At 41.3% G+C, this 72089-nt stretch overlaps 1 protein-coding gene and 1 long non-coding RNA gene across 2 annotated transcripts; one reads left to right on the forward strand and one right to left on the reverse strand.

The window, feature by feature from the left end:
• Nucleotides 1-15516: 15516 nt before the first annotated feature.
• LOC122489889 lies at nucleotides 15517-34618 on the reverse strand. Its single transcript, XR_006299036.1, has 3 exons — nucleotides 34049-34618; nucleotides 26152-26238; nucleotides 15517-16714 (listed from the first exon to the last, which is right to left on the reverse strand). It is a non-coding gene; the product is annotated as an uncharacterized LOC122489889 (long non-coding RNA).
• A 2055-nt stretch (nucleotides 34619-36673) lies between these two features.
• On the forward strand, nucleotides 36674-41163 carry MARCKS (myristoylated alanine rich protein kinase C substrate). The gene is made up of 2 exons (XM_043592151.1): nucleotides 36674-37225; nucleotides 39027-41163. The coding sequence occupies exons 1-2, from the start codon at nucleotides 37124-37126 to the stop codon at nucleotides 39930-39932; spliced, it is 1008 nt and encodes a 335-aa protein (XP_043448086.1). The 5' UTR covers nucleotides 36674-37123; the 3' UTR covers nucleotides 39933-41163.
• Nucleotides 41164-72089: the final 30926 nt, after the last annotated feature.

A 72089-nucleotide genomic window follows, 5' to 3' on the forward strand; every position in this document is an offset into this window, starting at 1 on the left:
ACTCCAATAAAAAAAGAAAAATGAAGTTCATCAGTATCAAGTGTTGGCGAGGACGGTAGAATGATCAGAACATAAATTCTGATTGTTGGCGGCACTGATGATCCCCATCTACATCAAGTTGCAAAAACAGACAAAACTAAGCTATATAGTGACTGGAATAAATACACAGATGTATGTGTTATTTTTCACAAACGTTTTCATTGAGCTTCTATATCATATTTATATGAAGAAAAAATTGATAATATTTGGTTTAGCTTCAGAGCCTAAGTGATCCTTTAAATATCTTGAAAAAAAAAAACACTTTAGTCTTTTAAGTAATTTCTACACTCAATAGGGGCACAAGCCCACAGCCCTGAGATCAAGAGTTATACGCTTTACCAACTGAGCCAGCCAGATCAGGTGCCCCTTAAATATCTTCTAATTCTAGTAAATCAAAGGGTTCATTAAAAGTCTTTCTACCTGGGGCGCCTGGGTGGCGCAGTCGGTTAAGTGTCCGACTTCAGCCAGGTCACGATCTCGCGGCCCGTGAGTTCGAGCCCCGCGTCGGGCTCTGGGCTGATGGCTCAGAGCCTGGAGCCTGTTTCCGATTCTGTGTCTCCCTCTCTCTCTGCCCCTCCCCGGTTCATGCTCTGTCTCTCTCTGTCCCAAAAATAAATAAACGTTGGAAAAAAAAAAAAGTCTTTCTACCTAGCTCTAATATTCTAGTTAGCTGTGCTTTCATAAATTGGAAGACTGAAAAGTTTTATATAGAAGCTGGACTAATAGGCAGTCTTTTTCTTTTTGTAATATGGTACCTGGAAAAACATCATTTTGCACCCCTGCCTTTTTTCAAAGTATGTGAACAAAATGTTCAAGGACATTGAAACAATTTACTCTACAAGTTCTACCAGACAGGGAGCTAGAAGGCAGGGAGAAAGAAAAAGATAAGATTTGATTCCCAAGGACCTTCTAATGTATGAAAGGTCTGTTGGAAAATTAGTATCTTTACAAAGTAAATACTTTAGTAATCATTCCATTCTGTTGGTGTTGCATAAGCCAAAAAGATTTAAAGTGAGGAAGAAATGGAACTGACCAGCTGAAGCTGTACTGTGCTTTCAGAGTGTCATTCTCTTGAGACATTGCACATTTATTTATTTATTTTATGTTTATTTATTTTTGAGACAGAGAAACAGAGCGTGAGCAGGGGGAGGGGCACAGAGAGAGGGAGACACAGAACCTGAAGCAGGCTCCAGCCTCTGAGCTGTCGGCACAGAGCCCGACGTGGGGCTTGAACTCACAATCCATGAGAACATGATCTGAACTGAAGTCAGACGCTTAACCGACTGAGCCACTCAGGCGTCCCTGGACATTGCACGTTTAGGAGACAAACTCCAAGTAAATAAAACTCAGTGTCACAAAAATGTACTTTTCTATTAGGAGTTATAGAGACATTACCAAAAACTCCTTCCACAGAACCTTTGGAATAATGAAATATCTCTGACTTGACCATGATATTAACCATTGGACTAAGAAAACATGCCACAGTTATTCAAAACTATTACAAGGACACTTTGGTGCATATATTGTAATTTTCTTTTGGTTAAAGGTATGATATGGTATGTAGGGACCTTATAGAAATTGTCCATTTCTTCAGGGTTATCTTTGTCATTTCATGAAATATTATTATTTATCCTTGGCATAATTAAATTACCCCAATAACCCTTAATTAGGTATGTGAGTATTACTACCTTTTCTCCTCATTCTATTCCCTTATCCTCTAGACTCAAAGCTCAGCCCAACTTGTAAACTGGATATGTGTATTAATTTCACTTATAGGTTCTATCTGAAATTCATCTCTTAAACATTTGCTTGCTATGCCGTTGCAGTGAATCAGGAGAAACAAAAATCTTGTGTTAAAGCAAAACAAAACAAAAAAAGCTACTTCAGCATAACTCTTTATCTGTAATACCTCACAAACCTGAAACTGAAACTCATGTTGCTTTTTAAAATTGCTTTTCCCTTTCTTTTTCATTTCTGTGGCAATGAGGAGAAGAAAGTGGTGGTTAGTAAATATTTGTGAAAGCAAAGTGAGCTTACTGACAACCTGACTTCCTGGTTCAAGGCCAGTCCAGCCACGGGGCTGTCCCAGCCACCCACAAGGCCAGGTAGAGTTGCACAACCCCTGCAGCAGTTACCTGAAGCTCTCAACAGCAGGGCCCAAACCGCTCCCTCGATCCAACACCTTCTCGATTACTCTTGCCCCGTTTACAATGGAAGGCTTCTTGGTTAAATCATTGTCATTTCTCCGGTCAATTGTTGTGCCCTTTTGTTCAGCCATTTTGACATTATAGTGACCTTTAAAACTGAAAGTCCTTCGTAAACAAAAATGGAATTGGGGAGAAGCAGCAGTGTCCTTACTTTCTCTTACAGCTGTAAGAGAAAGAGAGAGCTACTTGCGAGACCCTCCCACCACATACAGTTGAATGGTACATTTGCTAAATAGAGAGCAAAAGGCTTTAATCTCCTTGAAAACATCTACCGAAGTGTGCACCACCTGTATGCTCTATTGCTAAAGCCTTAATTTCAGTGTTTGTTCTGAAATAAATGGGGAATTTCAGCTATAAATCCATGTCAAATAAAATATAATAAAATCAAACTAAAAGGAAAATCAAAGTAAAAGCAAAGTTATTAAGCGTATTTTCTGGAATGCTAATACGTCCTAGTATAATTTAGACGTCCCCCCTCTTGGAAATTTTAAATTGTAACATTTCCAAATAGACACCATAGGGGTAAGAAAGTGGGACTGCACGAGTAGATGTGTCGAAAGAAGAAAAAAACCAAAAAATCGATGGACTCTCTAACCCACTTTTAGTGTTTGTTATAGAGTAGACATCTAGGTCACACTACAAGTGTATGTAAACAAAATGATGGAGTTTATAAAATAGTAAGAACTCTATGATTCGATTTCATTATTTTTAAATCTACACATTTAAAACAAATCTATACATACATTTGAGGAAAATATAGATATTTTCAGTTATGAGGTTGTGTATGTTTTGTCTTTTTTTACTTTTCAAAAAAATATATATATACATAAGATGTATATAGTTTTATAATATGTATACTTAACAGATATACTATATATTCTATGTATGCATATTTTACATGTGCACATATATTATGTATTTTATATATAACTTTTCTTTTTATATATACTATTATTCCTAACGCTAAAAATGATTTCTAATTTAAAAATAAATTACACTATTTCATCGTGACTCAAGTGGTTGCTAAATTAAACTTTGAAAAATTTGACAATTTCATTCATTCATTCATTTATTCAAACATTTATAGCAAATTTTGAGCATTCACCATATGTCAGGCCCTCTTATAGGGACCAAGGACACAGCATAAGACATAGGATATATGGCAGTGCCCTGTTCTTTTCTCAGGCAACCAAGAGTCAAGTCCCAAACCCACAGAAGTCAGCTGTCTCCCAACACCGTCTAGATGATTTCAACAAATATTTATTGAGCAACTTCTACGTGCAGAATCTTGTGTTCAGTCTTCAGAGGATGAAAAGAAAAGAGACTGGGGTGAGACATAGCTTCAGACAGTGAAGACCAGTGAAACGTTGAATGTGTGTGAGTAAGTAGTGTTCACCCTGTGAAGACCCATTCTAAGCTCTATGTGAACTGACTCATTCAGTCTTTACAACAGCCTTATCAAGTAAGGTCATATTATCATCTCCATATTAAAGATGAAGATATTGAGGCTCAGGTAGTTTAAGTGTCTTGTACAACAGGAACCAGATGGCAAATGCCAGAGCTAGAATTTGAACCCAGGACATCTGGCCCCTAGCACCCAAGCTCTAAGCCACTGCTCCATATAGACGTGGATTTGGCAAATAAAAGGAGGGAGTGCATTCCAGAACAGGGGAAAAGACGTTGAGCACCTTTGGGAGTAGACCCGTGGGAGGGATATGACTGACAATGGCCAAGGCTTTATAGAAAAAGTATATGTAGCCTGCAATGAGGAAACTTAAGTAATGGGAGTCTGGGAGCTTTGCCCTAAAAGCTACATGTGGATACATTAAAGGTAAAGCTAAACATGAGAAAAATCTGATAAAAGAATTTGAAGCCAAGTGGGTTGCAAACAGAAAGTTTGGGTTTACCAAAAAGTAAGTGGGTTTACCAGAAAGTAAAGAAATTTTTGTTCTGAAATATTTTGTAGCGATCAAAGTTGAGAAACTTGACGTAGGGAGACCCAGTGAAGTTATAGGCATGGGATAACTAAGAATGGGAGGGTCCGTCACGGGCACAAGAATGCCAGGTTCTGGGACTGGCCAGGCGAGAACATGGGGCAGCGTTTTGAGTAGGGCGGCCAACAGTAGGACCTAAGGGAAGAGAATTTTCTATAGAAAATGACTTGAGTTTTGTGACCAATCTATCAGGCAGTTATTGTTGCAGCAGACCCACCACAAGTCTGACAGAGGTGGGACCAGAGTGATGGACAGATACTGGTTGGTGCTGTGGTCATCAAACCAAGATGAAGACATTATCTGATGGAGAAAGAACAAAATGCCGTGTGGATTCCACAGTGGACAAGGAAGGGAGACATCTCCAAAAGCAGAGACAGAAGTGAAGAAGGGAAAAATAAATGAAAACGAGGAAAAAAAAAAAAAGTCAATGCAAGACAGCCCAGATCAGAAAAAAGATTTTAAAGAGTTAAAAAAAAAAAACCAATGTTTAATATTTTCACACATCTTCCATAATATTTGAAATACGTGCTTTCAGAACTTTACTGTGATCTTAAAACTACATAAGTTGCCCATGTTAAAAATGAAAAAAAGTTGAATTCTGAAGGGCACTGACTTTTTTTTTTTTTTTTTTTTTTTTTTTTTTAGTAAACAACTATGATTGCAGTTATATTAATCACACACAAAGAAGCATGACAGTAACTTAACTTTCTTGGAGATTTCTGAAGTCAGATATATAAATCACATATTAATATTGCTGCTTTTTAGAATCAATGCTGATCTATTCCTGTAGCTGAGCCCTGCAGTTCAAAGGTATTTAACGTTAAGATCTGAGCTCATTGCTGCTCTGTAGAGATACAGCGTCGCAGAATTGTCCCAATGCTTAACAGGCTCAGGTTCTCATTTGCTGAGCAGATCATGCTCCCTGCACAAATGGCTTCTGCAGAACTGGGGAGGAAACAACTATTGAAAAGCATCCCCTGTCCTGCTTGGGAACACAAAGAGCCATCATGTTCAAGATAAAATAAAGGAGAATCCTTTTGCAATGCAGAGAATCAGAGTCCCGCATCAGAAAACTGGTTACTTCTTATGAACCATTTTTACTTCTTTAAAGCCTTACCCACTAGGAGAAGGCAACAGGGAAGAAATTCTTTCAAACACACCAACTTCTGTTATATCTCATAGACAAAGAATTTGTAGTCTTTTTCAACCTTTAGGGTTCCCGCCAACACACACAAAAGGTATCAAATTTTTAGTTGTGCCAAAGACTGATCTTTTTCTCCAGCTGTTTACTTACCACTCATCCACGAACCAATTAGTAAGTGTTTCTAGAAGAGTAACATGTGGTGACCCACCCCTGTCACGGAGATTCGTTTCATAAGACGCCCGTGGCCAAGCGGACATGAACTGCCCCTTGAACATCTCCCAGCCAGACGCCATGACCCATTCACTCCTGACAGACCATATTCTTCATAGCCTCTATTCTAGAGCACATGGGATGTCTGCTAAATTGTTATTTGTTCCAAAGTATGCTTTTGCTGTGACAGATGCCCCCAACTCCTTCTCCCCGCTGAGCTCACGGAATCACAGCTGTGTTGTACCACAAGTACAGTGTTGTCAAATCTTTGCTTTGTTTAATTATTCAAGTTGGTTCTACCACAGAATTAAGCTGCCTGGGGGACATTATGGGATTCCAGCGTGAGCAACACGCATGAGCAGAGAGATGCCAACCCCCGCCAAGGGTCTGCACCAACCCCGTTTCCCACTCACAATGGCAACCGAAAGCTCGCCCCCTAATAACCAGAAGCAGAGCTAGGTGGAAGGGTTTAATCAGAAGCTGGTTTGCCTCCATGCTGTAACTTAGTCCCTTCAGACCGGGAGCCCCGCGTACACATTCAAGGCCAGCCTACAAGTTCAGCCTACAAGTGGTTACCACCTCAAAACTCAGGTTCTGGCCAATTTATGAACCCTAGATCAAGGTTGTGGTTTCCCGAATTTAACAGAAAGGTGAAGGGCAATTTTATCCTCCGAACTTACTTTTTCTTTATTCTTCCCAGGGTATTTAAAAAGCATAGAGAAGTGTTTACCTGTGACCTAGACATGGCCTAGTAATCCAGTGGTATTATGACAAGACTAACTTAAAGTGTTTATTTCTTTCACCCCATAAAATTAAAAAAGAATAGAATATTAGGAAAGGAAAGAGGCTTTAGAGATCGTCTAGTTGGAGACCCACACTTTGCAAAGAGGAAATGCAGGCTCAGAGTGGGAGAGTAACTTGAAAAGAGTCACACAGCTAAGGAGTAGCACCCCTCCTGCTGTGTCCCAATTCAGGGCTTTGCTATGATGCCACACCTCCTCCAGTCACTGCAGCAGAAACCAAAAAAAGGCCCTTTCCTACCATCCTGCCGTCCTTTCTTTCTCTGCAGCTTGGCAGGGGTGCGTGTCTTTCTCAGAAGGGAGGAGAGACTTCCCTGTGTCGTCTCCGTGCTGCATTAGTGTAAACCGTAGTTTAGGCTAGAGCGAGGAGGAAGGGGGGCAACTCAGGGAGGTCATACTTATAGGGCAGAGCGCCTCCCCATTCCTTGCAACATCCTGGTGCCTCGGTGTCTACGGGCCGAGAAATCAGGGCATAGAAAGGGACTTTTCTTGGTCAGCGTGTAACCAGGATCGCAGCTGCGCTGGCGGCCGCACAATTCTCCAGGAGCAACCAGGCAACGGTCCAGCACCTCTGAGAACTGACTTCTTCCCTGCACCCGTGGAAAGATGCATTGCTCCAGCACTCCCAGGCTGGGAGGAGAGAAGCAGACCACAAAGCTGCAGAAGTGGAACCAAAACGTCCTGTTCGCAAGTCTCAGTGATCATTTTCAGTACTGGATTACTTTACAGAGCAGCATGGGGCCAACGGGAGGGGTGTGTGGTGTAAAACACACGCTCGATATTTCAATGATTGGTAGGTTTAGCTAAGTTCTATTTGGTTTTGTTTTGTTTTTTTTACTTGACTTCAAGAAACATAGATTTCTTAGAATTTTAAGGGTCCTGAGAACTCAGCGAGTACAAAATACCAATTAACTGAGGCATCCTGCCTGTAACGGGCTTAGAGCCTTTCAACATATTTTATATTTAAAACAAGTTATAAAACTGAGTTTGGTAACTTGTACTAATAAAATATTTCCCAGGAGAGGGAGAAGACTAAGACTGTTACCTAAGTATTTTATGGGCTTGTGAATTCCACATTCAAGTGCTTTCGTTGTACCTTGAGCTTAGACACAGGTGGCACAGGGCTGCTTATGATTCCAGGTAGCTTGCAAAAAAAAAAAAAAAAAAGATTCACAAAATGCCTACTATGCGCCAGGCGCTTTACAAAAGGCAAAGGCAGATGGCAAAACCAAATAGGATTTTGTCCTGCCAGCTTATAACAAGAGCAAGTCGCTGGACTCTATCTGCATTAACTTCCTTACCTAGGACCCTCTTCCTAACCTCCAGTCCTGAACTTGAACAGCTGTCTCCTCTGTACCCACCCATTCCAGTGCATTCCTCAAGCAGAAATGTCCAAAGCTGGATGCATTATTTTCCTTCCAAGATGGATTTTCTGATTATTACAAATGATATCACTATTTTCCGAGTCGTTCAAACACAGGAACTTGGGAGTCGGTTTTCATTCCACCCTTTTCCTACTCCTCAACTCAGCCACACCCTCCTATTGATCCTTGCATTTTGTAATCTTTAGAGTCCCTTCCTCTGCTCTGGTCGCACTGCCTCACACCTCCATACCTGGGGCAAGGTGCTCACACGCGCTTGCACTAGTAACTAATTCTTCTCTCTCGCCCCGCTGCCTGGCTCTCTCACTACCTTGCATACCATTCCCGAGAAATCTCCCTGAGATATCTCTTTGATCTTGTCACTCACTTGCTCAAGCATTTTTGAGCAGCTAGCCTTGGCTTTCAGAAGAATTTAATTGCCTTAGCTTGACATTTGCAATGTCCCCTCCTCTAGCGGTTACTTACTGTCTATCATCTCCTCCCGGCTCCCCAAAGATATATTCTCTTCCACGTGTGCCATTTGCTAATGCTTTTTCTCTACTTGAAATGCCTTCGCTCCCCCTCCACTCATTACCACCCTGACGACTTCCAAGGGGCTGTCCCTCCTCATCAAGTCACGTTCTCCTAATTCTTTGAACATACATTATCTGTACCACCCATCTGCCCACATTGTATCATATACTGTCTTATACTACTGCTATTTTTCTATATCTTCTATTACATATTTATTGAGTTATCTGTAAAGTACAAAGGGACGTACAGGTTAGGGATTCGATGATAAATAAGAATTATAGTATAGGAAGAGAACATGTACACAAAGAGCATTAATATTTACCATCACATAAGAACTTTAAAAAGTAGGAAACCAGAGCAAAGAAAGAGAACCTGCAACTAAAGGTCTCAAAAAACATTCACGGAGAAGGCAGCATTCGACCTAAACCCTAAAATTTGGATAGCATTTTATGATATCGTAGACATAGTGGATTCTCCAAGAACATGTGTTAATTGAATAAACAATAATGAGTTAATAAAGCACAAAAATTGATACAAAGCACAAGGTAGTTTGTCAAAAATCACCTGCTAACTTAATGACAGAGATTAGAAACGTTTACGTAAATGGCTCCTGAGCAGTTCTCAATCCAGATAGACATTCCAGCATTTTTTTTTTTTTCTTTGCTCTTCAAGCCTGCGCAGATCCTGTATCATGATCTACTTGGAGACCTGCAATATGGTTGTGTTAAGCCAGAGCTGGGCAGGATCTGAGCGCCAGCAGAGTGCAGGGCGCAGACCGGCCTTTCCAGTGCCTGTAACTGTGAGCTACTCCTGGAAGGAGCTTCTTTCCAGGGGGAGGAAAAGACTCCACTTTTATCCTTCCTGAGAACAGGAGAATGTCTTGAAGGCAGCCTCCCAGACCTGCCATTTGTCCTGTTTGTAACAAGCTCCACGGAGCCAGTCTTTCAGTCCACATCACGAGTGGGGAAATAAAGGTATCGAACATCAAGGAACTGCTTGAAGTCACAGAGCAAACCGGTAGCGAGCGGCTATAACAACATCAAGGGGCTGGGGTCTTCTGCCCCAAGTCCAATGGGTCATGCCACCTGCTACTTGGAGTGGCCAGAATGAGTCCCAGGGCTTTCTTTGACAGTGGAACCTTCGGACAACCCTGGTCTCTTTATGTATTAACAGACCGTATCAACTCTCCCGCCTGCCACGTACTGAGCTCCCCACTCCCACAGACACCGACATTACAGGTACCTAAAGAGCAGGCTATAAATATTAATCAAGAGAGTGAAGTTCATGCCTGAGAACGTTATGACAGCCGAAGTAACACATAGGACAGACATTGCTTCCACGGAATAAGGAGACATCTTTTCTCTGCGTGAAGCCTCTGCCTGCAATGTAATTTCCGATGGCGGTGGCGGCGTGAAGGAAAGAGTAGGAAAGCCAACCGATGTGGTTCTGTATAATGAATACATTGATGAGGTCTTGTGAAAGTAAATAAAGTCCCTGTAAAACACTGGGAAGTTTCTTTGAAAATAGCCCGTAAATGGATCATAAAGGCTACCTCAGCCTAAAAGCCAAGGCCATGAATGTAATTAGGACTCACTGAAAGAATCCAGACCAAGGGTGAGGGGGAGTCTAAGTACTGAGCCTAGGAAGGGAGCAAGAAGAGAATGGTTAGGTAGGAATGTTAATTGCCTCTTGAATAGACCCCCTGAGGAGATTCGGCCCCCTTCATCCTCTTTTGGGGTAAGGCCCAGTGATGGGGATAAGAAGTTAACGATAAAATTTCACAGCCAGACTAAGTTCTTGGCTTCATGCAGTCAAGAGCAGTTGTGATTATTCTCAGACTTGGGGTATTTCTCGAGTATGGTTGAGCTTAAAGACATAGGAAATGTACCAAGGGTGGTTCCAAAAACTCTTGAATTTTTATAAACCTACTAATTAAGAACTTAATTTTTTTTAAGTTTATTTATTTTGAGACATAGAGAGAGGGGTGGGGAGGGGCAGAGAGAGAGAGAGAGAGAGAGAGAGAGAGAGAGTCCCAAGCAGGCTCCACACTGTCAGTGCAGAGCCTGAGGCGGGACTCAATCTCACAAACCATGAGATCATGACCTCAGCCGAAATTAGACACTTAACTGACTGAGCCACCCAGGTGCCCCATTAAAAGAAATCCTTTTTACAAAACCAAGGCTAAAGTTTCTATAATCAGATCATCTTCAGAATTATATCACAAAGTTATAAGATTGGCTGAATAAATTTAGTGCAATAAATGTCACAGTGATAACTTCCTGAAAAACTGAGAAGAAAAGTAGCAAATCACTGAATCAACAAAATACGAAGAAATGTAGAAATATGGTTATGTTAGGATAGGAGGCATAGAATAATATACTGAAAAAAGCGCTTTTCCAAAGATGATATAATTTAAATTGCACTAAAAAAACATACATGGTGGAATTTTTTAATTATACACATACAAAAACTTCTATAAATCACCTTAACAAAATCAAAACAGGAAATATTCATTCACATAAGGTATACATAAATGCTGTAAAATGCTGAGCACAAGAGACAGAACTTCAACTAAACATGGAAATGTGATGTAATTAAATAGGACATATAGTTATGACAGTTCAGACTATTCTCCTTGCCAAATTAGCAACCATCAAAAGAAATTTTATCTGGATTAAATCCCACAAAAATGAGCAACCTATATTAATCAGATTGTAAAGGTCAATTAATAACCATAATACAATAAAGCACATAATTATATGAACTGTAATACAAGTCAATAAAGTTTTATTGTACTTAACAGAATTGGGTAAATTATTATATTGTCCTAGATTTTTGTATCAAAAGTAAATTTAAAGTAACTGGACCACTGTATAAAAATGTTTAACGAATACTTATTCAGTGCCTACTATCTGTAAGTCAACCCTTACACAGAATTTCTTTGTTCGATCGTGGCCCTGTTAATTTGAAGGTGGACCACGTTTTATCCCAAAACATCCCAATGAGTTTTATCACAAAAACTCATTTATCCCCTTATGTACACTTAACTTTCATTAGGACTCTGGCTACCACAAAATGCTTGACTGCATTTCAGTAGAAAAAGAGGTGCTACATTACAGACACTTTTGTGTGGCATCCTCTGGTCTCACCTCTTCCCACTACCCAAACCACATTGAACTATCCAAGCTGCCCTGAATATGCCACACTCTTTAACACCATCATAACTTCTGCACAGGCTGTTTTTTCCACCACCTGCAACCACCATTGCCCTCCCAAGCACATACTGAAACACATACACACACTTAGCTGCTTTTCAAATCTTCAATACGTGCTTCAGGGCTAGATTCAAATATCATGCTGCCCTATGAAGCCTTAATGTTTCCCCACAGTTAAGTCAGGCCACTATTCAGACCATTTTTAACAAATATGTATAAAATAACTTCCTTATAGCATCTAACAAACTGAACAATAATTTATCTATTTATGCATTTGTCTTCCATTAGACTGTAAGTTTCTCAAGACAGTCTGCATTTTATTCTCCTTTATATTCTCAGGTTTCAGCACAATAACTGGAATTTAATGGCTGCATAATAAATGATGAATAAAGAATGAATAAATGAATGAATGAATTCAGTGAATGAAAAGATGGGGGAAGAATCAGAGTGTCAAAATTACCCTTCCTGGCCTGCCGCTAACTACCCGAGGAACCTAAGAGCAATAAACCTTCTGAATCCAATTTCTTCCTGTTAAATAAGAGAGTTGGATTGGATCATCTAAAGATCTCTCCAATAGTAACAATAAAAAAGAAGTAACATTTTTTGAGCTCCTTCTAAATGTGAGACACCGGCTCAGTGCTTCACACGCACATTAACACTAATCTTTATGACACTTGTACAAAGTGGGTACTATTTATTCCTGTTTTGCAGATAAGAAAATTCAGAGTTAAAGTAACTTATGGCTCCACACATTGTGAGGGTAAATTTAGGACTCGTGCCCAGGTCTGTCTGGTTCCAAAGCCCATACTGTTCCCTAAGACACTAGTAATAGAGGATGTTGGCAACTTGCAGGCATATTGTAAGTGTTAAGATTATCCACTTTTGTGTGCGAATGGAGGATTATCTATCCACTTTTGTATACAAGATTCCATGTCATCGAAGAATGGTGATAATTCGGCCATTCTGTTCTGGGCTACTAAGCACATATACCACACCAGTTATTACTGAAATCCACTTCAGATCCTGGCAATCAACTCCTACCTAGATCAAACTGAAGGTCACAAGATATCTCAATTCCCAGTAGATAAAACCTCTACTAAAATGTGTTGATGTAAAACCTCACTAAAATATTGATGTCCTCGAAGAAGGTGGAGGGATAGCTGTTTAGAATTTCTTTGTAGCAGAGAGAAAAGATTCATTGCCAAACCCAAGGCCTAGCGAGTTTCTGAATAATAAGATTTTGATATACATATATATATATATATGTCATTACTTACGGTGGGTCGTTCTCTGCTTATTGGAATGAAAACAAAAACAAAAGATATATACCTTAAGATCAGGAAATATGACTTTTTCATATCCTGTTATCAGCATACTATGAGTTCAATGCATAATTAGATATTTACATATCTTCCTCTACTCACAATTTACATATCTTCCTCTACTCACTGATAAGCCCATCGTAAATTGAAAATATCTTTAGTTGAAAATTCAGGGGCACCCGGATGTCTCAGTCAGTTAAATGTCAGACTCTTGACCTCATCTCAGGTCTCGATTTCAGGGTCATGCATTCAAGCCCCGTATTGGGCTCTGCATTGGGCATGAAGCCTGCTTTTGTTAAAAAAAAAAAAAAAAAAAAAGAAGAAGAAAGAAAGAAAGAAAATGCATTTAATACACCTAACCTACTGAACATCATATTTTAGTCTAGAATATCTTAAACATGCTCAGAACACTTGTATTAGCCTACAGTTGGGCAAAATCATCTAACACAAAGCCTGCTTTATAACAACTGTTGAATATCGCATATATTCTATTGAATACTGTACTGAGAGCAAAAAACAGAAGGTCTGTACTGGTACAGAGTGGTTATAAGTGTGTCAGTTGTTTATCCTCATGATCGCAGGGCTGCCTGGGAGCTGTGGCTGGTTGCCACTGCCTGGTATAATATAATATCATTGTTTTATATATATATATATATATATACATATATATATATATATATTCATATGTATATGAATAATGTTAGCCTCAGAAAAGATAAAAATTCAAACGTCAAAGTACAGTTTCTACTTTTTTTTTTTTAACGTTTATTTATTTTTGAAAGAGAGAGAGGGAGAGACAGAGAGCGTGAGTGGGGGAGGGTAGAGAGAACGGGAGAAACAGAATCAGAAGCAGGCTCCAGGCTCTGAGCTGTCAGCAACCTCTATGTAAGGTTCCATATACTCAACACAGGGCTCGAAGTCACGAACCGCGATATCATGACCTGAGCCGAAGTCAGATGCTTCCCCGACTGAGCCACCCAAGAGCCCTGCCAAAGTACAGTTTCTACTGAATGCATACTACTTTTGTGCCATCATAAAGACAAAAAGTCAGAAGTCGAATCGTTGTTAGTTGGGGACTATCTGTATACCTAGTCATACGTTTTGCTCTTTACGTTCATGAGCTTTTTCCCTCCATCTCCTTAAAACATGGAAACTATCTGTTCAGTGTACTTTTTCATTTGCTTTCGCAATTACATGGGGTGGAAATTTTTGGAAAAATAAATACCAAGATCTCAGAAATTATCTCTGGGAATTGGGATTATAGGAAACTTTCACTCTTTATATTACTCATTTTGGCATTATTCAAATTTCCTATAAAGATCATGCATCTGTTTTGCAATTTGAAAAGGCATATATATAATCACAGTCTTTAACAATGAGTTTAAAAAAGTGTATCATATACATCTGATGAAAAAGAATACACACGATAAATCAGAAAGTTCAGGTTTACTTTGCCTCTAGATGACTTGGGAACTCTTAGCATTAGAAGATAATGCAGATGTGCAGAGTATTATCTAATATCTGGCCTTGAATGGGTATCTAGGGATTGACAACATCTCAAAGGATGCCATGTAGTATTGAGTCATAAAATGCCTTTAATTTAAAATCACCTCCAAAGTATACTCCAACATTTGGCACAGGGAATACTACGAGCCCATGAGGGAAATGTTCTAATCCTTCAGCATAAGGACTCCAGGTCATGTTCTTCATTTAAGCCTGCATCACCTCTTAATCTTGACAACAAAATCCTCTCCAAAATTTTGGCAAGCGTATCAGGAATGATGCTGCCAAACAAGCATCATTACCGATCAGTCTGGTTTTCCCTCTGCTGAAACATGAAGCTATCTAACAAAAATTGCTTGATGCAAATCACAAACAGGTTTTCCACAAATTTGGCTCTTTGGTTTATGAGCAGAAGGAAGGAAAATTACCCGATAGTTACCTCTGTCTGCCCACCGACACTATCTATCAGATGTTGGCCAACTATGACCCGTGGGTCAAATCTGGCTGTTCCCTGTCCCATCTCTTAACTGTTTCTATGATCCACAAACTAAGAATCATTTTTTTACATTGCTGGATAAAAACCAGAAGAAGAACAATGTTTCATGACATGTGAAAATCACATATAATTCACATTTCCGTGTCCATAAATAAAATTTTATTGGAACATAGCCCACTGATTCATTGATGTATTGTTTATTGCTGCTTATATGCTACAACAGGGTTGAGTCATTCCAACAGTAACCATATGGCCCTCTGGAATGGTGGAATAATATCTCCCAAAAATTCACATCCACCCAGAACCTCAGAATGTGAACTTATTTGGAAATAGGGTCTTTATAGATGAAATTAAGATGAGGTCATGTTGGGTTAGGGTAGGCCCTAGATTCAATGGCTAGTGCTTATAAAAACAGGAAGGTACACAGATACACAGAAGGAAGGAATTTATGTGGAGATAGAGGCTGAGATTGAAATGAGGCATCTACTAGTTCAGGAACACCAAGGATTGCCAGCAACCATCAGAGGCCTGAAAGGAGACATGGAATGGTTTCTTGTTCAGAGCCTCCAAAACTCTAAGAGAGTAAATATCTGTTGATATGAACCACCAAAAGAAACAAATTTCAGTTTTTTGTGGTATTTTATTATGGCAGCCTAGGAAACTGGCCCCTTCCATAAAAATGTTGCTGAGGGAGTTAGTACCTTCCATCATATTTAAGATCCTTGTAATCTCCAATACTGGTGTTCTACTGGATATAAAAACACGGTAAGAGGGTAATGAAATGCTTCCTTCTCAATAATCACTTAATTTTTGTGTTACCCGAATTTATCTGGCTCAAGACTAGATTTGTATCTTGGCTTACCTATTCAAATAAAGGATGAAACACACCTAGTGAGAAGAAGATGAAATGTCACGTGTGATTATAACACAAACACAAAAAACACACATGATGCCGGCCACGGACTATCGGGAACTCTGTGCCCAGGATACCAAACAACTCAAAAAATACTCACATTTCAGTTATGCACCAAATTATAATTTGCCTCGCACGACAGGGAACTTCTAAGACTTTGCTGATTCTTACACCAACCACCACGATTCTCCAAGTGGAGCTGAAGGTTCAAACTTGGTTTAATGAACCCCTTGCTTCTTGGCTAAGAAAACACCAAAATTGCCAACCAGGCAAGCTACATGATGCAAAGCTCCCTTCCAAATCTTCTTTAGTAAGGAAGATATGGGTCAGCCAAAAAAGCATCAATTCCCCAGTAAAAAGCTGGTACATGGATATCCTGAGACAGCCATTTCCAGCCCATCTGCGCACCAGATCCCCAGTACTCTCACTGAAGGTGTAGTTGCTACCTGAAAGAGTGGAGGCTTACCTGACTGAGCTTACGGGTTCGTGTGCGCAGCACGAGAACAAGGGACAAACAGAGATACTGAAGTTTACGTGTAATTATTTTAAACGTTTTCATCTTTAAAATAAGAACATTTCATTTTTTAAAACAATACACATTGGGGGCACCTGGGTGGTTCAGTCAGTTAAGCATCTTACTCTTGACTTGGGCTTGGGTCATGGTCTCACAGTCCAAGAGTTCAAGCCCCAGGTTGGGTTCTGTGCTATGTCAGCAAGGAGCCTGCTTGGAATTGTCTCCCTCTCTCTTTGCCCCCACCACACTCATGCTCTCTCTCAAAAGAAGTACATAAGTTTTAAAAAATTGTTTTAAATATGTTTTCTGTCAAGAGGAACTGGATGAAGGACAGCAAAACAAAGTACAAGAACCATACTTAATGTACTGGATTACCTTCTGTGCCACATCTTCCCAGGATCCATTGCACCAGAGAGGAGCCACAGACTTCAACAGTAGGATCTAAGAAGTTCTATGAGACTCCTGTGAACAATGACATAAGGATTTTATTAAAATACAAGGCTTATCCACGTTCTGCCATTCACTTGTGGGAGGCTCCACCTGGCTTCTGAACACCCAAGAGGTGTCATGGAAGGTTCATAACTCGCTCATTACTGAGGTAGGAGCCACCCCTGAAAACAAGGATGTCAGATTCCTCATCCTCACGTACTGCTTCCATATGGCACCTAGACTTTCTCAAACATTTTGATGACTATCTCCACAAGTGCTGGAAATTCAGATACCTCCTGAAGCAAGACAAACCACGTTCTCTCTATTTTATGTTGTGACCTTTACTTCTTCAACTGGCCTCCATTCTGTGCAACCCGGCTCCCCTCATCTTTGGTCCTTTCAGTCTGTGCCTTTCCTAACTTTTTGGGGTTCAGAACGAGCCACGTTTTTATCATCTACTAAATCTACTTTTGACTGGATCAACGTTTAAATGGGCTATTCTACGCATTTCATTTTTTTAAATTTTTACGTTTGATGTGATCTAACAGGCATCAGTGGCATCTTACCTGAGGCACTGTACTTAAAAATAGAGAAAAATGATAGAGAGGCAGTTAAATCTTTCAGAGTTCTTCTCTTTCCAATATGGAATTAGCATAAATATCTGCTTACTTTAAAGAAAGTGTCTAAAGACCTTTGCATAATTGAGGGACACAATGCATCAGGCATCCCTCCTGACTAGCCACCTGTTGAAATTGTTAGGATACACCACTAAGCCAGAATCTATCCATGTTACTGATCTTACTTTTTTTTTTTTAACTTTGTTTAACATTGATTCATTTTTTGAGAGACAGAGAGAGACACAGCGTGAGTGGGGAGGGGCAGAGAGAGAGGGGGACACAGAATCTGAAGCAGGCTCCAGGCTCTGAGCTGTCAGCACAGAGCTTGACGCGTGGCTCAAGCTCGTGGATGACGAGATCATGACCTGAGCCGAAGTCAGATGCCCAACCGACTTAGCCACCCAGGCGCCCCTTACTGCCCTTACTTTAAGTTTTGATAAATAATGCTGATATCATATTTACTGAAATTTGCAGATTCCCCCTGACATTAAAGTACTTGATGATGGATTTACAATGCCCTGACAATTGCTAAAACTACCATCAGTTTGTCAAGTGTTGACAGTGATCAAACAACTCTGCTTTGCAACCATACTAAATAAAAGACAAATGCTAAGCTTAATTATAATTATAATGCTTTTCAATTTTATGAACGGAATGATGTCGTATAGCTTTATTTTGTAGGTGAAGTTTGAAATTAGTGTTTAAAAAGATTTGTTGAGGTTTCACTTATGGGAAGCCTTAAAAAAGTTTTTTTTTAGTGGGAATGCAAGCTGGTGCAGACACTCTGGAAAACAGTATGGAGGTTCCTCAAAAAACTAAAAATAGAATTACCCTACGACCCAGCAAACGCACTACTAGCCATTTACCCACGAGATACAGGTATGCTGTTTGGAAGGGACACATGCACCCCATGTTTATAGCAGCACTATCAACAATAGCCAAAGTATGGAAAGAGCCCAAATGTCCATCGATGGATAAATGGATAAAGAAGATGTGTATATATATATATATATATATATATATATATACATATACGTGTATACATATATGTGTATACATACACACACACACACACAATGGAGTATTACTCAGCAATCAAAAAGAATGAAATCTTGCCATTTACAACTACATGGATGGAACTGGAGGGTATTATGCTAAGTGAAATTAGTCAGTCAGAGAAAGACAAAAATCATATGACGTCACTCATATGAGGACTTTAAGAGACAACACAGATGAACATAAGGGAAGGGAAACAAAAATAATACAAAAATGGGGAGGGGGACAAAACAGAAGAGACTCATAAATATGGAGAACAAACTGAGGGTTACTGGAGGGGTTGTGGGAGGAGGGATGGGCTAAATGGGTAAGGGGCATTAAGAAATCTACTCCTGAAATCATTGTTTCATTATATGCTAACTAATTTGGATGTAAATTTAAAAAAAAAGACATCAGTGTGGATAATAAGCTAATACGTAAGTATGAATATCGTGTATCTAATTTAAAAATAAACAGGATATACAAAACTGAAAAAAAAATTTTAATATTTATTCATTTTTGAGAGAGACAGACTGTGAGTGAGGGAGGGGTAGAGAGAGAGGGAGGCACAGAATCCGAAGCAGGCTCCAGGCTCTGTGCCTTCAGCAGAGAGCCCAATGCGGGGCTCAAACCCACAAACCACAAGATCACTACCTGAGCTGAAGTCGGATGCTTAACCAACGGAGCCACCCAGGTGCCCCACTTATGGGAAGCCTTTAAAGAAACATTAGGTTAAAAATAAATCTTCTCAGGGGCAGTTGACCTTTCAGTTGACTCTTGATTTCAGCTCAGGTCACAATCTGACAGTTTGTGGGTTCAAGCCCCACGTCAGGCTGTGCGGGGACAGTGCAGAGCCTGCTTGGGATTCTCTCTCTCTCTCTGCCCCTCCCACTAGCTCTTTCTCTCTCTCAAAAATGAATAATAAATAAACATTACAAAATAAATCTCCTGAAATTCTATCAACATACATATTACTCACTTTGAACATGAATTAAATTTGAGAAATTTTAACCTTATAAGAGTCTATTCTTCCAATTTCTTGTGATTCAGACTTATGGAATTATGTTATATTTCTTTCACTCAGACTCATTATTCAACTTGAAGTCACCTTTAAGAGACAGAGGCAGCGACAAGAGTGAGACTGTAGGAAGAAGCTGAATTTTTGGGGAGTGGGACCAATCAGAAGTCTTGGTTTCTGATCTTTATTCTGTTACTAACCAGTTAAATTTAGGCAAATCACCTACTATTTCTGGCCTTCGATCCTATAGTAACCCATTTACAAACAACAGGGACTATAATGTACAGCATGCTAGCTATAGTTAATAACGCGTTTAGAGACTAAATCTTAAACGGCCTCATCACACACACAAAAAATTTCATTACCATGTATGGTGACAGATGGTAACTAGACTTATTATGGTGATCATTTTGTAGTGTATACAAATATTGAATCATCATGTTGTACACATGAAACTAATATGTTATACCTCAGTAAAAAAAGAAATAGAAAATAAAACAATCAGAGAAAGATAAAACAATAGATTGTCTCAGAATAATTTGTACAACATATAGTGAAGACATCTCTAACTCTATACCTAAGGATGTAAAGGAGACCTGAAAACAGAGACATGTGATGTTCCTGAAGGGTAAAGTCAATATTATAAAAAATGTCAATTTTACACAAATCGATTTTCAATTTGTATAACTTTACATAATCCCATCAAATATTTAGAGAGAAAATGTTTCTGGAATTAAAAGGTTGTTCCCAAATTTCATTTGGAAGAATAAATGACTAAGAAAGTTGACTTTTTAAAACAAAAGAACAAATATCCCTACCAGATATCAAAATACATTACAAAGTTATACAAATTAAAAAAATAGGGGTGCCTGGGTGGTGCAGTCAGTTGAGCATCTGACTCTTGATGTCAGCTCAGGTCATGATCTCAAAGGTTCATGAGATCGAGCCCCACATCAGGCTTTGCAGTGACACTGTGGAGCCTGCTTGGGATTCTCTGTCTCCCTCTCTCTCTGTGTCCCTCCCCTGCCTCACACTACCTTTCAAAATAAGTTCCAATTGAATTAATAATCACAACATTTTTAAAAATATAACAAACACGAGAAAAATATATACGTAATTTTAAGGGAGCAATTTTAAGGGAGCAAAGTCATTCCTAAATAAGACAGAAGACCCAGAAGCCATAAGGAAAACAACAGACAGAAACTAAACTTTTATGCACAACAAAAGGCCACACACTAAGTTAAAAGAGATGACAGACTGGAAGAAAATAATCTGCAACATATAACAGTAAGGAGGTGGGGCACTTGGGTGGCTCAGTGAGTTAACCATCCCATGCTTGATTTCAGCTCAGGCCATGATCTCCAGGGTTCATGAGTTCGAGCCCTGTTATCAGGCTCTGCGCTCACAGTACGGAGTCTGCTTGGGACTCTCTCTCTGCCCTTCTCCCAACTGCATACATGCGCTCTCTCTCTATATAGCTAAAAATAAATAAACAGAAAGGGGGTAAATTGCTATAATATGTAAAGAGTATAAAGTTCCTTCAAAAATAAAAAGACAGTCTGATATAATTAGGTAAAAGAGTAAGAATGAGGAAAAGAAAAAAAAATGATAAAAAATGTGAAACAACACTGATCTTACTAGTTATTTCCCATCAAATTACAAAACACCAAACAACCGATATTATGCAGTTTTCACAAGGAAATGGGGAACCAGGCATTTTCATCACTGCTCACCTGACTATAAACAATCACATTTTTGTAGGTCAATTCAGCAACATCATCAATATGCTATAGATTCTGATAACAAATCATAACCTTTGATGAAACAATATTACTTTGACAATCCATCCTGCAAAAATACCTACACATCTGGACAAATGTATATATGAGTATTAATAATATAATAGAGAAAAATTTAAAACAGCTTACATATTCATCCGTAGGAAGAATTACTAAATACATTTTAAAAGTTCTATATGAACTCTGAAATATGATGTGGTGGCTAAGAAGAATGAGGTTTTTTCTTGGGCCGCCTGGGTGGCTCAGTTGGTTGAGCATCTACTCTTGATTTTGGCTCAGGTCATGATCCCGGGGTCATGGGATCTACCCCTATGTGGGGCTCTGCACTGAGCACAGAGCCTGCGTAAGAGTCTCTCTCTCTCTCTCTCTCTCTCTCTCTCCCCCTCCACCCACTCCCTTGCTCTCTCTCTCTCTCTTTAAAAAAAAAAAAAAATGAGCTTTTTCTATTTGTACTCTTAGGGGAATTCTTCAAGATACGAAGTTTTAAAAAGAAGCCACAAAATAGAATACAAAGACTATACAGAATAATTTCATTCACGGTACTTGTAAAACTCATGTATGTATCTGTGTGTGAGCATGAAAATGAACAGGAAAAAAAAGCTCAGAAAGATACAGCACGACCAGCTAACAGAAGGTAGAGGAATTTCTAAAAGAAGGAATAATGAAAGGGAATATTTATATTCTTTTGCTTGTTAAAAATTATAGCAAGCAGGTATACCTTTTCTCATTAAAAATTTTTATGGATGTTATGCTAAGTGACATAAGTCATACAGAGAAAGACAGATACCATATGTTTTCACTCTTATGTGGATCCTGAGAAACTTAACAGAAGACCATGGGGGAGGGGAAGGGAAAAAAAAGTTAGAGAGGGAGGGAGCCAAACCATAAGAGACTCTTAAAAACTGAGAATAAACTGAGGGTTGATGGGGGGTGGGAGGGAGGGGAGGGTGGGTGATGGGCATTGAGGAGGGCACCTGTTGGGATGAGCGCTGGGTGTTGTATGGAAACCAATTTGACAATAAATTTCATATTTAAAAAAATTTTTATGGAAAAATAGGAATTACCAAGTGTAGTATTTTTATTAACATAGCTCCCACCTTATGCAGAGCTACTTGGTCATATATTAAACCTGCAGTTACAAAGTCTAGAGTTCTCTTTTGTGACACATTCATTTCTTTTCCTTATTTTTCATATTTATGTGAATAGCTCTAGTTTTTATAAGGTTAAACTAATACAGAAGCTTAACTTCTAATACTGAAACGTATAATACTGAGTACAGGTCTCACCTAAAAGGCTGTATTTCTTCCTAGAGGAAACAACAGCTCTAGAGGGCCACTACTGCTATGACACCTTCGGGACAGCCATGCTCTGGGCTGGACATCAACCCTGAATCACGTGACACTGGTGCCTCTGCAATACACAGAACAAGATTTGAAACTGACATCCAATCTTCTACGAAATTCTAAGGTTGTTGCTCTGTAAGGGAAAGGGAATGTTTAAACCCAGTTACCAGGCCTCTGAGATCACTTTCTGCTACATATTTGCAGGGCACTCTAGGGAAAATTGCTTCACCTTCCCTGGCCTCGGTATCTCTCCCATCATGGAAATGATATCAACGCTGACCTCACAGAGCTTGGACCCAAAGCTAAGTGTATTTGATTCCAGAACTCTTAACTGCTCCACTAGACAGAGCCCTGCCTCCGGCCATATTCACACATTTCACATTTTGTAATCATGATGACAGTCATAATCACTGTGAGGATTACAATTGTTGAAAATTATCTCTTTATTTAATATTTTTTTTTCTCAAGATTGGAAGAAAAAACATGCAAAAATAAAATTTGCATAAGGATAACAAAATATTGCCCAAAGAAATCCAGGGTACAAATAAAGTTAACAGATTGCTGCTAACAAGATTTTTAATTGGCTCTCAGGGAAAAAAAAAAAAAAAAAAAGGAACGAGACAGAGAACCTGAAGAAAGCTCATTATTCTTTCTGGACTTCTATGAGGAGGGTGGGATTTAAAAAAGTCTAATGGTGCATATTTTTCTAATTGTCCTTTACCCTGACTCTCTCTGCTGGCTTTCCCAACGAAGACCGGATGAGATGTCCAAGGAGAGAGGACAAAACAACCACTTATATTAAACAACTCTGGTTTGTAGGATATTTAAGGAGAAGCATAGATTAAGAAAAGATAGAAGGAAAGCAAAATGTGGGGATATGGCATTTGCTTAATCATGTAGAAGTCTAAACATTAATTAAAATTGACATTAATTAAGAAATATAATCCCACTTGCTTCATAAGAGCCGTTGGCTGGCTGGAAGAAAAAGACAACTACTCACATGGAATCGCCTTTTCTACTACAGGCCTTCTAGGGCCTTCTGCAGTCTCCTGTCCGCTTCTCCCTTTGGGAATTCTGGGAATTCTCCCTTGGGAATTCTGCCCAAGGGAGAGGTTGAGAAATGGCGGGTTCACTGCAAATCCTTACTTTACAAATAAGTACTTAATAACTGTTCTGCTGATAGATGCTTTGATTATTTATTTTACTTCCAAATCTATTCAGGGTTTTTTTTTTTTACCAAATCCCCTTTTTCCAAGATGAAAAGAAAACCCAGTATTTATTGAGAGCTTACTTACTAGGTGCCACCTCTGTTACCTCAGAATATTCATTGTCTCTCCTATATTTGTTCAAATCTCAACAGAAAACTTCTTTTTTTAAAAAAAATTTTTTTTTTCAACGTTTATTTATTTTTGGGACAGAGAGAGACAGAGCATGAACGGGGGAGGGGCAGAGAGAGAGGGAGACACAGAATCGGAAACAGGCTCCAGGCTCCGAGCCATCAGCCCAGAGCCCGACGCGGGGCTCGAACTCACGGACCGCGAGATCGTGACCTGGCTGAAGTCGGACGCTTAACCGACTGCGCCACCCAGGCGCCCCTCAACAGAAAACTTCTTACAAAGCACACCTTAAAACAACGATGATAATAATACATTATCTTAACAACTCTTTAAGAGAGGAATTTTGATCCACATCTTACAAAGGAGGAAACCTGGGTTCAGGAAACTGAGTCAACTGTGGAAGGTCACAACATAGCTACCAACAGAACCTGAAATTGAACTCTTGTCCTCAAATCCTGTAGTCCTACTACACCACAGCTGTTTCATGCTGGGAGTGGTAAATTCCCTAAAGACCAGTAGTAATTTTAGAAACAGCCAAAGGCACGGTGAATAAACCTATATTTTGAAATTTAATTGAATACTGAAATGTTTAATGTACCTAGAAGGTGTTAGTGTTATTAAAGTCAGTGATCAAAGTGGGTGATAGAGTATAGTAATAAAAATCATCATCATATAGTATAATTATGAAGTATTAAGACAGAGTTAGTTTCTCATGTGGCTTATAAGGTCCATCCCAAAGAGAAATTTTCCCCAGACTGATTTGAAGATTGGCATTGGTCTGATGGCTTCTGATAAAGTGATAAAGTGAACTGCTTGTTCCTATAAGTGCTAATATAATGATAACAGAAATCAATATTTTTAAATTTTTTTTTCAGTGTTTATTTTTGAGAGAGAGAGAGAGAGAGACAGAGACAGAGTGGGAGTGGGGGAGGGGAGAGAAAGAGGGAGACAGAACCCGAAGCAGGCTCCAGGTTCTGAGCTGTCAGCACAGAGCCTGACGCAAGGCTCGAATGCATGGACTGCAAGATCATGACCTGAGTCGAAGTTGGACGCTCAACCCACTGAGCCACCCAGGTACCCCTAGAAATCAATATTCTTAACTTCATATTTTATCCTGTTTATGCATAACCATACCCTCATAATTATATTATATATTATAATATATAATGTACCATATAAACAGTATCTTATATAACATATATGTGTATATATAATATGCAATATAATACATAACCATACAATGACATTAACTACATTTTAATATGTTTCATGAAATAGTCCTGACGACTAATTAAGGGCTTAATAAATTCTTACATAAGAATTAAATGAAAAAATATGGAAAAAACAATATAGGCAGATATTTGCTTATATTGTGTCAAGTTTTTACTGTTTTCCCTTACTAAATTGAATGAGTATTTTGATTGTGTCAATAAAAAGACAAATTGAAAATCAAATTATTTTTTAAAGAGTAGTGACAATGTCTACATTAAAAAAAATTTTTTAAAAAGGGGTGCCTGGGTGGCTCAGTCAGTTGAGCATCCAACTTCAGCTCAGGTCGGATTTCCCAGCTCCTGAGTTTAAGCCCTGTGTCAGGCTCTGGGCTGACAGCTCAGAGCCTGGAGCCTGCTTTGAATTCTGTGTCTCCCTGTCTCTCTGCCCCTCCCCTACTCACACTCTGTCTCTCTCTCCCTCAAAAATAAATAAACATCAAAAAATAAAGTAATGACAATATCTACAATATAACAGTTCTTTGTTTGCTTATTATGGGGTACTCTCAAAACATCACAATGATAATAATACAGATTTTGTAACTTCAAAAGTCACAGATATTTTTTGTATCTGGTGAAAAGAATATAAAACAAATGTAGAGAAAATCACTATCTGTTTTAGTCAATTAATGGACAGTGTATAGTATAAACTCACTAGAAATACTTAGGACATTTAAAGTACAGTGGGAAAAAAACAAGAGGCCCAGCCAAAAAAAAAGTGTTAGTATGAGAAAATGAAATGCTGAGAACATGAAAAAATACTTTGAGGGGCGCCTGGGTGGCTCAGTCAGTTGGGCATCTGACTTTGGCTCAGGTCACGATCTCACGGTATGTGGGTTCGAGCCCCGCGTCGGGCTCTGTGCTGACAGCTCAGAGCCTGGAGCCTGTTTCAGATTCTGTGTCTCCCTCTCTCTCTGCCCCTCCCCCATTCATGCTGTCTCTCCCTGTCTCAAAAATAAATAAACGTTAAAAAAATTAAAAAAAAAAATATTTCGATCAAGAAGAAAAAACCTGTCTTAGCCACACAATCGGGAGGAAATGTCTATTACTTACCAATTGCTATTTTTCTTCTCTACCTCTTGGGTGACATTTTGCCCCTCCCGGTACAACTACTGCTGTAGCTGAGTCAAATGCACAAACCTGGAAAAGGACATAGAAAGTTCAAAATTACGATTCTCTCCTCAGCAGAAAGGGAGATCAGTTCACACTCCCCTTGAGACCTGCTCCTTTTTAACGCCTAAGGAAAGAAGCTGGTAGAGAACTGGTTTCTTAAATTGTTTGAAATTATGAAGTATCCTTAAGTTCGTCAATCTTCTCTCTATAAAGTACATTAAATGGGGCTATACTAAGATCTTGTAATTACTAGTTCTTTGCCAGGAGGCAGATAAAACAGTTGTAAGGGACAGTTTAATATATTGCTACTCAGTGACCCAAACTAGCCTCTGCCTAGAGATTATAGGGACAGGGGGCGCCTGGGTGTCTCAGTTGGCTAAGCATCCCACTTAGGCTCAGGTCATGATCTTGCGGTCTGTGAGTTCCAGCCCCAAGTCGGGCTCTGTGCTGACAGCTCGGAGCCTGGAGCCTGCTTCGGATTCTGTGTCTCCCTCTCTCCCTGCCTCTCCCCCACTCACACTCTATCTTTCTGTCTCTCTCAAAAATAAATAAACATTAAAAAATTTTTAAAAAGAGAGATTATATGGACAGAATCTTGCTGATTTTTGATCAAGGGAGTTACAGGGGAGATGACTGTGGCATAGAAGGCCCTGGAGCAGGCAGAGACTATCTACGAGGTAATTCAGACAAAAGAATCAAGAACCTTGAGCTTTGATTTTAGTTTGAAACTGAGAAGGGAGAAAATACCAGAGATGTTTGAAAGAAAAAAAAGCAACATAACTTGACAAGAATGATCCATGAGGTGTTCTGGGCTACAGTAAATCATAGGGTGAGAATTCCAATCCTCCCTTTGCTATTTAACTATTTTTATATTTTGCAAAGTCAAATCAATGGTAATTTGAGTGGGAGAAAAGGCAACACAAGGGATCACGTGTTTAAAAAGATGGGAAAGAAAGATGGTGGCTGGGGAAAGACAGGTTTACAGGTTGCCCAAACAAGCAAAAATGTCAGCTTTTAGTTTGTTAGGTAATCTTTTGTTTTAGTTTTTACTTCTTTTTTTTAATTTTTTTTTTTAACATTTATTCATTTTTGAGAGTGAGAAAGACAGAGCATGAGTGGGGGAGGGGCAGAGAGAGAGGGAGACACAGAATCTGAAGCAGGATCCAGGCTCTGAGCTGTCAGCCCAGAGCCCGACGCAGGGCTCGAACTCACGGACCGCGAGATCATGACCTGAGCCGAAGTCGGACACTAACCCAACTAAGCCACCCAGGCGCCCCTGTTTTAGTTTTTATTTCTAATTGGTGGTAGAGTGTTTAGCCATACTGAACCCTTCTGAGGTCTTATATCTGGTTCTGTTCTTTGCCTGGAAAATGTGGGAGAGGAATGATTCAAAAATGCCTCCAAGAAACCTAACGAAATTCTTTCAGAACATGATGCTAATTTGGATGGGAAAATGATAACCTCAATTTGAGGCGGGGGTAAGAAATATACACAAGGCAATGCCCAGCTCAGTAAGGAGGCAGCAGAAAATGAAGATCTGGGATTTGCGTTAGCTGTTAGGACAGGAAATGCTGACTGTAGTCTCATCGGCATAGAAGCAGTATTTGAAGCAATGAGAATAAAACTCAAAATCGATTACAAACATGCCGTGACTATCTTTTTTATTAAATATCAAAGTGGGATAGGAGTGGAAGGCATATGGCCCTCGAGGGCAGAGACAGCAGGATGGGGCAGTGAGAAAGTCGACCCGTCCCTGCAGACCACAGGCACTGGCTGATCTGGGCAGTTATAGATAGGACTTCAAGCAAATTATGTAACTCTCTTATAAGAGGAGATTAACTTAATTGGTATTTGAATTTACTGTAGGTATTAAATGAAATAATATATGCAAAACTGCTTTAACTTGAAACATTTACACCTACAACCAAAATGTAAATCAAATTCCAACTGTGTCCTTAATGGAAGAATGCCTCATTGTCATCACCCCTGCTTTTCCTGCTGAGATTCTCTTCCTTCCCAGGCACCCTTACCATCTTCCCAGAGCGGCACTGTGAAGGTCTGTCTGTACCCTCTCACCTCTAATCTCATGTCCCAGCCACACATCTCATGTGGATTTCCTTCCCAACTGTAACTTCCTCTCTAGTTCGACACACTCTTTTACCTACATTCCAAGTGACTTCACTCCCTTAAGCAGCACACACACTTTTGTCCCTAGGGAAGGTAGAGGTAAATTCTGGGTGCAACCTAACCATGTTTTTATGCAATTACACACAGTCTAATTTGTGGTGACTGTATTCTGGATAAAGTTACCAAGTATGTTTCCAGGGTCAAGAATCTGACCTGAGATTCTGTGTGTGTGTGTGTGTGTGTGTGTGTGTGTGTGTGTTTCTTTAAATGCAAATTCTCATTTTATGGATGTGGCCCTAGATACTTCTCTAGGGATGCATAAATAAAGTTTCATATTCTTTGGTTAATTTTTAGTGTCTCGGGCATTTTTGTAGCCTCCAAGAGAACTGGAAACGTCCCATAAAATTCTTATTCTCTCTAAGGCAGCATGGTATCCAGGGAAACAGTGTCACAGGCTTTGGAACTACCAAGAGCTGGATACAGAACCCAGCCCAGACCACTTATGAGCAGCAAAACTCCAGCCTGTTATGTAACGCCTGGAGGACTTGGTTTGGAATACAATGGAAATAATGGTTTCTACCTTGTAAGATTACCTTGGGGATTCAATAAGGCAGAGTAGGCAAAGCACTAGGCAGAGCCTGGTATAAAGTAGATACTTAATAACTATCTGTTGAACAAACGAGTGTCAGTGACCTTCTCAGTCAGCCCATCCGAAAGCCTAACGGTGTGCTGAACATACTTGAAAGATCCATCCAACTGGAGCAGACCTAACAGGTCTGGTTTAGCAGCAGCTTAATAAAAACTTGTCCATTTACAGATTGCAACAAGTGATTTATAAAGGTTAAACGTACCCTTTTCTTAAAAAAAACACGACATTATCGTTTGGAATAAAAATAAATGTTTGATATAACTCTATACTTTAATTTCAAGAAACACACAGTTCAAGTACCTCATTCTAGGCAGGAAGTTAATCTACTTTTTAATATCAGAAAGTATTTATGGCTTTCAAATAACAATGAAAAATTATGCTCTGCATGGTTCCTACGCTATCACGCCTGAAAAGTCAACTTTTTTCCATATGAATTTTATACTGTCACTTCTGGTCGGACAATTAATTAGGTAATTCTGTAAGACTAGAAACCTGATCCTTTTAATGTAAACTTTGATTGCACTCGGTTAGTTGTCTGTTACCTTTGGAAACAAAGAGGAGATGGTAATTATCTCCCTCTCCCAACTCTGTTCTTTCATGAGATGATATGGAAAGTTTTCGGCCTACCCCTGGAGAGTAAATATTACAAATTCTAGGAAATGCTACTGTAGAAAAGCTTTGACTGAGAATTTCTGGAGAAAACTTTTCCTTTAAGATTTTTACTTTTCCTGCTTTTTGTTTACACTTCTATAATCTAGAATGTATCCCACCCTTTGGTAACCTTTTCAAATATAAAATCTTATGCTAATTGAACTGAGAGGCCTGAAGAGCAGTGACTAAAAATATACTCACACTTATAGTGGTTTTGTAATAATGTATCTGGAAGGCATTCAACATTCCAGAAACTTCATTCCTATTGTACAGGTGTTAGTCCTTGAGTCTCCGTATCAGATAACCAGTGACACTGATGTTTCCTGACTATGCAAGAATCTTTCTATTTGAGTGGTATTGGACAGTTAATAAGGAGCACTAAAACAAAGCCTAAAGTTAAAGAAAGTTTCAGTATTCGGTAAGAATGAAAAAAATTAATAAAACTCCTACTACATACAAAAATATTTGGTCCCACTGCAATGTTACAACCAATTGAGACCTTATGAGAGTCCTAAAATCAGACACCCGTCAATAGACAATGGCTAACACACTAGCGGTATTTCACTTTTCAAACTTGCTGAGCATCAATTTCCAAATCTGTAAAATGGAAACAACAATATGAGTCCATGGGGTTTGTAGTTACAGTGAAACACAAGCCTAGCATAGGCTCACACAGTGCAGTGCCTGGCACACAGTAAATTCTCTTCCCTTTCTCTTTAAGTTTACACACATCTGCATGAAATCATATAGGATTAACCGTAATGGAGCATTATGAGCTCTGAGTCATTTTATTTTTTTTTATTTTATTTATTTTTTTTAAAAATTTTTTTTTAAGTTTATTTATTTTTGAGACAGAGAGAGACAGAGCGTGAACGGGGGAGGAGCAGAGAGAGAGGGAGACACAGAATCGGAAGCAGGCTCCAGGCTCTGGGCCATCAGCCCAGAGCCCGACGCGGGGCTCGAACTCACGGACCGCGAGATCGTGACCTGAGCTGAAGTCGGACGCTTAACCGACTGAGCCACCCAGGCGCCCCATGAGTCATTTTAATCCATATTTTACTTCTGTGCAGCTATTGACTGTATGGGTGCAACACAATTTGGGCATAGGTTGAGAAAGTGAATGGCTGGTGATTTTAAAGAGGATTATAATGGACACTATCGTTCAGTTAAATCATCATATGAGAAAGCCTGATATGCTGATGAGACATCAGTAGGATTTATCAACCTCAAATGGGCACTCATGATTGCTCTGAAATCTTACTGTGCCCCCAAATCTCAATCCTATGTTTCCCAATCATCATTCCATACCTTCTGTAACACAATTAAACTCCAACTCTCCCCCACTCTTAGCTAATGACTCCAAGGACAAACAGAAACCATCAGAAGGGAATTCTCCCGTTTTTCCTTCTAGTAAATCTGTAGCCATCCTCTTCTTTCCCTTTTTAAGGAAAGGAACAAGGTCTCTCAAAAGCCAGTTTCTCAGCATGTGCCCTATATCTCCATCCCCTCCTGTATTCTTAGGGAACCTCATCCCATTCATTACTCCTTTTCTCGCTTATATCTTGCATATATCTACCTATAGTAGAAAGGTCTACTGCATTAATTTCCAGAGCAGTCAACTTTGCTCTAATATCTTCCATTCAAGACAACACAACCCAAAACAAAAAAGCAGTATACCATCACTTTCTAGCTACTACCCTGTCTCTCCACACTCTACCCCGTTGAATTTCATAAAGAAAGGGCCATTTATGCTGTCATCTTCTTCACCTACCATTTACTCTTCAACACTGAAGCGGATTCCATTCTCAACATACTGTAAAAGCTTCTCTGGGGCCTGTTACTCATAACTTCTGTATTCTGTATACAGAATCCTGTTCTAAAGCCAGCAACATCCAATGGAAACTTTTCAGTCTTTATTTTATTTGACTTCTCACCAGTATTTTACAAAACTAACCACTACTCTTTGAAACACAATCTCCGTTGATTTTTCCTGACGCCACATTTTCCTGGTTTTCTGTCTACTCCTTGGGGGTTCCTTCGCAGTCTTCTTTGCCAGCTAGGCTCTTTTTCTACCCAATCTCTCTCTCTCTCTTTTTTTCTATTCATTGTTTTATTATTTTATTTTATGTTATACTATCAAATTCTTTTTTTTTTTTTTTTTTTTTTTTTAGCTCTTTTGAGATATAACTGGCTAATCTCTACCCAGCCTCTTAAAGAAGTTACTCAGGGTGTGATTCTGGAATCTCTTGCCTTTCACATGTTCTCAGACTTGACTTCAGAAAATATTTATATATGGAATGGCCACAAATCTATATATATTTATATTCCAAACCAGTCTTTGAGCTCCAGATTCTTATATCTGCACATTTAATTTTTCCACTAAGATGTTTTACGAGCATGTCAAAATATGTCCAAACTAATCACTTGAGTTTCCTCCCAAACCATTTGAACCCTTCCCTCCTCAGGAGCTTTGCTATTTTGTCCATCTGAACAAAACTCTCCAACTCTTTACCTAAGTAATGCCTACTTTCCCTCAGGTTTCCACTTGCATGTCACTGCTTTTTTTTTTTTTTTACATTAAAAAAAATGTTTATTTATTTTTGAGAGAGAGCAGGGGAGGGGCAGAGAGAGACATGACAGAGGATCCTAAGCAGGCTCTATACTGACAGCAGAAAGCTGGATATGGGGCTCAAACTCACAAACCATGAGATTGTGAACTGAGCCGGAGTTAGACGCTAAACCGACTGAGCCACCCAAATGCCCCTTCATAATTTTTTTTAATATGTTTTATTTTAGAGAGAGAGAGAGCACACACATGCGGGAGAGGGACAGAGGGGGGAGAGAGAGAGAGAGAGAGAGAGAGAGAGAGAGAGTGAGTCTTAAAGGGACTCCACGCTCAGTGCCAAACCGGATGCGAGGCTCAATTCCAGGACCCTGGAATCATGACCTGAGCAAAAACCATGGAACACGAAGCCGTTCAACTGACTGAGCCACTCAAGTGTCCCTAAACGTCACTGTTTTAAAAGGGCCTTCTTTAACTCTCCTAACTAAATTAGACTATCCTATAGCACCCTGCATCTCCCTTCAGAGTACATATGACCACTCACAGTTATAAACTGATTTGCAATCTCAGTGTTCGATTCTGCCATTTCCCTTACTTTTCTCTAGCTCCCCCCTCCTCACAACACTTCCATGCTTCTAACATTCCATATAATTTGCTTATTTATAGTTATGAAGTTTTGTTTTTCTCTCCACTCTGGCACGTAAGGTCCGTAAAGATTTCTTGTCTCTTTTGTTCCCTGATACGTTCCAAATGTCCGGCACATGCTAGAAACTCAATAAATATCTGTTGAGTGAATGAGAGACCATGTCTGTTTTGCTACTCACTATATTCCAAACTAATTAATTGCAGTGGAATTGAGGTTCAGGTACTATAAAATCTAGGATGAAATATGGAGCACAACACCATAAACACAGTAGGATCTCATGCCCTGTGAATGAATGAAAGCTTTCGAATGAAAAAGGCATATTTAATTTGGAATCTAGACAACGGTCCTCTTTACTATTTTTTGTTTGTTTTAGCACACAATCTTGTCTTTTGTTCTCTTTCTCCACATTCTAAGAAGTTTTAAGAGATAATAATATGAGGCCAGAGCTCCATGAGAGGAAAGCCCATGCCCTTGTACTTCTGGTGTCAGCTGATGTCTAGCCCTCTTCCTGGTACTTAGCAGCAGCTGAATAAATAAATAAAACTAGGAACCAATGAGGGGAACTACCCAGTGAGTATGTGCCATCAGGTGAAGGCCAGACAGCACCAGGCAGCAGTGGAAGAAGCTGGGGACTTGGAATCAAGGGGGTGAGCTCCATTCCTGCTTCTACCTTCTGACAAAATCTGGCAACTTCCATAGGCCTGGTTTTTCACCTGGTGGGGGAGATGAAACTAGACGATCTACTAAAATGTAAGCTCCCTGAGGCTAGGGACCGCATCTGTCTTGTTCACTGATGTGAAAACAAGGCCTAGATCGGTACGTGTGGCACAGAGTAAGACCCCCAAGAATTTGTGTAAATATCTCTAAACATTTCCTTCCAGTGCTAACAATTTAAGGGAAAAATAACTTTGAGGTATTCTAAATAAATATTTCTTTTGCTAGGATCATATACAGATTACCATCATCTTAGAAATAAAGAGCCTAGTCCCTGGTGAAAAAAATACACACACAAAAAAAAGAATACCTGTTTCCTCTCGGTGAGTTGGTTATGGGGATTTACCTGTTTTACATTTTCACCGTGCATTCTGGGGTTCTTTAATTATATTTAGATAAATAATCATATTTGTACACTTAGCGTTTGATCTGGAACCTTTAGCTCTGGGCGCGAGAACACCCAACTCCTGAGGGACTGTATACTCACAACTGTGCAACTTGTACTGGTTCCAGTCTTGCTGGCGGTCCTTGCCTGCCATTATGTAGTTTCCGAGGCAGGATGGGCTCTTGCCATTTCTCAGCCCTTTCCTTCCTCACCCATCCTCTGCCTTCACCCCTCTCTCCCATTCGAGGCTTTCCCCTTGGCTGGCCCGACGCAGGGAGAGGTCAGGAGAAACTGCCCCAGCGCTCAGCGCCCCGGGCAGCCGCAAAACCGCCTCCCCCAGCCAGTTACTGCGGACCGCCGGCTCTCCGAACTACGCTCTACATACGCTTTCGTATCGAAAGGAAATCGTGTTTTCTACCGTAAACTAGGGACCGCTGGTGGGGCGCGAATCTCTGCGTCTACACTTGTTTTCTAGCCCCGGAGCGGCTGCGGGAATTGATTGGTTCCCTCGCGCCCCGACGCTTGGGGTCCCCCCGCGCTCCGCCTGGACCCCGCCCCCTCGCGCGGCCATCTGCTACGCTGTCTGTCTGACTGTCTCTCGCTCGGCCTCTCTTTCCCCTCCACCACTCCCTGACCACCCCCCCGGCTCCGCCCCTTTCCCCTCCCCCCGTCCGGGGCTCCGAATCTTTCGTGGCCGTTGCCAGGGAGACAAGCCGATACCAGGCAAATAGGCATTCGAGAAAGAAAAGGGGGGAAAGCTACACGGCAGTCTGGTAACAAAGGAGCAATAAAAGCAGCCCCCAAATGGAGGGCTGAGGACGCGTCTGCGAGAAAATCCGAAAGCGAGCTAGCAATCCCCCCAAGTTAAAACTAGGAGGGGGATGCAGAGGAAGGGGCACGATTCACGTTGGGGGTGGGGGCTAGCAACAACCTTAAATGAGCTTTTGGGAATCGCCTGGATGGTGGTTTTGGATCAGCCCAGCTGGGTTTTCAAGTTGGAACTCCGCTAATACAAGAAATTCGCGTCCACCTCGGCGGCTGGGGGCTTGGGCCAGGCCAGCGGGCTCCCTTAAGGGTGATAACATGTTTGGCAGGATACACTTCTACGGAAACGTCTTTCCACCAGCTCTGGGGAATATGACTTCGTGAGTGAATGATGCATCTGAAGGCAGTGGGCAGTGAGAAGACGAAGCTTCGTGTAACGATGTACAGCTTGGTGATTTTCAAAGCAATACTTGAACAAAGAGTTATTGGCTTGAACCAACCATCTTTTTCACTCAAAGTGTGACCCATTTCCCTACAATAAGCAGAAAATAAAACTGTGAGAATTCCGAGCCAACACCAGGAGAAATGAACCATTCTCTCGACTGCTTCTCCTCTCCATAAGCAAAAGATTATTCATTTCAGGATTACTAACCGTAAACAAGAAAAGGGTCTGATGTGGAAACGAGTGAAAACTCTGGGAGCAAAAATGTAGGCGGTAGGAGAATGTTTATTAGGCTGTATCCTTGATTTTTGACCGCCTCCTCCCCTTCTTTAAATCAGTGCCTTGTCTTTCACACACAAATAGAGTCTGGTTCTTTGGTGGCGAGGGGTGCAGATTGGAGGTGCTCTGTGTCCTCTTACAGAAGCTTTTTCTCGAACCCAAGCTAGACCGGAGCGTTCAGGGATCTTCTTGCTATTTTTCAACATGCAGTTTCTCGTTAGAACTGTAATCGTCAATCCGGTTGTTTAGCATTTCATCGCTGCTGCCTCCCTCCCTTCCAAGAAAGAACACACTCGCTTGCATGCACACTTACACATGTTCAGAAAGAGTCCATCCGATCCTGGCAATCGGCTGAAAATGATTCATATCTACGTGAATTGCTTCCCAACCGCGTATTTGGATTCATACACTCGAGGCTGTGTCTCGTTTCACCATAGAGAAAAATTGTCATTTCATACAGTGATAAAATGCGAACCGTTATGATCTTTTGTAAATGGCCCTCACTTTATATTGTGGGGGAAAAAATCACTATTTGGCAATAGTCGGGAGTGGGGGGATTCGATGAGCGTCGCAGGCCAATATCGAAATATTTTATTTCATGCCATTGCGGGACAGGGAAGGGAGTGTGGCTTAGGCTCCTTGCCGCTTTTGCATTTTCCACATCTGGCCTACAGACCTAATTCTAACTCGAGATGTCGTTTGATGAAATTCGATCTTCGTGGTTTAAATACCTTTCAATTCGGGGGCGATATAACATTTGCAACCGTTAAAGAAACAAACCCTGTGCAATATCTGTGAAACCAATATGGAACACGGAGAAAGAAAACATGCTGCACACAAATCCTAACCATTGTCTTTAACACTCGCATACACACACACACATACACATAAACACACAGGGAAGATGGGGGAGGGGAGCGAGTGGAGAGAGACAGACACGGATACAGACCGACAAGAGTCAAAGCGAGTCAAGTTAACGCTTTCTCCGCCCCCAGCCACAAGTACCCCCCCTCCCGCGTTAATTAATTCCAAACAAAGCAAGCCAATCAAGTGATGCATTATTATTTTCAAGCAGAGGGAGGCGAGAGGCATGTATTTTTTAATTGATTTATTTATTTGGAGGACATTAATTCTCGGTCTGAGGCTGATTTTCAAACCATTTGCAAAGCGCGGCTCCATTGTTCGCCGGGCGCGCAGGCTCCGCCCCCTGCTTTGTGTGCGGTGCGCGGATTGGCCGGCGCGCGCGGGGGCCGCGTCAGCGCCCGCGAGCCCATTCATCTGTGCACTTGGGCGTTGGACCCCGCATCTTATTAGCAACCAGGGAGATTTCTCCATTTTCCTCTTGTCTACATTGCGGCTACAAATCTGGGATTTTTTTATTACTTCTTTTTTTTAAAAAACTACACTTGGGCTCCTTTTTTTGTGCTCGACTTTTCCTCCCTTTTTCCCTCCCTCCTGCGCTGCTGCTTTTTTATCTCTTCGACTTAAATTTTTTTATCCGGAGTGTATTTAATCGGTTCTGTTCTGTCCTCTTCACCACCCCCACTCCCCCCTCCCTCCGGTGTGTGTGCTGCTGCCGCCGCCGCTGCTGCCGCCGCCGCTGCTACTGCCGCTCGCCCCGTCGTTACACCAACCGGAGGCTCTTTGTTCCCCCCTTGGATCTGTTGAGTTTCTTTGTTGAAGAAGCCAGCATGGGTGCCCAGTTCTCCAAGACCGCTGCGAAGGGAGAAGCCACCGCGGAGAGGCCCGGGGAGGCGGCTGTGGCCTCGTCGCCTTCCAAAGCGAACGGGCAGGTAAATTCTACCTGTGTTTCTGGTCATTTCTTTGGTGTCTTTCTCTAGTCCCGACGCTTCTTTTTCCCTCCTGGTCGCGCCCGAGGCGCATTCGGCGGAGAGAGGAGCGTGGCCAGATTCCAGTCTGAAAGTTGAATGGAAAGCGATAGCCTAAATTGTCAATTTCTCATAGGAGGGGGGGGGGGTCCTCTCCTCCACCCCCAAAGGAGTGTTCCCGGAGAATCCTGGCAAATTCTTGTGTAGACGCGAGGAAAGAAGTGGTAAATCGTCTAAAATGGCGTGTTTGGAGCTTGGCAGAACGTGACTAGCTAGGTGCTAACCCCCCTCCCCCAGTCAGGTTGCAAATGTGTTTGGTGGGCACAAAGGTGTTTGGGTGGCTCTCCGTGTTTGCTGTCGAGATTGGGTCGCTTTCAAGATTTCTGAACTGGTGTGATTTTTGGAGGGGGAGGGGGTGGGGGGAATGGGGAAGGTGGTGGAGAAAGGCTAGGAGGGAAAAGCTGTCTTATTGTATGCTGAGGCGGCAAGCCCTGGGTTCTTGGAAAGGTTGCTGGCTGGAGCTGGGCAGAAGGGTTACAGTGTCTTTTGGTGGGGCTTTCCCACTGTTCTAAGCCTTTATTCGTTAGCTGTCTGTGGAATTACACACCCATCTGACTTTTAAATGGTATCCCTGGGGTGGGAAGACTCGGTGAGTCCTTGAAGACCCTCTCCAGATGGTCAAGAAGAGACAGTTCGGGTGTTTCGGATGGGATTGTGCGTGTGCTTGGCGCCTAGACCACTGCGGGGGGCCACCCCGGAGCTGCCCGGACCCAGGCAGATGGCCACGGTTGGGTGGGCGCGAGAGGTCGGCCATGGGTGGCTGCTTTGAAAACACTGGGCACCCACCACGCCTCTTTTCCTAGAGTAGAGGCCGTGTAGCTTCGCCTGCTCTAACCTAATGGGGAAGGCGAGCTCTGCCAAGAGGCTCTGAACCCGTTAAAAATGTAAGATGAGCCGCCGTGGCGCGCCCCGGCTACACAGAATCGTAGGCGAAGGTGGGCGTGGAAGCGGAGGCAAGATCTTAGAAATAATGGGTTTCCCCCTGCCTTGTTGGTTTTATTCGGACCAGGATGCCGGGAAGCCACCTGAGCTTTGTTTGTGGACTCTCGGCTGCGCGATCCGGGCTCGGGGGCGCCTCGGCCGGCGGGCAGGGCCGGGCTGGGCAGGGCGGGGTGGCCCCGCGGCCCCGCCCCTCCGCGCCCGCCCGCGCCCAGCTCTGCGCGGTGGAGGCGCAGCGCCCCCTGGCGACCCCAAGCCCTAGGGGGCGTAGGACCTTTGCGCGCGCAGCTCAGGCGCTTCTGGCTGGAGCGCTGATGCCCCTGGGAGTTCTCGGTGTTTTGAAGAGCCCTTTAGGGTTTAGGGGAAAGGGGGACTGTGTACCGACTCTGGCTCTGTGCCTTCTCCCAAAGGGCGCTTGGTGTATCGTGTGTTACGTGGCTTTTTTTGCATAGCCCGTGAGGCGAAGGCTGGAATGGGTTACCCTTTGCATTCTACGTCTGGGGTTCGGCCCTCTTCAATCCGCAGGGCATTTGTTGACGGGTCGAGGCTCCTGCTGTGTCTTTAGGGCGCCCCCAAAGGCACTGCCCCGCTTCTTCGGAGAGCGCTCGTCTAGGCAGGCAACCCTGCCTCCCCATGAGGGGGTGGGGGGGTCTCCAAAGCGAGAGGGGCCCAGGGGGGAAGCCTGTCCCTCCCGGCCCCAGGGTGGGGGCGGCGATGGCGGCGCCCGGGCCGCTTCAGTGACAATCCCGCCTTCTCTGCCCCGCAGGAAAATGGCCACGTGAAGGTAAACGGCGACGCTTCTCCCGCGGCCGCCGAGCCGGGCGCCAAGGAGGAGCTGCAGGCCAACGGCAGCGCCCCGGCCGCCGACAAGGAGGAGCCCGCGGGCTCCGGGAGCGGGGCGGCGTCGCCCGCCGCGGCCGAGAAGGAGGAGCCGGCCGCCGCCACCGCCCCCGAGGCCGGGGCCAGCCCCGCGGAGAAGGAGGCTCCCGCCGAGGGCGAGGCCGCCGAGCCCGGCTCGCCCTCGGCCGCGGAGGGGGAGGCCGCGTCGGCCGCCTCCTCGACGTCTTCGCCTAAGGCGGAGGACGGGGCCACGCCCTCGCCCAGCAACGAGACCCCGAAAAAAAAAAAGAAGCGCTTTTCCTTCAAGAAGTCTTTCAAGCTGAGCGGCTTCTCCTTCAAGAAGAACAAGAAGGAAGCGGGAGAGGGCGGGGAGGCCGAGGGCGCAGCCGGCGCCTCCGCCGAAGGCGGCAAGGACGAGGCCTCCGGGAGCGCCGCTGCGGCCGCCGCAGAGGCGGGCGCGGCCTCCGGGGAGCAGGCGGCCGCGGCGCCGGGCGAGGAGGCCGCGGCGGGTGAGGAGGGGGCGGCGGGCGGCGACCCGCAGGAGGCCAAGCCCGAAGAGGCCGCCGTCGCGCCCGAGAAGCCAGCCGCCAGCGAGGAGGCCAAGCCCCCCGAGGAGCCCAGCAAGGCCGAGGAGAAGGCCGAGGAGGCCGGGGCCAGCGCCGCTGCCTGCGAGGCGCCCTCAGCCGCCGGGCCCGGTGCGCCCCCGGAGCAGGAGGCGGCGCCCGCGGAGGAGGCGGCGGCCGCGACAGCCTCGTCAGCCTGCGCAGCCCCGTCACAGGAGGCCCAGCCCGAGTGCAGTCCAGAAGCCCCCCCAGCGGAGGCGGCAGAGTAAAAGGGCCCGAGTTTTGAGATAATCGAAGAACTTTTCTCCCCCTCCCCCCCCCCCGTTTGTTTGTTGGAGTGGTGCCAGGTACTGGTTTTGGAGAACTTGTCTACAACCAGGGATTGATTTTAAAGATGTCTTTTTTTTATTTTCCTTTTCTTTTTAAGCAACAAATTTTGTTCCCCCACCCCCTCCTCCCCCCACAGATCCCATCTCAGATCATTCTGTTACCACCATTCCAACAGGTCGAGGAGAGCTTAAACACCTTCCTCTGCCTTGTTTCTCTTTTGTTTTTATTTTTTGCATCAGTATTAATGTTTTTTGCATACTTTGCATCTTTATTCAAAAATGTAAACTTTCTTTGTCAATCTATGGACATGCCCATATATGAAGGAGATGGGTGGGTCAAAAGGGATATCAGATGAAGTGATAGGGGCCACGATGGGGAAGTTTAAGTGGTGCGTGACATTGCCAAGAGTAACGTACCGCTAGAAATAAATGATGGTGTAAAGGCTTAGTCTTTTTCTTTTTTTTTTAAAGAAAAGTTATTACGATGTATTTTGTGAGGCAGGTTTACAACACTACAAGTCTTGACTAAGAAGGAAAGAGAAGAAAAAAAAAAAAACACCAATACCCAGATTTTAAAAAAGATCATAGTCTTAGGAGTTCATTTAAACCATAGGAACTTTTCACTTATCTCATGTTAGCTGTACCAGTCAGTGATTAAGTAGAACTACAAGTTGTATAGGCTTTATTGTTTATTGCTGGTTTATGACCTTAATAAAGTGTAATTATGTATTACCAGCAGGGTGTTTTTAACTGTGACTATTGTATAAAAACAAATCTTGATATCCAGAAGCACATGAAGTTTGCAACTTTCCACCCTGCCCATTTTTGTAAAACTGCAGTCATCTTGGACCTTTTAAACACAAATTTTAAACTCAACCAAGCTGTGATAAGTGGAATGGTTACTGTTTATACTGTGGTATGTTTTTGATTACAGCAGACAATGCTTTCTTTTCCAGTCGTCTTTGAGAATAAAGGAAAAAAATCTTCAGATGCAATGGTTTTGTGTAGCATCTTGTCTATCATGTTTTGTAAATACTGGAGAAGCTTTGACCAATTTGACTTAGAGATGGAATGTAACTTTGCTTACAAAAATTGCTATTAAACTCCTGCTTAAGGTGTTCTAATTTTCTGTGAGCACACTAAAAGCGAAAATAAATGTGAATAAAATGTACAAATTTGTTGTGTTTATTTATGTTCTACCAAGACTTCTAGGTCTTAAGGTTAATTTTGAGGAACATCTTGCATGCCATCAAGAGTAAATTTTATTGTGGTTTTTAATCTGAAGTTTTCAAACAAATTCATAATCAGAGGTGTCAGATTACATACAGGAAGCTCTTAGAACATTCCATGTCTGTAACCATTTACCTGCATTGAATTTTCATTTAAAAAACTCAACAATTATTTTTATTGTAGTTATATAGCATGTCAGAAAGTAATCATTTAATACGAAAGTGATGTGACCCGAAGACTCTTTAAATGTCATATGGAAGTTTCCTAAAATACATTTTTTGTCATGCAGGTCCAGAAACTTAAATTTATACTGAGTGAGAGTCTATTTAATCCAAACTGCAGATGGGCCACAAAAGTGGCCAAATGTGTTTCAGAAATTGATGGTGTTTTACCTGCCGTTGTAATTGCTTAGTGCTTGGCTAATTTCCAAATATTGCTTAGATTATGTGTTATACCTTAGGAAAACAGGCTTATGTAAAGAAGTGATGGTGATGAATGGGCAACATTGTCAGTTTATGGGCCTTTTAGTACTTGCCTCAATTCAATAGTTGCAAACTTTCTTTTTTTTTAATGAAAGTAGTGTGTTAGTATCTTGTTACTCAAAGGAGAAAAGGTAGAGAATAATACTTCCTTATGTACTAATAATCCTTACTAGTTTCACCTTTGCTCTTACCACCCCATAACTGGATTTTTTTTTTCTTTGCTGGACCCTAAACTGAATTGAATTTGAAGATAAAGATGTATCAAATACCATTACTTCATTAAATGCGAAGGAAAATAGTTTACGCACACCTGCTTCGCTGTTTTTGAGCAGTGTGCCTTGTAGGGTTCACAGTGAGTCGGTGAACCACATTTGTAACAGCCGAACAAGGAATCTTAAACCCATTAGAAAAATAAATTAGCTCTTGACATGTGCTATTAACTGGAATAATGGATCATAAATAATAGTTCATGACCTCTCTTACCTAATACCCTCCCCACTAATAAAATAGCACTCGGAAAAGTATGTACTTTTAGTTGGGGTTTCTCGATCTTGAAGGATGTTTGAAAGGTAAAAGTCAAATCTGGTAACCAAAGGACTGCTATATGGGGTCTTTCCAACCTTAGCAACTTTTTCTCAAATACCTACTCTGCCAAGTACAGGGCCTGGTATGTGGTAGGACTCAAAAAAGGGGGGGAGGTGAAAAATTAACTCGCCAGTAGTCAAAAATACTATGTAGCCAACTATATTGCTAGGCTTGTTTTTTTAACAGCTTGAATTAAGGTGCATTATTTTGATTTTAATCTTTGCCTAAAACACTTTGGGTGGTATTGATGGAGTGGTGGATTTTCCACCAAGTGATTAAATGAAATTTGACATATATCTTTTCATCCAAAGTTTTGTACATCACATTGTTTTCTAATGGAAAAATGTTAATATGGCTTTTTGTATTACTAACAATAGCTTTGAGATTAAGGAAAAATAAATAACTCTTGTACAGTTCAGTATTGTCTATTAAATCTGTATTGGCAGTATGTATAACAGCATTTGCTATGGTTATGAAATACTTCCTCTGGATTATAATAATCATTTGATTCAATTCCTATTGTAAAATAAAGTTTTACCAGTTGATATAATCAAGCTTGCTAAAATAGGATTTTTTACAAACTTAATTTTAAAATGGAAGTTTTAGAGAAAAATAAATCTTAAGTGTTGACGGTAAGTATAACTATTACTCAGTTTAAGGGATTTGGAAGGTATGCTTGACGGACTTAGGATACAAAATTAGATCCACTGAAGGTGAGTTAGCTCGTCTGTTAACAAGTCGACTGAAAACTTTAATGATAGGTCTTGATATACGTTTGAGAAACAATGTAGTGTGTCTACATTTTCCCCTCATGTATCTAAACAATATTTTGCAATTAAAAATTTAGGGAAAGGGTGCTTTTTACATTCATATATTTTGGAAGGGGGGGTATAGTCTAATGTAATTCAAGTTAGCTTTGAAAATTAAAAAAATTGGTTAAGTAACAGAGCTATGAGCTTTAGTTTTCCTTTAATCATTCACTGTGCAATATCAAGCATTTTTTTTCCGCTTCCCACTTCCCAGCTATGTGAAAGTGCTTCAAGCAGGGTGTGGCAAACTTGAATTTTAAAATGCTTTCAGTCTGTAAATGTTCCAGTCCCTGCTGGGGATTCAAGTTCCAGCACTCCTTTAAATTACACCCAACAAGTGCTATTTTTAAAATGGGAAATAAATACTTACAAAAGATGTGAATGTTACCTATATTTTATGTACCTGAAAAAGTAATAAATTACTGATCCCTGAAATACTTCTGTCTACAGTTCCTGTCAACTGCTCATCAGCAACGTACAACCCCGAGATCTAGAGTCATGCTCAACCAACTGAGCCAGCCAGGCACCCCTCAGCAGCAACTTTGAAACAAAACAAAATACCCCATAAGATTTAGCAGCTGCGAATATATAAAATAATTACTACAAGATTTCTAGAAATCCTGATAACCCCGCTTTTAGTGTTTTGATAAAATGAGAGCACAAGACTTTTTAAGTACTACTAGTAAATGAAAAATGAGAGTATCTTTGTCAATTACTGTTACAACTTCTGTCTGGGAAAGGTGACTTTTTGCTTAGGATTTCAATACAACACATTTCAACTGAATTCGTTAAGTTAGCATTACAAGCTGTCTTCCTAGCAAGTGGGACACTGTTCCTTAGGTTTGAAATGTGAGTTAAGGACTGGCTGGAAATAGTGCTACAATTCAATACTTGTGTAGTGGGGTGGGGGGAGGGGTGGAGAAAAGGGAAGGGATTCTTGATAAATCGGAAGTGTAAGAAAGACTTCAAAGCAAGACTTTGGCTTTGATACATCCATATTTTGGAAAGCACCATCCAACAGAAATACGAGAGCCACATGTAATCTTAAACTTTTTAAATAATCACATTAAAAAAAACATTAAATTAATAATCCAAAAAATCTTCAACATGTAATCAACATGAAAAGTATTGAGACATATTACTTTTTTTTTCTTCCTAAGTATTTGGAATCCCAGTGTATTTATATACTAACAACATACCTCAGTTAGGAGCAACCACATTTCAGGTGCACTCTAGTCACATGTGGCTACCACATTGGAGAGGACAGGTCTGAAGAACCAGGATCTGAGAGTCGAGGACTAAGTAGGAATGTTGAGTACAGACTTTGCGAAGTGTAATTTATGTGATTAATTTCATGAGCTTCGTTTAGCTTTGGAGCTAACGCTGAACTTTTATTTCTAAAGTACAAACCACTTTAAGCCGTTAATACGGCATTAGTGTTATCAATAAATATGTTGAGATTCTGAATCGTCTTGTTATAGACTGAACTTTTGGCCCTCCTCCCATCCCATTCATATTGAAGCACTAACCCCCAGTACTTTAGAATGTGACTGTATTTGGACACAGTGTCTGTAAAGAGGTGATTAAGTTCAAATAAAGGTGTTATGGCGGGCCCTAAGCCAACATGACTCGTGTTATTATAAGAAGAAATAGATTGTCCACATTGAGAGACACCAGGGGCGCATGTGCATGGAGAGAAAAGAATCATGTGAAGACACAATGAAAAAGTGGTCATCTACAAGCCAAGGAGAGAGGCCTCAGAAGATACCAAACTTGTCAGCACTTTGATTTTGGACTTGCAGCCTCCAGAATCGAGAGAAAATAAATACCTGTTGTTTAAGCCTCCCAGTCTGTGGTACTTTGTTATGGCAGCCATAAGAAACTCATACAGAACTTCTAGGTAAGATTGGAAAGATTGCCCCTTCCCAGGGATGTAAAGAATTTTACAGGCTTGCTTTTTCTCTTCCCTCAATGGAAAAGAAACTGCTTTCTAGCTTGAGAATTTTATTCTTGTTTTTGTTACCTTAAAAGAGAAATGATAATTTAAAAATTAGAAAGATAAATTATATTGCTATCTTAATTATCAATGAGTTGATAGGAAAGATCTCTGGAACACAAATAGTAAAAAATATTGTCTAAAAACACTATGTTATGTTTTGTCTGAATACGTAACTAATGTTATGTCTGAATTAACCATCTCTATTTTCCCTTGCAATTACTTGTGCAAGAAACTGAATTATTTGTTCTCCAGTATCCAAGTATTTTGCTGATTGCCCTCATGCTGTCATTTACTACATTATTTTGTCTTTCCTGTATTTCTTGTCTTTTCTGTAAATTCCCAACAGACCTGGAGAGGCTTGATCAGATTCAAAGGGCTGTATCACACAGGTGATGTATTTCTATCAGGAGGCACACAGTGTTTGGTCATTTCTCTTTTTGTGATGTCTAAAGCCACTGATATTTTGCTTAAATCCATTAATACAGAGTTGCCAAATGGTGTTATTCCGATTGTCTGTCCTTTTTCATTTATTTGTTCAGTTATTTCTATAAAGAGAAACTATCCCTCATCAACCATTTGGTTGCCCATCGGTTGTCCTTTGTTAATGGAAATGCAGAATAAATGTTTAATTCTCTCACTTTATTTACTGATTTTCAGAGTAATGAGTTGGTTCCCTAACACCCTTCAAGGGTGACCAATGATGGTATTTGTTTGTTTAGTATCATTATACATTTATAGATTTAAACTTACTAATGTAAGTAATATAAATGATGCCCAAACTGGCTCATGGCTGATTATGCTTTGAAGTTATAGAATTCAATAAATGCAATCAGTTTAAATTTTATTAAGATGCTACTCAAGTATGTGCTAAAAGGTAAATGAAACTCAATATTTATTTTATTCACATGAAATGGGTTTACGTATTTAAGTGTTGGCACATCCCTAATTTTAGTTGGGGTTTCATGCTGAGAAGCCGTCTGTTTATACAATTTCAAAGAAATGGGAGGCATCGCAATTTTTTTCTTACCCTCTAATTACTGCTGTATAATCATATTTAAATGTCATCAAAATCTACCAATATAACACCTTATTCCATGTAGTAACAAAAATGTCTGGAAATGTATGAGTTTGAGGAGACTCAGCAGTCTCCAGTCACAGAGACTTACATGTTGGTACTTGATAACGCAGCGCACCAAATAGAACACGTTGTGAACGTACATTACTAATTCCGCCAGCAAGATACTAAAACTGCTCTCCTGGGGTATGGGTCAGTGAAATTGGTAATTTTGAAAGAAAAAATATGCTTATTATATAGCCCAGAGACTCCTGTGGCAGGATTAATTAATGGCTCTCATAAAGAAGTTTTGAAGAAGTTGAATTTAAGTGACCATACAGTAACAATCTTTTCTAAGCAAACTACCAACTAGAGCTACTTATTTTAATGTTTTGGAAAAACTGGTAAGCATTGGCTGAGGCAACAGGTCATCTAAAATAAGTAATATGTTAATAGATTTGAAGACGCTTGGTGAATTGTAAAGAAAAAGGGGCCTACGGACTTGGTCAGGTCAATTTATAAAATATTAATTATTAAGAAGAAAAGTGAATTATCTCAGCAAGGGTCATTTTTCTCTTCTTTAGAATGCTATCTAGTTCATGAATTGGATTATAGTAGGACAAAGAATGTCTTACTTTCCTTTTTTCATATGCTTCCCGATATTTTAAAAGCCTAAGTTATTGCTAAGAATTTAAAAATTTTTTAAATGAGAATTTAAATTTTTTAAATTTATTGGTATATAGCTTCTACACTTAAAATTTTATCTGGTCTAGAAGTGAAATTTATCAGAACTCCAATGATGAATTTATTTAAAACAAACCCAAAATATGCAAATACCAAAGTTTCCTCCAAACAAGAATGAAAGTTATTCAAATCCCTTGAGGAAATCTACATTTTTTAGCATTCTTATACAGAGCACAAAGATTTTGCATGCTTATTAATGCTTAGTGAACAAAGAAGAACTTAATATACAATCAGTAAAAAATACAGTAATATCAAATGAAGATTATTTCTTGTGAAGTATTTCTGCCATAACTTCTGGAGACTTGAAACACAGAATAAGCATATTTATTGAGAAAGTGCAGGGGTTTTTTGTTTGTTTAGATCAGGAAGACTCATTAAAACTAGTTGTTCATAAAACATGCTTCCTCCCTACTTTCTTACTGTTCTGAATTCCAATTTTGTTATCAAAAGTATATTTACAAGTAATATATACATATTTTAGATATGTAAACTTATATACAAAATAAATTAATAATAGAAACACATTCATACTTATGCATAATGTGATATATATTTTTCTAAAGACATAAATATGATTTTATAGTTACATATATTTAATACAAATATACCTCTACAATATATTATAAAATCAAGCATAAATCTGAATGTGTGCTCTCTATTTTTAATAATAAAAATTTTAGGGGCACCTGCGTGGCTCAGTTGGTCAAGCATCAATCAGACCCTTGATTTCAGCTCAGGTCATGATCCCAGGGTCGTGGGATTGAGCCCGGCATTGGATTTGGTGCTGAGCATAGAGCCTGCTTAAGATTCTCTCTCTCTCTGTCTCTCTCTTTCTCTCACTCTGTCCCTCTTCCCAGCTCATGCACACTCCCTTTATTTCTCTCAAATTAAAAAAAAAATTTTTTTTTAAAGAAATCTTTAAAAAATTTTTTTAAACAAAATTTCTGTATTTTTAAATTTTGTCACCTCCTTTATTTGTTCCTTGAAGTTTTTGGAACGTGCCATATCTACCAAATGCTCCCTAAGATTATAGGTAACAATGGTTGAATGAGGTTTTAGATTTGGTTAAAGGAGGGTATTTTGACCAGAAGTTGAATTCGCTAAAGATTCTTTAGTTGAAAATCTATAATTTCGTTTCAGCACTCATTAATTTTTTAAAACATAGCATCTGGTTATAATAATAACCATCATGGGTCTCTGACCTATGGTAAAGAAGAACCAGGCACAATAAAGGCTACTGACTTGTCTTTCTTTTTTGTTCTTCTATACATCTCCTTCTTATTGGTTAGACTTGTGATTATAATATTATTTACTAATGAATGTACAAGAATGAAGTGATGATTAGGCACTTAGGTGCTGGAGTCAAGATCTGGTTCTGCCACATGCAAACTTTTTTTTTTTTTTCCCAACGTTTTTTATTTATTTTTGGGACAGAGAGAGACAGAGCATGAACGGGGGAGGGGCAGAGAGAGAGGGAGACACAGAATCGGAAATAGGCTCCAGGCTCCGAGCCATCAGCCCAGAGCCTGACGCGGGGCTCGAACTCACGGACCGCGAGATCGCGACCTGGCTGAAGTCGGATGCTTAACCGACTGCGCCACCCAGGCGCCCGAAACTATTTATATTATATTATTTATAAATAAACGTTGAAAAATAACACCAATACTACTACTAATAATTTATAATGTGATTTTTTTTTTCAATTTTTTTTTTCAATGTTTATTTATTTTTGGGACAGAGAGAGACAGAGCATGAACGGGGGAGGGGCAGAGAGAGAGGGAGACACAGAATCGGAAACAGGCTCCAGGCTTTGAGCCATCAGCCCAGAGCCCAACGCGGGGCTCGAACTCACGGACCGCGAGATCGTGACCTGGCTGAAGTCGGACGCTTAACCGACTGCGCCACCCAGGCGCCCCTATAATGTGATTTTTTTAAATGTCAAACACAGTTAACTATCGTATGGCCTTGATTACAGACATTAGATGAAAATCAATTCAAATATTCTACAAAACAATACTTGGTATATCTTTTAAATTTATATGTCAAGTTTATATTTGATAAAGTTTTAGTAAACAGCAGAAAAACACAAAATATGGAAGATACATATTCAGTTTATCTACTGTCAGATTATAAACCATCTGAAAACTCAGTAGTATAAAACAACAACAATTTATTTTTTCTTTTGTTAAAGCATTATTGATGTGCAATTGCTATACAGTAAACTTCACAGAGTTAAAGGGCACAATTTGATGTGTACACATCTGTGAAACCATCACCAGAATCAAGATAACAATCATATCCATGACGATTCTGTGGGTCAGGGATTAGAGCAGGCACAGCAGGGACAGCTTGTCTCTGATACATGAGGTTTGTGGTCACCAGTTAGTGTTGCTTGAATAACTGGAGACTGCTGGGATAGCGAGATTGGGGCCATATGTCTGGGATCTTCATTCTTCTTCATGGGTGTTTGCTAGGATTAGAAGGCCTCAGATGGTTCCTTGACACTGGTCTTGGTTCCTGAGCTGGGATGGCTGGAACAGCAGAGAGAGATCTAGCAGGTCTCTGCACCCTCTACACTCATGGCTGTTTCAGGATACTTAGACATGCTGCAAGGCAGCTGGCTTCTCCCAGAGGTGGAGTTTCAAGACAGTGTTCCAAGGGACAGGAAATAGAGGCTGCCAATCTCTCATAGCCTTGTCTCAGAAACTGGCACAGCTCACTTCCGCTATACTTTATTTGTCAACATAGCCACAGAACCCATTCAGACTCTAGGACAGAAGTACATGGACACCACCTCTCGGTGGGAGAAGTGTCAAAGAAATTTTGGCCATCTTGAAATCACGACAATACCTATTGGATATGCTATATTCCTGAGTAAAGGAAGACTTCAAATGGAAAACTTGAATAAACTATTTTTTGGTGGATTACAAGGCCAGTAGTAGGGGAAGGAGGCGGAAGAATTTCCATCAACTCCTCTGCCTTTATTGCTCTTTATCAAGTAATGTTCTTCAAATAACCTGGAGCTGTTATGCCCTGATATATTATAAATGGGTGCATTTGGATACAAATACATATGATCAAGCCATATGGTAAATACTTTTGTTTTTTATTACAGGATATTGTATCCTTTAATGGTATATTTTAGCCATACAAATTATTATCAATATTCAAAAACCACTGAGACATAATTTATGCAGTAAAACCATTTGAGATGTACATATCAGATTCCATTTATGTTATCTTCTTTATTTACTTTTGTAAATTTTGTACTTTATTTACTTTTGTAAAAATCCTTTTTTTTTTGTTTTTTTTTTAAGAGTAGATAGCCTATACGTGGAGAAGGGGACAGAGGGAGAGATAGAATCTCTCCACGCAGAGCCTGACGTGAGGCTTGATTCCACCACCCTGGGATCATGACCTGAGCTGAAATCAAAAGTCAGCTGCTCAACCCAGGTGCCCCCATTTTTTTCCCCTTAAAGCTGGCTGGGGCAGGGATGGGATGTAAGGGGTGGGGAGGATTATAGCCCTACAAGTAGATGTGTTATATTTTAACAAGCTTTACTAGAGATAATTTCTTTTTTTTTTTTTAATTTTTTTTTCAACGTTTTTATTTATTTTTGGGACAGAGAGAGACAGAGCATGAACGGGGTAGGGGCAGAGAGAGAGGGAGACACAGAATCGGAAACAGGCTCCAGGCTCTGAGCCATCAGCCCAGAGCCTGACGCGGGGCTGGAACTCCCGGACCACGAGATCGTGACCTGGCTGAAGTCGGACGCTTAACCGACTGCGCCACCCAGGCGCCCCTACTAGAGATAATTTCAAACAGATGGTTTCACATGTTCTGAATAAATATAATCTACTATGAAGATCGCATATTGAAGAAGAGTCATTAGCCATATATATTTAAGTATAAAGATATATATATTTCTTACATGTTCAACCACTAGGTGAAATGTGTACGTCTAGCATAAAACCGAACAAAAAAATTTTTTTTTTTATTTTTTTTTTCAACGTTTTTTTATTTATTTTTGGGACAGAGAGAGACAGAGCATGAACGGGGGAGGGGCAGAGAGAGAGGGAGACACAGAATCGGAAACAGGCTCCAGGCTCCGAGCCATCAGCCCAGAGCCCCACGCGGGGCTCGAACTCACGGACGGCGAGATTGTGACCTGGCTGAAGTCGGACGCTTAACCGACTGCGCCACCCAGGCGCCCCACAAAAAATATTTTTAGTTGGTGAAATATACCAACTAAAGCTCAACCTCTCAGGAGAATGTTTTCCCTGTAGTCTTTTGAGAAACACAAGGGAAAGGCAGTATATAAGTAGAGTGTACCCATGGAAGAGGGGTTCCTGATTCACTTGAAGGGGGTTAAATAAGTGTGTATTAATCATTATTTGCAATACTTATCTTTACAGGGAAGAGGCCATTCTTGGAAAGAAAGAATGACCTCCTATCATCCTTTTTTGGTCCCTCTCAACCACAGCTCTCTCAAGCAATACTTTGGTGGTTTCTTAAGTTTCTAATGATACCTTTATTCCTAACACATTTCCTCTTTTGACTGAAGCACACAGGAATGAAAAGAAGCGAGACAGAATGTTTGCGTGCACATGTGCTTGCCTACATGTATCCCCCTATCGGGGAGATTACCAAGAACCATTATAAATGTTAGTTACTTGGGGGGCGCCCGAGTGGCTCAGTCAGTTAAGCGACCACTTCGGCTCAGGTCATGATCTGGAGGTTTCTGATTTCCATCCCTGCCTCGGGCTCTACGCTGACAGCTCAGAGCCTGGAGCCTGCTTCGGATTCTGTGTCTCCCTCTCTCTCTGCCCCTTCCCTGCTCACAATCTGTCTCTCTCTCAGAAATAAATAAACTTAAAAAAAAATGTTAGCCACTTGGAATACTAGAGTTAGAGCGTGAGCAGGTGGTAAAGACTTTTGATCATTAGATAAATCTGAAGGTGATTTACAGAAGCAGGCGGTGTCTGTTGAGGAATAGAGTTTAAGGCAGTGATATTCTTTGGGAGAAGAGATGCAGCACCCAAAGCAAACAATGAAAGCAACATGTTTCCTTTGTTATCAGTATGTTTTATATTTGTGTATAGAACATTTAAAACATATTTCACATCTGTTTTTTAAGAGTTTCACATCAGGGTTTTCTTGTGGGTTTTTTTTATTTTTGTTTTTTGTTTTCTTTTCTTAGTTTCTTCACAAAGTTAAACCAGTACCAGGAAGTTAGGAGGTCATGTAACCAGGGTGAAAAGCAATTAAAATTAATTATTGTGTAGAGGTTAGATACGGTTAAAGTACCCACTAACGTTCCAGACCTCTATCTCTGTGTGCAGGGTGATCAAGTGTTTGACATCTGTCGTATTAATTGATTAGCATTGGAAGAAATAGCAGTCACGCCTGGTGGATAGTAAATAAAGCCAGAGAAAAGAGAGACTCAAAAGTATTCCTATATCACCCAAACTTAAGTCACAGTGCTTCCAACATGGGCGTTCAAAGTGAAGCCTTTTTGCTCTTTCTCAAGAAAATCTTACAAAATCTTTCTCATACAAAATCTTCCCTGATGATGTCAGAAAGAGTACTTTTAGGGACGCCTGGGTGGCTCAGTCGGTTAAGCATCCGACTTTGGCTCAAGTCATGATCTCACGGTTTGTGAGTTCGAGCCCTGTATCATGTAAGCTCGAGCCCCACTTTGGGCTCCATACTCTCTCTCCCTCTCTCTCTGTCCCTGGCTCACTTGCACGCGCTCTCTCTTGCTCCCTCTCTCTCTCAAAAATGAATTTTAAAAAGGGAGAGAAAGAGTGATTTTATCTGTAGAATTCAGTGCAGAACCAGAGTTTTTCAAACGGCTATCAATACTTATTGAGAGTCTTTTAAAAAATGTTTATTTATTTATTTTTTTAAATTTTTTTTTTCAAAGTTTATTTTTGGGACAGAGAGAGACAGAGCATGAACGGGGGAGGGGCAGAGAGAGAGGGAGACACAGAATCGGAAACAGGCTCCAGGCTCCGAGCCATCAGCCCAGAGCCTGACGCGGGGCTCGAACTCCCGGACCGCGAGATCGTGACCTGGCTGAAGTCGGACGCTTAACCGACTGCGCCACTCAGGCGCCCCTGTTTATTTATTTTTGAGAGAGAGAGACTGCATGCGCCTGGAGAAGGGTCAGAGAAAGAGGAAGAGAGTGAATCGCCAAACAGGCTCCCTGCTGACAACGCAGAGCCCAGTGCAGGCTCGAACCCACAAACTGTGAGATTATGACCTGAGCCGAAATCAAGAGTCAGATGCTCAACCAACTGAGCCACCCAGTTGCCCTGAAAGTCTTTTATGTATGAACTGTTCTGGGTTTTCAGGGTTCAGCCATTAAAGAGACAGGTTTCCTGTCCTTGAGGAGTACAGGACTACAAGAAAGGTTTGTAAATGGATCGTGAAATACAACAGAAAGCCATCTGGAAAGAAAAAAAAAAAAGATCCATATCTTAGAGAAGACTTAAATGCTAAAAACAATTAAAATAAAAATGTGGAAAAAAAGTCTAAGTATCAGAATGGCAAAGACCCTACCTCACTGTAATATAAATTTGACCACATAATCCTAATCGAAATCAAAAGAAAAATGACACACTGGAAAAAATATTTACTCCTTATATTATACATATTTTATTTATTTTTAAAGTAATCTCTATATTATATTTATTTTGTTTATTTTTTTTAAGTAAGCTCTACATCTAACACAAGGCTTGAACTCATGACCCCAAGATCAGAAGTCACATGTACTACTAACTGGGCCAGCCAGGGCCCCTTCACTGCTTATATTAGGGGCTCCTGGGTGGCTCAGTCTGTTAAGCATCTGACTCTTGATTTTGGCTCGCATCAGGGTCTCATGGTTCGTGAGATCAAGCCCCACGTGGGGCCCTGCACTGACAGTGTGGGGCCTGTTTGAGATTCTCTCTCTTCCTCTCTCTCTGCCCCTCCCCCCCCCCACTCTCTCTCTCTCTCTCTCTCTCAAAATAAATAAATAAACATTTAAAAAGAAATTTAATGGGGCGTCTAGGTGGCTCAGTGGGTTAAGCATTTGACTTTCCATTTTAACTCAGGTCATGAGCTCATGGTCCATGGGTTCAAGCCCTGATTCGGGTTCTGCACTGACAGCACAAAGCCTGCTTGGGATTCTTTCTCTTCTCTCTGCCCCCCACCCCAATAAATAAATAAATATTCTAAAATAATAATAATAATAATAATAATAATAAAATTTAAAATAAAAAATACATGGTTAAATTCCCTTAAGAGTTTTTATAAACTATTTGAAAAACCAATACCCCTATAGAATCTGAGCAAGGGACAGGGACTGGTCACTTAAGAGAAATTACAAGTGGCTCTAAACTGTATTACAGTATCTTCATTTATAAAAATGGAGCTACAGACTGAAATTCTATCTTTCTGCCTATTAGAGTTAACAAAAATCAAAAAGTCTGATAACACACAGTATTACTGAGGGTGTGGGAGAGCAGGGACTTTCATATATCATTGATAGAAGTGTAAATTAGTAAAATCTTCGAGGATGACAATTTTGCAATAGCTATCAAAACGATAAATGCATATCCTCTTGTATCGAGCAATTCTACTTTTAAGAACTCATCCCACAGATACGCTCACGCAAGCAAAATGACATCATACGTTATAATTAATTGCAGGATTATCTGTAATAACAAAAGACGAGCAGAAGAAAAAACAACCAGAATGTCCATCAACAGAGGTTGGATTCTATAAATTAGAGTACATCCATATGATGGACCTACTATGTGCTGTCGGTTATTAATTGCTATTCACAAACTACCCTGAACATAGTAGCTTACAACAATAACCATTATTGACCTGTTCTCAAAATTCTGTGGGTGACGGGGCTTAGCTAGGAAGTTCTGTTGTAGGTGATGTCACTTGGGGTTGCAGTTATTTGGAGATTCAGCTAGGCTGGAATGCCCAAGATGGCTCACTTACATGGCTGGCAGTTGGTACGGGCTGTTGGAAGGAAAATCAGCTGGGATTGTTGACATAGTGCATTAGCATAAACTCTCATCCATGTGGCCTCTCCTCATAGCTTGGTCTTCTTCCAGCATGATGGCTAGCTTCCAAGAGGGAGTGTTCCCAGCACATAAGGCTGCAGATTGCTTAAGGCCCAGCCTCAGAAGTTATACGGCATCATTTCTACCTCATTCCGTTGACAAAATAAGTTATGAGGGCAGCCCAGATACAAGGGGAGGAAAATAGACTCCATCTCTTTAAGTAGATGAGTGGCAAAGAATTTGTGGCCGTCTGTATTCTACCAAGCTATGCATCTGTAAAATTGAAAGAGGTAATACTTTATATACTGACTTGGAATAATTTCTGGCATCCATTGTTAAGTGATGGGTGTATAACAGTGTGTATAATATGATAGTATCTGTGTATACAAAAAGTGTGGGTGGGGAAGAATATACTTAATTGCTTACATGTGCCCAAGAATATCTTTAGAGAATACACAAGGAACCGGGTATCTAGTTCCAGGAGTAGAAGAATGTGTACTGATTTCTCTTTGTACCTTTGGAATTTTATACAGTACGAATGTATTACCGATTTAAAAAAGTTAACCCATAAATATTATAAGTATTACAGGCTACATTTTCTGAGCTAAAAATTAAAATATATCTAGTAGAGGCACCTGGGTGGTTCAGTCAATTGAGTGTCAGACTCTTGATTTCTGTTCAAGTCATGATCTCACAGTTAGTGAGTTCAGTCCCGGAGTTGGGGGTCTGAGCTGATAGCATGGAGCCCGCTTGGTACTCTCTTTCTCTCTCTCTCTCTCTCTCTCTCTCCCTCTCTCTCTCTTTCTCTCTCTGCCCCTCCCCCACTTGCTTTCTCTCTTTCTCTTAAAGAAATAAATAAACATAGAAATTAAATATATATATGTGTGTGTGTGTGTATATATATATATATATATATATATTGCATTGGGAGAGAATGATTCAGGGTAGGCCATGCAAAGAAGTGGTTTTTACACTGGGGTTTAAAGATTTAATGAAAAGCTAGCCTGCAAATATTGGTAAGCTTCTGGAAGGAGATATCGAGAGGGGTCAAGCCTGATGGCTTCTATTTTTTTAGGTGAAAGAAGAGGCAAAGTCATACCTTGATGTGAGTTCTTGGGGATAAGAAGAAAGCTGAAGGAGAATGAAAAGTTTGGCAGCATCTCTGTGGGAAATGAGGAAGAGAAGTTAAGAACGAGTAGAATAGTCGGTCAAAAAATAATATGATTTTGCAATGCCGCCCTCAACACAATGATAAGATTTTTCTCTGCCAGTTCAGATATAGCTAAAACAGATAATAAACTGACCCAAGATCAAGGATGGACAGGACAGGAGCAGGAGAAGGACAAAAGAATGTGGAACGCGGTGTGAGAGATTTAAGGCTATGGGCCATGCAATACGGGAGAGGAATCCAGAAGAAATGGAAGATGATGGGAAATCAGCAGAACCCAGGAGGACGCCAAGGGTAGTTACTGGAAGCAAGGAAAGTAAAGCTCGACAAATAGAAGATAATTTGATGACAGGTTTGAAGCTGAAGATTTCAAACACAGCACAATTCTGGATGAAGATATAATCCAAGGAATGACTGACCATGGGGTTCTGCTTCTGGCATTGGCTGTTAGAAATGTATTCTCCAGGTTTCACTTGGGGGCATTACTTTTTGACTGGTAAGTATAAATTGGATAAATCCACTTACCACACTGGGACATTGTTCTAATAACCATATTTTATAAACCCAGCTAAAACCGCATGGCTTAACGATGGCTCCTACTTCTTGGTGATTCGTTAATATATTTATACGAAAAGACAACACAATATATAACACACAGAGTATTTGGTCCATGTTAGAAAAATTCAGGAATAATAATTTATGTAGACACTATAGAAATAACTTCAAAAGTGATAGGTGATGATGCAAAAAATTAAATACTTTCAAACATGTTTAAAATACAATGTTGAGTTAGGCTGTAAACTTTTTTTTTTAAATTTTTTTTAATGTTTATTTACTTTGAGAGAGAGAGAGAGAAAGTGGGTGAAGGGCAGAAAGAGAGGGAGACACAGTATCTGAAGCAGGCTCCAGGCTCTGAGATGTCAGCACAGAGCTCCCTTGAGGCTCGAACCCACGAACCGTGAGATCATGACCTGAGCTCAAGTCATATGTTTAACTGACTGAGCCACTCAGGGGCCCCTAGGCTGTAAACTTCTTGAGAGAAGAGACCAGTTTTTAACTCAGGACATTCCAATACTTCTTTTGTATCCTTGCTCTTTTCAAGTTCTACCAATGTTTGGAACAGTGCAGGTCAATAGTAAGAGATGAATAATACTTCTTGTTCAAGTTGCTGGTTGGTGATTTTAGTTGTATCTTTTGGGGAGTTGGATCCCAGCTAGAATAATCCCCCTCCCCCCCCCCATCCCCCCAAGGATGGGTGTGTTCTTTCTGGTTCTACTCCTAGTTTAAAGAACAGGCTACTTCCCTGCTTAGATTCCAAATTCCTTAGGAAAACAGAAGCTGCAACAAAACCACACCAGTAACTTCCACTCACATGTCAGTTTTAAAACAACTTGGGAAAGGTCAGCCTATTTGACTTCCTTCTATTGTTGAATTTACCCAGTTCCTGATTATATTATAGCGTGGTGGTGATTTTTAAAGGCGATTCCTTTATCTATTTTGGTTTTCTAAGCAACATAAATTAGCCAGGAGCTTTCTTTTCACCCTGAATACTATTTGCCTTGGGAAAAGATTAGCTGTGATAGAAGCCATTATCTTTAGTGGCCTTTGCAAGAACATCTATGGCACTTGAGTGGAAACCCAGTCAAGAGACAGAGTAGAAGGGAGCTGAAGAAAACACAGCAGTGACACGAAGAGGTCGTTGGTGTGTACGGAATCTGTTGGAAGGTCAAGGGCACTCCTTGGTAGATCAAGGACTAAATTTATACCATGTGGCAGTTAATGTGAATATGGCAGGTAGAAAATTGTTCCTAAGGAAGATTTTTAGCCTGTCTTATGCGAAATTCAGAACAATATATCATTTTTATGTTTTTCATTTTATCTTTTTTTTTTAACTTTTAACTACCAATACTAGTCTAAAATTTTCTGTAGTTTTCTATGTGGTCTCTACATTTTTAATTCATGCTTAAATGCTGCACAGACAGTGTCCAGTAATTAAAATGAAATTCAATGTATTCAACATGAAGAAGGAGTTGACTATCAAAGGTATCAAAGGAAAGGAGTTGACTTTCAAAGGACTTCAACATGAAGAAGGAGTTGACTATCAAAGGACTATCAAAGGAAAAAGCAGGGTGAGAGTAATCTGGGAGGGGAGGGTCCTGGGCTTCTAGTTTAGAAGCAATGGACTAGTCCTGGACTTCATGTTTAGAGTATAATTTCTTTCTCTGATGACTTGAATGTGTTCCGTTGGCAAGCAAGCTTTCAGACTTGCAATAATTCTTTTTTTAAAATTTTTTCCATGTTTTTATTTTATTTATTTTGAGAGAGAGAGAGAGCACATGAATGGGAGAGGAGCAGAGAGAGAGAGAATCCCAACCAGGCTCTGAACGGTGAGCACAGAGCCCCACGTGGGGCTCGACCTCATAAACCATGAGGTCATGACATGAACCAAAATCAAGAATTGGACAGACGCTCAACCAACTGAGTCACCCAGGTGCCCCTAGACTTGGAATAATTCTACTTACCTGAAAAATGTTCTGAAGGCAATTCGATGTATGTGACCATCAGTCCTTAGAAAGTTGGCTACCAAACAAGTAAGCTCAAAGTGGGGATGTGGAGTGCAAAACAGTGTTGATCTGGAAATTACAAAGAAAGGAAAAGTTACTTGAAGCCAACCAACATGGTGTGAATAAACTTTGAAGCTTCCCTGTGCCCTTTTGGTTGGATGTGAGGTATAGCTGTTTGACATAAATATGCTACTACCTTCAGGAGAAGAGCTAGATTCTAACATTATCAGGGCCACTTGACAGGGAGAATCATTCCGTCAAGGGTTTCTTATTAATGAGTCAGTAACTAAACGCCCTTGGTTGGGTTCCAAGACCAATGATCCTTATGGGGAAGTTCACTCCAGAGCACACGGTATTTATGGTGATGGTTAAGCCCTAAGAGTCTTCCCTATGAATTAGCATCAGTATTTGATGTTTAGCAATCCGTTTAAATTTGTTAGCAATCTCAGTTTAAATCAGTGTGTAGATTATCTCTATGGCATGCTACATGAGTTACAGGACTTTGAGTTTTGTGGTGTTCATAAAGTTTGGAAACTCATTGTTTTTTTTTTTTTAAATATATATTTACTATTTCATTTTTTTAAATGTTTATTTATTTTTGAAAGAGAGCAAGAGAGTGGGGGAGGGGCAGTGAGAGAGGGAGACACAGAATCGGAAGCAGGCTCCACGCTCTGAGCTGTCAGCACAGAGCCCGACGCGGGGCTCGAACTCACGAACTGCGAGGTCATGACCGGAGCCGAAGTCGGATGCTCAACCGACTGAGCCACCCGGGCACCCCTACTATTTCATTTTTTTAAGTTAGCATACAAACTGAAACTCAGAATATTTTTAAGCCAAATTTAGTCCAGAACATATATTAAAAATAATTGGTAAAATGATATTTTAAAAGCAAATGTGAGGAAATTTTGAAAAAAACTGGAGTACCTCACTGACATAACGATTCAATTTTAGCTCAAAGGGATTTTTGAAGATCGTTTAATTTGCCCACCTCTGTTCTATTACTGACAGGCTGCCTTTGCTCAACCATGACAGGAACATGTTGTGCAATACAGAAGCTGTGTGGCCATAAGTTGACAGATGAGAAAATGGAAGTTGAGGAACTTGCCAGACTTCTTGAGAGGTCGGTTTCTTATTGGTTTCTAAGGGTCTGTCCCAACCCCATAGGGTCGAAATAAAAGTTGACCTGTCAGATCTAAATTCACATTATTCCCCAGACACATTGTTCAGTTAAAATCAGTAGAGATAGCAAAACTGATCTGAATAATAAAAAAATAATGCAATCTAGGAGCGTCTGGGTGGCTCGGTCGGTTAAGCCTCTGACTTCAGCTCAGGTCATGATCTCACGTCTGTGAGTTTGAGCCCCACCTCGCACAGAGCCTGGAGCCTGCTTCGGAATCTGTGTCACCCTCTCTCTCTGCCCCTCCCCCACTTGCACTCTGTCTCTCTCTCTCAAAAACAAATAAACAGTGAAAAAAAAATTAAATACAAAAAACAGAAATTCACGCTTCATAGGAGACTGAATTTTTTGGAAACTGTTTAAAAATGCATCCAAAGGAAGGACACAGGACAAAGTAGAGAAAAAGATTGTATAGCTGATTAAATAGCATAGGGAGGGGCTGCTGGGTGGCTCAGTCAGTTGAGTGTCTGACTCCCGATTTCAGTTCAGGTCATGGTCTCACAGTTTCATGGGTTCGAGCCCCTCATGGGGCTCTGCTCTGACAGCGTGGAGCCTGCTTGAGATTCTCCCTCTCTCTCTGCCTCATCCCTGCTCACGTTCTCTCTCTTTCTCTCTCTCTCTCAAAATAAATAAATATACTTGAAAAAAGAAACAAAAAATAGCATTGTTATTGTTATTGTATTGCCAGCTGAAGGAGCCCTTGGGGGTAACTGAGAGAATGTATAGCAGAAGCAGGGGTAAGACTAAGATGTTCGCTTTTGCAACTCACTTAGATGGTATGTCACTCATAGCCTTTGGACTTCAAAATAGATAGAAGCATATGTGAGTAGAAGCTTGCAGCTTTATTTTTTTCTGTCCTGGTAAATGGCTCATACCATGGTCATTGTGATCCAACATCGTCGTATTTGCCCTTGACAGGCAGGAAGTGTCCCTCACCACATACAGCGCTATGACGGGGTAATACGGAGTTGCATTGAGCATTATTAAGGTAAGAGACAGGGAGAAAAGCATCCTCAGTTTGCTCAGTTGTTGTTTATCCTTGCAAATACACCATGTATGTGCCCTCGTTTGTCCAAGCTTGTTAATTGGGTGTGAGCCCTGTATGTTCATTCGCATTTACAAAGGCTTACTTTAAATCACAACCTGTTCCAGTACCGAAGAAAAAAACTCACAAAAACACACAAAAAACCAACCAAAACAAAAAAGCCCCCAGCTAGCTGGCATTGAAAGTGCTGGCAGACAGAAGCTGTAATCTGTTGGTAATTTTCTAAACTTTCTGTGATGATTACCATTTGGGCAGTGTCCACGTCGCTGATGAGGACTTCACACACTCACAGCTGCCCCGGGAGCAAGGCAACATCTGCACAAAAACAGACCAGGATTATTCGGACAATGAAAAGAGCCGGTTACTGCTAATGCTATTGTCCATGATCTTCTACAAGAATTTCAATTAAATGAAAATCAAATGCTGGTCCTCAGAGGCCATATGGTGTAGTGGGGTGGGGGGTGGGGGGGGCAGTGCACCCATGTTTGAGCCCACACTCTCTCCCTGGCCGTGAAAGACACCTGGCTGTGAAAGACAGCGTTCGGCTGACGCAAGCCCAGACCTAAGCGAGGGTTTTTAGGTCAGAAAGAAAGGCCCTGCTGTTTCAACAACCCAAAGAAATCAGAAAAAGCAAAGCTCATTCTAGACACAGACACCAGGAAGGACAGAAGGGAAGAGTCAGGCTCAGAGAGAATATGGCTGAGAATAGTGGCAAATGAGGTCATGACAACTCATGGTTAGGGCCTCCAGGACACCAAAACACTTAAAAAGAGAAGTTACTAATGTATTTGTCGGGACATGAAATGCGATGACCATAACCCTTCAAGACTCCATTAATTTACATCGCTCAACAGTTGCTGCCTCGCCATGCCCAAGAGCCAAGCCCTTTTCATATATCACTTCTAATTTATAAAACAAGCTTTAAGCAGAAAAAATATAGTTGCGCTCCACGGAGGAAACAGATTCAGAGAGGTTGAGGAACCTGGGGCCACAGAGCTGGTGGAGTTTTTTCGTTTTCGGGGTTTTTTTTCCTTCTTTGCCATTAGAAGGAGAGTTGTTTTTTCCTCCATTGCCATTAGGAGGGTTTGTCTCTCTGTGCCGTTAGAGATTTGGGCAAAGCTTTCAGATGATTCAAGCTGCCCGGGATAAGGAATTGGAGAGATTCCTATTTTGCATAGTCTGAGACGTTCTCGCTTGAAGATAAAATGCCTCCTCTCCCAAGTAACTTGCAGGGAGAAGAAGGCTGGAAAAAGAAGGAGGAGGGGACGAGAAGGAGGAATCTGAGAGGGGAGAAAGGTAGAAAGAGAAACACCAGAAGGTAAGAAATAAAACGAAGAGCTAAGTGGGGTCATCGTAACAGAAGGGATCTGGATAAAGACCCCATTTTCTGAAAAGTAATGAAAGCCACAGAGGCCTGTTTTCACTGGGTTTGACAATTGCTTCAAAGGGAACTTCACGCTGGGGGCAAGTGACTGCGTCCCATCAAGGAAATGCAAAATGGACACTCCACCCTACAGAAAGAACATTTTAAAAAATGTTTTTGTTTAATGTTTTACTTATTTTTGAGACAGAGGGAGACAGAGCGTGAGCGGGGGAGGGGCAGACACAGAATCCGAAGCAGGCTCCAGGCTCTGAGCTGGCAGCACAGAGCCTGACGCCGGGCTCAAACTCAAAACCGCGAGATCATGACCTGAGCCGAAGTCGGACGCTTAACGGACTGAGCCATCCAGGCGCCCCAGAAAGCATGTTTTTTTCAAAAGGAGTAGATCTACTTTATATATTTATTTTGACAGGCTCAGACTAGTTTTGCTCATCTCATTATTACAACTTTTACACCAGATGTATTATAAAATTACATGTTAAGCAAGTGTTGAATAATGACGGTGGGGGGTGGGGGTGGGCATAGAACAATTCCAGGATGTTAAGTTATTTGCAGAGAAGCAGGAGGAGTGTGACCATCATGAATGTTTGCGTCTGATTATCTTCTATGCTATTAATAGTGTTAGATTCATTAGTCTACTCACAGAGAATTGCAAATACGATATGTGAAGGTAGAATAATATGTTACAACTTTTATAATTACAACTAACATTTCTTTTTTTTTTTAATTTTTTTTTCAACATTTATTTATTTTTGGGACAGAGAGAGACAGAGCATGAACGGGGGAGGGGCAGAGAGAGAGGGAGACACAGAATCGGAAACTGGCTCCAGGCTCTGAGCCGTCAGCCCAGAGCCTGACACGGGGCTCGAACTCCCGGACCGGGAGATCGTGACCTGACTGAAGTCGGACGCTTAACCGACTGCGCCACCCAGGCGCCCCAACAACTAACATTTCTTAAACTTTTTCTTTCTTACCGCAGTCTTCCCTAATCAATCTGCACCTCTAAGTTTCTTTTTTTCCCCCATTATTTTTATAGCTACTCTAAAAATGTATCTTCTCTGTTATTATCTGTCTCCCCGCAGAGAATGCAAGCTTCCTTGGGCTGGGATTGCTGTTTTGTTCTATCTCCAGGGCCCGGGTTCAGGACCTGCACAGAAGAGGTGCTAAGCAGGAAATGAATTGATGCACGAAGAAATGACGGCTATGTTTCAAAGTCTTTCTTGACTGTCCCATGATTCTAAGACAGGAAGTGAGTCTTCAGGAAGTTTGCGTTAGTCGCCCAGAGTTTCACAGGTAGGAAGTTCCAGGTTAGGGCTTGAGCCAGGCTTTTTGATTTCGAAATCCTCATATAACTACAGTGTGGAATAATAGCCTGTGTGTGTACGTGTGCATGCCTGTGTGTCCCTGTGTGTGGGTGTGCGTGTGTGTGTACATGTGTTTAATCTCTGAAGTTGATTTGTACTTAACAGGACCCTCTCACGGAAAAACTCAGTTGTATTCAACCGAAAGATGATGGCAAGACAGAATAGGACAGTTAAAAGATATAAATAAATGTTTAGCTTTCTCCAGTTAGGGCTAAAAAGAGAATTGCTTGTAGGAGTGAAAAAAAAAACCCGGTGAAATATTCCTTTTCAGTACACTTTTTCATAATATGTTACACACATAAAAACCCAATTTACCACTTTCCCTTAAATTAAACGAAATATGTAGGCATAATCGCTCCTCAGGGTGCTATGTAGCATGTCTTGCCATTTTGGTATTAATCCAAGCTCATCGTGCTTTTCAGAGTAAGAGAAAGTTTGGTTTTCTTTTCCCATCCAGACAAACTATCTCGAGCTCTCTGCTCCTAACTCCTTTCGAAGTAGGGACACACGACAAACACACACTTTGGAGACAGGTGTCAAGGGCTCCTGGGCAACACACTGGAGATCTAAGAATAGAGAAATGGAACCAGGGGAGCGTAAAATACGGCATGCTTGAATGATGATGATGTTGTCAACAGAATGTTTATTTAAGTCTTGCTTTTCTTCTTCCAGTCTCTCAAGATCAATTTAGACATTTCTCGTGTGAATCCTGCCCTGAAATCAGAGGAAACACCGTGGCATTTTTCAAAGCCGGGAGAACTGGGTTCAAATCGCCCTTCTACCACTTGCTTGTTCTGTGACCTTGGGCAAATCGGAACGCATTTCCTCAGCTGAGAGATGAAGAGTCTCGCCTGCTCTGGCTGCTTCTGGAGCTGGAAGATCTTCATCAGAGCGCATGAAGGCCTTTGTAAACTTTAAAGTGCTTTACAAATGTTAACATTTTACTCAAGAGATTTTTTTTTTAAATTTTTTTTTCAACGTTTATTTATTTTTGGGACAGAGAGAGACAGAGCATGAACGGGGGAGTGGCAGAGAGAGAGGGAGACACAGAATCCGAAGCAGGCTCCAGGCTCTGAGCCATCAGCCCAGAGCCCGACGCGGGGCTCGAACTCCCGGACCGTGAGATCGTGACCTGGCTGAAGTCGGACGCTCAACCGACTGCGCCACCCAGGCGCCCCAAGAGATTTTTTTTTATGAGTCAGTGGATGGGATAAAAATGGAGAACAGAAACGATACAGTTTATTTATTGCCTTATTCTATCATGCAGATATAATTACTTAAAATATTTAATATTTATGGCCATTTTAATAAAAAGCTCACTTGTCAAAATGAATCTAAATTAAACAAAGTAAACCTATTATAATATTTATCTGCGGGAAAGTCAGAGATGATTTACGTGGAGTAATTTTTTTCTACAGATCTATCTCTGATTTATTTTTTAATCATACCTTTGTGGAATGGATAATATATTTATATGGTTCAAAAGCTAGAAGTTTAAAAACGTATGTGTCCTTCCTGTTTTTGTTCCCAAATTGCCTGGTGTCTGTCCCCTCTGTATGAGTGTCTTATATATCATTTTGAACTACCTTTATGAATATGCAAGCTTTGGGTCTTGTTTTGCGGTAAGAGGGGCCTCTTTTGGTTTAGGGCAAGAGGAGAAGAAATAGGAACTAGCTCTTCTAGACGATGACATAGCGTGCCCAAGATCGCACACTGTTTCAGTGACAGAGCCAGATTAAGACTTAATCTGTGTGACTGCAAAGCTAATATTTGGTCCACTGGATCAGACTGGAGAGGCTGGGTTAGAGGTCACAGAAAACCAAAGGGAGAGTAGCAGGGAAATGAGAGCCGAAGCAGGAAGAAGGCAGGAACCTATTTTGCCTCTTCCCAGAGAAAGGAGCCCAGTCCAGGAGTGCAAATGATGTGTGCTCATCGGCAAACAGGCTCCCGGCCTCACCCCGAGCTGAGGAGCTATGTGCCTTGGGCTGCCTTGCACAGGGGCTCTCCCAACGTCGCTATGGCTCATACAAAGGTCCAAGGTGAGCAGGGTAGAATGAGCCCATCAGACCATGTTCTTCTGAGGGGTTGGCGGGGGGTGGGGAGGGGAAGGTGGTGTTGTCAAGAGAAATTTTTCTTCCAGGTAAAACCCAGCAGTCCACCTGACCCCTTTGTTTTGCATGCTCCGGGACTGGAGAAAGATCAGTAAGTGATCCCCAAATGTGAGGCTTCCTCAAGGCTGCATTTGTCAAGTCAACTGAGAGGTGACTACCCAGAGGAGGCCAGAATGAGTGTTCCAACATCCACTGTCATCAGTTGGCAATGGCATTCAAAACACTTGGCCTCATGAATGAGTAACCCCTGAGGTCAGCCTTCAGATAATCGGTTTGCTTTTGGGGACTTTGAGATTTCTGAGATGACAGAAGATATTTTGTCAGAAAATTCTTGAAACTTGGGAAGAGTTGTTCATAAATGGTTGGCCTGGTTTTTGTTTGTCGTTGGTTTGTTTTTTCTTGAACACCGTGTTCTTAAACACACACACACACACACACACACACACACACACTCCCTTACAAAACAGCACTGGAATGGGGGGGGTGCGGGTGGGTATTTATTGGCGTCTTACACGTGTGGATCTTCCAACTTGCTTTCAACCACTCCAAAATAACAAGAAATCTAGTTTGAATTTCAAAGATGTTTCTAAACTTGTGTCTTTGCTACATTTTGGAATCCCCAAAATTCTTTTGACTTTTCTTGATTTTTTGTTTCTAGGTTATTGTTTTCATGGGTTTCTGGTTTCTTCAATCTGAAAAGTAACACTGAGAAAGCTCCCGGAAGAGAGGCTCAGCAGCGGGCGCCGCGGCGTCGTGGAGTCATGGGATTTGGGTTTTCTCTTCTTTTCTTTCTTTCGCTGCTGTTAGGCTGAGCCTCGCAGGGAGTCCCCATCAAAAAATGGGATAAAGAGAAGATGCCGGGGACGTTCAATGCGTTTGTGTTTATCAAAGCTCTTTCAGGGTTTAAACAATTAGTTCTATGAATTAGGAACATGCAATGCCCAAAGTATATTGCTGAGAAAAAAATCTAAGGTATCTGAAATGCCAGATGCTCTGCAGAGTATTAAGAAAGGGAAGGAAGGTGCTTGTGATTTAGAGGGTATCACCATTTACTGAGGCTATACAAAATGGTTGTGAAGAGGGTACAGGGGCAGTGCGGTGGAAGGTTTGAAGATCCTTCTGAGCAATGGAAGTTGGGCGGGAGGGGGGCTGTCCTAGTCAGCTCTGGCTATAGTAACAAAATACCACAGACTGAAGACTGCCACAACAGTTCTGGAGGCTGGGAAGTTCCCATGTCAGCAGATTTGGTGTCCGGTGAGGGCCTTCTTCTCAGTTTCCTTACGTGGTGGGGAGAAAGAAGCAAGCTCTCTACTCTCTCTTCTGCTACAAGCAGCAATCCACACATGAGGGCTCCACTCTGGCGGCCTAGTCACCTTCCAAGAGCCCCTCTCCCCCCAACTCTGTCACTTTGGGAGTTAGAACTTCAACATGTGGAGTTTAGGGGGTATAAGTATATGTTCTATAGAAGTAGTCAAGGAAGACTTCCAGGAGTAGGAGACCCTTGAGTCAGATCCTGAGGAAGAGAGGCACTGCAGGGTTGGCAAGGTGAGGAAGGCCTTCCTCACAGAGGTGTGGGATGGCAGGCAAGGCAAGATTGGCCGACCTGCACATAATTGCCCTCGACTAGAGAACGCCATGTTAAATGCCACTCTTCACATTGCCTCAACAGCTCCTTGACCGCCTATGAAAAATGTGTTGTTGGGGCGCCTGGGTGGCTTGGTCGGTTGGGCGTCCGACTTTGGCTCAGGTCATGATCTCACGGTCCGTGAGTTCGAGCCCCACATCAGGCTCTGGGCTGATGGTTCAGAGCCTGGAAACTGCTTTCGATTCTGTGTCTCCCTCTCTCTCTGCTCCTCCCCCATTCATGCTCTCTCTCTCTGTCTCAAAAATAAATAAACGTTAAAAAAAAATTTTAAAAAAAAATGTGTTGTCGGTTCACTGTAGGATTTTTGTATTATTTTTAAGTAATTTATTTAATTTATTTAAATGTTTATTTATTTATTTTGAGAGAGAGCAAGAAAGCATGCACGTGAGTGGGGGAGGGGCAGAGAGACAGAGAGAGAGAGAGAGAGAGAGAGAGACAGAGAGAATCCCAAGCAGGCTCTGCCCTGTCGGCACAGAGCCCGACGTGCAGCTCAACCTCATGAACCATGAGATCATGACCTGAGCTGAAATCAAGAATTGGACGCTTAACCGACTGAGCCGCCCAGGTGCCCCTGTGCTACCTTTTATTTTAAAAAAAAAAAAAAACAAACATTTTGTTAAAGTACCATTACCTTGGTTATTAAGGTTTTATTTTTTAAGTTGATTTATTTACTTGCGTAAGTCATCTCTACCCCCAACGTGGGGCTAGAACTCACGACCCTGAGATGAAGAGTCGCCTGCTCTTGTGACTCAGCGAGCCAGGTGCCCCAAGTATTGCTTTTGGGGGCAAATGCCTGACTCTCCTCCACCTAGCCCTGGCCCTACCTCCGAGACCATCAGTGCTAAATGTTCACTAGGCCCAGATCACCCCCGCTCTGCTTGAACAGCCCCTTCTTTCTTCTAACCCCTTCTCCTCTTAGGCTGGACTCATTAAGTGGGAGAGGAGGTGAGCAAGGGAGAGAGAGCCCAGCTCTGCTTGCTCATCTCCTTCCCTGAAGACCTCTAAGCCTAAAGCAGGCCTTAGCCAAGGGAAAGGTAGAGCTTTCAGTGTAACTTGCATTTGGAGATGCTGAAATAAGGCTCTGCTTGCCTCTGAGAGGATGTGAGCTGCTCAGATCTCTCAAGAAAGTCATTGCTGCTCAGCTGAGGGGAGCGGGCTGCACTGACAGCCTCCTTTGGTGGAGTTCAGTGGGGTCTACGCCAGCTTTCCAGCATGCTCAGTGGCCCCCACCAGTGACCAAGGCGGTAGCACGGAAGTTTCATTATTTTCGACCAGCCCATGACCACTTAAATGGACAGTCTTGGGGCGCCTGGGTGGCTCAGTCGGTTGAGCGTCCGACTTCAGCTCAGGTCACGATCTCGCGGCCCGTGGGTTCGAGCCTCGCGTCGGGCTCTGGGCTGATGGCTCAGAGCCTGGAGCCTGCTTCGGATTCTGTGTCTCCCTCTCTCTCTGCCCCTCCCCTGTTCATGCTCTGTCTCTCTCTGTCCCAAAAATAAATAAACGTTAAAAAAAATAAATAAATAAAAATAAAAAAAATAAATGGACAGTCTTTACTGCAGAGATCCCCATAGGGTAGGGGTGGAGAGACCTTGTCAGAGCTGTGTCAAGGTCGGCCCTCCCCCTCACCTCCCACGCCTTCCCCATGCTCAGGCTGACCCAGACACGCCAGCCTCCTTGGTGCTTCTCCAACACTCCAGATGTGCTCCCGCCTCAGGGCCTTTGTACTTGCTGTTCTCCACCTGGAATCCTTTTCCCTAACGCGTCTCTGTGTGGCTTCTTCATACGTCTCTTCTTCCCTGAGCCCTTTTCGGAGTACCCTTTTTAAAAATGGCCACCTCCGGGGCGCCTGGGTGGCGCAGTCGGTTAAGCGTCCGACTTCAGCCAGGTCACGATCTCGCGGTCTGTGAGTTCGAGCCCCGCGTCAGGCTCTGGGCTGATGGCTCAGAGCCTGGAGCCTGTTTCCGATTCTGTGTCTCCCTCTCTCTCTGCCCCTCCCCCGTTCATGCTCTGTCTCTCTCTGTCCCAAAAATAAATAAATGTTGAAAAAAAAAATTAAAAAAAAAAAAAATGGCCACCTCCTTCCCTCCGACTCCTGTACTCCCTATTGCCCGTTCCTCCTTCCACAACCCTTACGTCTCTGACTTTTATTATGTTTACTGTCTGATCTTTTCCATTAGAATATAAGCTTCAGGAGGGCAAAAACTTTGCTTATTTTGTTTCTGTTTGCCTAGCTCCCAAAACAGTGCCTGAAGCCTATATGGAGCCAATAAATATTTGTTGAGTGAATGCAAAGAACCCGAAGTCCAGATGTTCTGAAACCTCAAAATTGATTATTATTTAAACTTTCCGATCAGATATTTGTTATTGTGCAGACACTGTCTCATAAGCCACAGTTTCTTCATATACTCTGTGTTTATGGAATCACTTGCCATAAATACTTTTATTAAACACATGGTCTGTGAGTTCATCAAGTGAGAGCACTCAGAAAACATGCAGTCCCGATTTTCCATTTGGTAACTAACATCGTTTGTCTTGTCTCTACGATCTCAATTCCCCGGGTGTTTTCGTTTCTTCATGGACACCAAATGTTCAACTTGGCTCTTGAAACACTTTTGTTTATTTTCTTCCCAAATTAGTTAAACAGCTGAAATGTTACAGGTTTTTCTTTCCTTTCCCTTTTCCTCTCTTTTTTCGGCTATCTAATTTTTTTCAAGAACATCGCCCTCAAAGCTACCACACAGGACATATTGTGATAAAGACCATCGATTTAACTCTTAAAATTGCATTGGCATATTCATTCAGAGGGTCGAAAATACTGTGGAAGGATTATTGTGGCAGGGAGCATTCTCATTCCATAGATTGAATTAATCTGTCACTCACATTCTGATTCTAAGCAATCAAGAAGTTCATGCGATATTCTATATATTACATATTAGATATATATCATATATAATTTATTATTACACATAATAATGCATTATAATAATTTACATATTACAATATATGATAGTTTAAAAAGTGTTTTACTGTGGACATTTTCAAACACATGAAACTAAAAAGAATAGTATAAGGAATGCCATGTGTCCATCACCTAGTTTTCAAAATGATCAACTCCTGAGGCACCTGGATGGCTCAGTCGGTTAAGCGTCCGACTTCAGCTCAGGTCACGATCTCACTGTCCGTGAGTTCAAGCCCCGCGTCGGGCTCTGTGCTGACAGCTCAGAGCCTGGAGCCTGCTTCGGATTCTGTGTCTCCCTCTCTCTCTCCACCCCTCCTCTGTTCATGCTCTGTCTCTCTCTGTCTCAAAATAAATAAAAACATTAAAAAAAATTTTTTTTAAATGATCAACCCCTGGATAATCCTATTTCATCTATATCTTCACATACCTTGTCTGCTCCCAGGTTATTTTGAGGAAGATTCCAGTCATCACATTATTTCATCTGTAAATATTTAAGTCTACATATTTAAAAGACAAGGCCTCTTCTGGGACACCTGGGGGGCTTAGTCAGTTAAGCGTCTGACTTTTGGTTTTGGCTCAGGTCATGATCTCACGGTTTTGTGGGTTCGAGCTTTGGGCTCCGTGCTGGCAGTACAAGGAGTCTGCTTGCGATTCTCTCTCTCCCTCTCTCTCTGCCCCACCCCTGTTCACGCCGTCTCTGACTCACTCACAAATAAAAAGAAAGAAAGAAACTTAAAAAAAACTAAAGCATAAAAGGCAAGGCCTCTCCTGAGGTAAATATAAACTTTTAAACAAATTCAGTTCTTGAAGACGAAAGGGAAATTACTGCTGGTGAAATTCTGACATCAGGAAAATCACACCATTGCTGGATTTTTATTTGTTTGTTACCTATATGAAGATTCCTTTTTTTTTTTTTTTTTTTTGACAAGCATAATTTTGGACAAACTGTATAATGTCAGACTGGAGATGTCTAGGAAGAAGTAATTAGCCATCACTTCCTTCGATGAAAATCAAAATACAAAAGCCTCTGAGAAGTAATATTTTGTGTTTCTTTTAGTTCATATTCTGATTTTACCCTAGGAGGCAAAAATATCTCATATTTCCAGGATCTATTCCGACTTAGATTATGCAAGGCTTGAGAAAAGACACAGTAGGAGAATCAACCACAAAATGTCTTCATGTGTTCATGGCTGTTTCCCAACATGCCCGGCATAGAGTAGAGGCCCAGTGAATATTTGTTGAATTAATGAATTGCTCTAGAAGTGTAAGGGGACAAGGTACTGCTCATCATATTTCCAACTCTCCAATAAGAAGTCCTTTATACTTGAGGGTAGCAATACAGCTAAGTTTCAGGGGCCATCTACCCTATCAGACGCCTTCGTAGGCCCCCTCCTTCCCTTCCTCCTTTCTCTTTTTTTCTCCCCTCCTACAGCGTTCTCATGCTTTCTGTCTCCTCATTTGCATTGTCTTAGTCTTTTGAGGTCTCTAATGGGGTGCCTGATTTTGTACTTTGGTAAAAAAAAAAAGGCTGGCTTTTGAAAAGAATGAGAAATTACACTAGTTGGGGCTCGTTCATGTTTGTTCCCATCAAAAGTGGGGGTAACAGTTTGATTTAATTTGCCTCAGATCATTCAGATCTTTGTTCTCACGAAATCCTATCCTGGGGCCTGATCCCATGAACACAGTGATGGTCACGCCCCCTGATGGATAGATAGC

This window comes from Prionailurus bengalensis, chromosome B2 (genome assembly GCF_016509475.1).
Source record: "Prionailurus bengalensis isolate Pbe53 chromosome B2, Fcat_Pben_1.1_paternal_pri, whole genome shotgun sequence".
NCBI classification, from domain to species: domain Eukaryota; kingdom Metazoa; phylum Chordata; class Mammalia; order Carnivora; family Felidae; genus Prionailurus; species Prionailurus bengalensis.

Coding starts and splice junctions, on each gene's coding strand:
- MARCKS (XM_043592151.1), top strand. CDS start 37,124: ATGGGTGCCCAGTTCTCCAAGACCGCTGCGAAGGGAGAAGCCACCGCG. Junction 37,226..39,026: donor CTTCCAAAGCGAACGGGCAG/GTAAATTCTACC, acceptor TCTGCCCCGCAG/GAAAATGGCCACGTGAAGGT.